Here is a 72,089-nt window from a genome sequence, read left to right on the forward strand (position 1 = left end):
TGGATCAAGTGTTGCCGAAAAAGATGCGTATTCAGCCGTTTCTTTGAAAATAAGATCATTTACTGGGCAAAAATAACTTGCCCTGTAAAATTGTTTACATTCATCGTATGAAATATTGACTCACAGATTATATTTAAATGAACCGTTTCCCTTTCCACGTAATTAAAATAGTTCTCAAGTAGGCATTGACTCCACCCCTCAGCAGAACTTGTTGATGTGGTCATTATAGCCTATAATGACGAGTTAAAGCACAGTCCAAGAGAGATTATATTTTAACTGGTGATTGGGGGTTGACGGCTGTTGTTATGGTAACAGATTAAGGTCAGAGATGTACTAAACCACTGATACTGCTGTCCAGATCAGATGCTGCTGGGACGGAAAATGACATAAACACCCAGTAAAACTTTTACACTTAGACCTTCCCCCCATTTGATGAAGGAATCATTAAATCGCATTGAATGACAGTTAATTTTAGTTATTAAAATCTTTTTTACTTTTTTACTAAAATTTCTTTGGATTCTAATTGCTGGTGGCCCTTACTTTATAACTTCACATGCACTGTAAGTGCTAGACCTCCAGCAGTCACGCGCACTGCAGTTTCGGCGTGGTGTCGGAGTGACTCCGGAAGATGCTGCAGTCCTGATGGAATATTTAAACGGCAACATTCGGCGTTTATTTTCAATCTAATAACAGAAACCAGTTTGTTGACGAGGAATGAGCTACACGAATTCTATGAGGTCTTGCGTCGCAGCGGTGTGAATTGCAGATTTTGTTCAATGATGCAGCGACATTTCCTCCGCTCAGCTGCCTATGGAGAGGGTTAAACATCAGTGCTGGATTTATGTGGCTTTGTGTTTCTTCCAAGTGTTTTTGACTTGTAAATCTCTTTGATCGTGTAATATTAATATGGAGGGTGACATTCCAGACATATTAGAGCAGTTTATGAGCAGCTCTCTTGTCACTTGGGTAAGTTGCAGTTTGTTACGTGCAGATGTATGTGTGTGTGTACCTGTATTGTTATTTTTTGTTCTATAGGCTATATTTGTTTTGTTCTATAATTGTATAGGTGTATATGTTTCTATATGGTCTTTGTTTATCTTTTTGTGGTTTTAACGTTTGTGAATTGCTCACATTTTTAATGTAGCCTATCTAAAAAGGCGATAGTAGGCTAGTCTATTCAATGGAAGGTTCCATTGTGACAACTTACCTCATGTAACTTACTGTAACATTTTCCTCCTCTATGGGGGCATGTTGTCACAAAAAGTTAATAGACTACTAATGGTGGGCATTTTAATGTAGCCCAGACTTTTAGGTTTGTGTCTCTTCCACTGAACTTTTCGTTATAGATCATAAACATGCTCTGAGAAATATTCACTGGAGTGAAGTGTATGAACTAGCCCTGTTTTTTTCCACTGATTATTATATTTTTGTAGTTTGCTTAACTGGCCTGCAGTGTGACTAATGTGTTTAAGAGTACAAATATATCATGTAAATATACCTCAATTTGAGGTCTCAAAATGCCACAAATATGCATGTATGATTAGATAATTGTCATTTATAGAGAATGTCCCTCTTCAGGACACTGCTGTCACTTCATGACATGTCACTTTAACTACCCATTTATGTCTGTCTCAAAGGTTAAGACATTTGGTCAACTAGGTGACAAGGAGGGGAACTTGCTCTCTGAATACACTGAATTAGTGGACGGAATATTCTTGAACAAGATCATGAATCAAATGTAAGTATGTGTATGTCATAAATCTGCACACAGATATATTATCAGAGCACTTAATTCAACTTCAACTCAACTCAACTTCTTATGTAAAAAACGAAATAGGACATGCCGTTCAAAAGTTGGGATCATTAAATTATGTTTTGAAAGAATACTTTCATACTTTTATGAATTTAATTCAAAAGGGACATTAAAGTGATATTTTATTGTTACAAAACATTTCTATTTCAAATAAATGCTGGTTCCAGTTTCCACAAATATTTAGTTTTTCAACAAATGCAGTTTCCACACAAATATGAGGCAGCTCAACTGTTTTCAACATTGTTAATAATAATAAAAAAAAATTTCTTGAGCAGCAAATCAGTATATTAGAATGATATCTGGAGGATCATGTGACACTAAAGACTGGAGTAATGATGCTGAAAATTCTGCTTTGCCATTACAGAAATAAATTAGGCTACATTATAAAAATATTTAAATAGAAAACATTTATTTTTTATCAAATAGAAAACATATTGTAAATGTTAATAATATATGACAATATTAGGGTACAACTGGACTAAAGGCACACCTTAAGAAATGTGCTTTTCACTATTTCACTATACTATAATAACATATTATATATGTTTTTATTGAACATTGATGGAGCAACAGATTTTGTGTGAAAATAAATCACAAAAGTGGTTAATTTTTTAAAAATCTTATAAATGTATGAGGTGGCAAGGTGGGCCTTTCAACCCAAACACACTGGGTAAAAGGCTCGCCAGCTTGGGGCAAAAGGCACATATTATTTATACAAATACTTTAGCTAAAATAATGTGTTTTTAATAATGTCTAAGTTAAAATTTGTTCAAAACAATTTTAGCGAAGTTTGTACTATTTTTGGTTTGTTTTGATAAATAATATATATATTTTTAAATAAATATACTGTCATTAATATGTTCATTTTAAAAATACAGAAACAGAATGAATCAAAAAAGTAAAGATTCTGAAAGCATTGAATGAAATCCCATAATAAATTAATATAGTTTTACAGTAGTAACAAATAAATATGACATTTTATCATTTGATGTGTCATTATAAATTTGGTGATTATCTCTAAGGTGGACACCCAACTTGATATATGATATTTACCATCTGAATATAACCATGTTATGTCAACAAATGGAGAAATCAGTCAGCTGTATATTATCATGTTAATTATGGTGCCTTTTACTTTTAATTCCATACTTTTACATAGTCTTCCATTATTTAAAAAAAATTGCTTCAATTACCTTGAACGAAACTGAAAATCATTAACAAGACCTTTGTTTCAAAATATAGTCAATAATTTTATTGATTCTCCTTTGCTACATAAATCTACAACATTTTTAAAAACATTAAATATGAGATCAAATTAGCGCAGAATCAGCTTTGTTTTGCTGTCCACGATCAGCCAAATTTCCACGTGCATCATTAAAAGCGGTTGTTATGAAAAGGGCTGAGCTGAATTTTTGTGCCGTCTTGTGGTTTAAAATAGATTAATGTCAAATGCACCTTTTACCCCGGTGTGCATTTAGCCCCATTTTACCCTACTGTTTTTTTTTTTTTTCTTTTTTTTTTTTTTGGGATCAAATAAATGCAGCCTTGGTGAGCATTAGAGATTTCTTTCAGAAACATAAAACAATTCTTGTTGACCGAATGATCGTGTATGTGCATCAAAGGAAACTTGGCACACATTCAATTAGCTATTGAGTCTAATTTATTCATCCAAAGCAATTAAACACTTAGTTAAGTGCTATGCTTAAGGGCAGACTGTTGAAAGGGTTCTCTCAGTGACTTTTCAGTTCACAGGTTGTTGTTGCACATGTGAGCAAATTCATGCTCCCATTCCAGACGCGAAGTTACCACCACCCTTTGGTGTTGTTTGCATCTAATATTGGGCATTTATTGCAGACGGCATGTGTTTCAGCTTTTAAATGACTCATTCCATGCAGGAGCCCTAAAACACTGTATGCTTTGTCATGGCAATGAAGGAACACTTTGTAGTCAGTAGTCAGTCGTTCAGACTGTTCAGCTGGACAGAATTTGGATGGGTTCATATGGGTTGTTTTTGCCCCAAATTCTATTTCCATCTCCGAGACAAAAATCCATAGCAAACATCCATGCCATTGCAGGGTAATGTGTGTATATTTAATTGCCATTTAAAGGATAGTTAATGCTGAAATCTTGTATTCTCATGATGCTGAGGGAGTAAACAGTACAGCATGAATCTGAAAACTGTAATCCCACGGATTCAGGGAGGATGATGGATTGGAGGATGATGGATTAGAGCTTGACTAGACGTTTTTTATTTTTTTTATGGTGGCACGGATCACATCCCATACAGAAGTGCATCATGGGACATCAGTGTTTCAGGTCACTATGTCAGTACTCCAACTTTGAGCTGCTGAACTAAGAGAGTTAAAGTCTCAGTCAAGACTTGACCTGAACTGAATTCTGCTGCTCTTTGGCTCTGTCTGTGTCTGCTTTAGTGCTGGCTACTTGATGAGTGAAGTCATGTGGAAAAAAAAACCCAGAATGAATGAACAGATTGTGTGTCGTTGCTATTATTGCTCCTACCCTTAGTCCAGGTTAATATACTAAGCAGGTCTTCAGAAACAAGATGTTTTGGATGCTTCTTGCTTGAGTTGATTTTATGTTACAGGAATACATTTTTCTTTTGTTGTTGTTGCAGAAATCCCAAAGGGACTGTTCAAGTTTTAAACAAAGTGTACAATGATGTCGGCCAGAGAGCTCAAAACTTGTCTGTCCTCATTTACCACATCAAATCATACTACCAGGTAAGTCACAGAGAGAAATGCAGGTACCTTTCAGAGTGACAGAGTGTGTTTTCAGAAACAGAGTGTGTTTTCAAAAGTAAAAATCACATTCATTTTCTCTATGGACAAATTAAATTGTACTGATATTGCATTAACCTCTTAAAACAGATAAATTAAATGTAAAAAATTTAAAATAAAAATGATAAAGTTTATTTAAAAAAAAATTAAATGAAAAAAGAAAATATCTCTATATTTTTGCTGAATTCCCAATGAAGAACTACACTACCCTTAAAGGAACACGCCGACTTTTTGGGACTTCAGCTTATTCACCGTATTCCCCAGAGTTAGATAAGACCATACATACCCTTGTACATACATACCATAATCTCTGTGCGTGCCATAACTTTGTCTGACGCACCCACCGCTAGCCTAGCTTAGCACAAAGACTGGAGGTAAACGGCTCCAGCTAGCATACTGCTCCCAATAAGTGACAAAATAACGCCAACATTTTCCAATTTACATATTGTGATTTGTATAGTCACAGCGTTTACAAATAACAAGGTCACATGAGACACAGCTATCTTCTAATCGTATATATACTGGGAACTATATTCTCAGAAGGCGAAGCACTGCTACTTGGGCGGAGTGATTTGCTCGCAGCACCTAAAAAGCCCCGTGGTGAGGAGCAGAGAGTTCGCTCAGAGATGGAGTAAATCTCTCCGCAGAAGTAGCAGTGCTTCGCCTTCTGAGAATATAGTTCCCAGTATTTATATGGTTAGATGATGGCTGTTTCTCATGTGACCTTGTTATTTGTACACGTTGTGACTATACAAATCACAGCATTGTTATTTTGTCACTTATCGGGAGCAGTATGCTAGCTGGAGCCGTTTACCTCCAGTCTTTGTGCTAAGCTTGGCTAGCGGTGGGTGCGTCAGACAGAGATATGCATGGAGATGAAAAGGGTTTGTATGGACTTATCTAACTCTGGGGGATACGGTGAATAAGCTAAAGTCCTCAAAAGTCGGCGTGTTCCTTTAATCCCTGAACAGAAATCAGGTAAGTTGCCATTATAATGAAAAAAGAGGTAATGTTTGTATCTGTTTGAATATTTTGCAATAAACAACAAACATCGTACAATTATACTTAGAATCAATGACTTACAGCCAATAAAAGTGATAAATGCACAGTTATATAGTACACAGTTGTGTACCTTTTCCCCTGGATTTTAAGGTACTTGTTTTGCTTTGATATCAAATGTTGTAATGTTGTGATTCATTTCTGAGCTGGTTTGATTGGTTCAAGGCTATATTGAATTATTGGATTCCTTGGTGCAGTTGCTCTCTATGGCTCTGTTTACACCTGGTATTAAGATGTGTTGTGGTTGACCGGATCACAAGTAGACGAGGGAGACACATTCCTGTTTACACCTGGTGTTTTAATTCATCTCTTTTGTCCACTTTCCAACCACTTCTGTCCTGATTTCTTTGAGGGGAGGGTCTATGGTCAGATAAATCGATGGGCTTTTCATGCAATTTACATATGAACGCGAAAGGAGACAACAGAAAAAAACATACGTAAAGCAGCAGCTTTAGTTTCTGCTCTGACAGCCGCAAGACCAGCCGAATGCTGTGAATGTCTGTTAGATATCAGGAATGTCAAGAGAACATTGTGTTTGGTACGTTTTTCTTCTTCAGACCAAACTTGGGTCTTCAGCTGACAAAGTTTAAATCCCGTCTGTCTAGAGCGCTTCCCATAATGTTTACGCATTAGATCAGTAGATGGAGAGAAGACTGTCTTTTGTGGCTGTTTGAACACATTCGACCACATGAGCGTCTACACTACGAAAGCAATCCGGTCGAATGTGTTTTTGACTACCTCTGGAAGTAGTCGAAAGTGGACAAGCTCAAAACATTTTAGACCCCATTTACACCTGTATTTAACTTCGTCCACTTGTGATCTGATCCACCAAAACGCACCTTAATACCAGGTGTAAACAGGGCCTATGCCCAATTTCTGCCTTGTCTTCTGTAAAGCAGAGAAAAAGGTTAATATATAACCTGAGTTATTATTTCACATATGTTTTTCCTGCATGCATAAGTTCATTGTGAAGTTCCTCTCTATTATACCGGATTCTGCTTATTCCAAATGGAGGCCCATTGGGTGGAAGGGCAGGAATTAAAATCATACCCTAAATTTTCTGCTACCCCCTTCCGATCACAGAGAGCCCACCCTGAATCCTGCACATCTGTCCGTGTGGAAATAGTCTCGCCACCAAACCTACAAGCTCCTCTCAAATAGACTGGCCTAGATATCAGCATACCAAGCCAACATCTGTGTAATCAGTAGCTAGGAAACAGCAATGGCCTGGAGCAAAGCTGGAAAATGACCCATTTTACATCCCATGAGACCTTTCTCTCATGGTGCCGGCTAAAGCGGTCAAAGTAATGAAAATGACCTTGAATGCAGACAAGGCAAATAACTGAATTATTTCCTGTTGCTTAATTATCACTGGTTTTCAATTAGTCAGTGAAATTAAGGTTTTGCAAAACCATAGTCTTAAGTTGACACAAGGTCAGTGCTCAAGAAATGCAAATCTAATCTATATAAATGCGCATAGTGCATTTAAAATAGTGTGACATAGCAGAGCTGTTCATACTCAGCAGCATTCATAAAAAGCACTCTGGAATCGTTGGGATTGAATTCATTGACTTCCCTTGAGTTTTGTTAACCTGAGGAAATTCAAAGCGTTTAATTATTGATCTCGCTTATTCAGCAAAACTTAAACCGATCTTGCCTTAGAAGAATCTGCATTAACGAATTCCCAAATGGAAAAGGGACCAGCAAAATAAGCCCACCCATACCTTTGTTGATTTGTGTTGTCGATTTAACTTGCACATTGAAAAGCCCTGGACGCTCTGGGGCATCTGCTGGCCACAAAGAGACAGGGGCGTCATGCAAGCCAAAATTCTGGGGGGGCACAATCTGAGACGTTGCCATTGTTTTCTGACGGGTGATATGGATCATGTTAGGAGGGGTCAGGGGGTTTCTCCCTAAATGGGCTAAAAATACCATTTCAATGCAGTTTGGGAGGGACAGAATAGGCTATATATATATATATATATATATATATATATATATATATATATATATATATATATATATATATATATATATATATATATATATATATTACTGGCATAATATTTGAATAATATTGAGGCATTGAATCTATCATCTTACTGCCATACTCTTTTACTAATGATAATAATATATTTTGTTGTATTATGGCAATACTGTTGTATTATGGCAAGTAGTACCTCATTTGTAAGTTGCTACTTGCTAATCATGAGCAAGTAAAGTGACCTGATAATAATAACGGAAGTTATGAGCACATGAGAGAGAGGCTGACTGCTACACTTTCGTGCACTCTAAGCCTACATCACGGTCATAGCGATCTGTATAACAACTATGCTGTAGCTTTCGAACGGGTAGCCTATCTTTTTTCACTGCATTTGAATTAGCTGCCTGATCCGTGAAGAACCGTGAATAACAGTCTATGGGAGAAACATCAAGTCGATGCCTTGATAACGTCAGGTTGGATTTTGCAGTTAGCCTACAACAAATTTAACACCCTCATTTCTATGAAACTGAAAACAATTGAACCAGCTGGAGACTTTGACACAAGACAAAACAGAACAGATGTTTCAAAACCGATCAGATAACGTTACTATGGCTTTGTATGGCAGTAACGTTAGCCAACTAGTTTACGGTTAGACTAGGCTAGCTTTCGATAACGTTACACTGGAACAACTTAAGTTAATGCTCTGAATTCGCAGCTAATATCAAATCCATAACTTTTTGATCAAGTTAAAATTTCCAGGTCAACCACAAATAATCCCACTACCTTTTAATATCATCCGATAACTAATTCAATGCCGATTTGTTGCTTTGCCCACTTACCACTTCAAGACCATCTGTAAAACATTGCCAGCTCAACGTGCGAGACGAGTGAGTTGCTTGAACATACACAGCAAAGATTCTGCTGTGTATGTTCTTTCTGCTGTGTATGTTATAGATTTGATATACACAGACACCATATTAGGAAAAAGGGGCGGGCTGATGCTGACCGATTTATTACACATCCAGAAGAATACATTTGAGTCGTTATAGGCTCTGGTATATTATGGAGCATAATAGGAATAAAGTTGTGACAAAAAAATTATCAGGGAGGAAAAATCTGAGATGGCACGTGCCCCCTCACTTTGAATGGGCATGACGCCACTGCAAAGAGACATTATTAAAGGATAGTTCACCCAAAAATTCTGTCATTAATTACTCACCCTCACATCGTTCCAAGCCTGAAAGACTTTTGTTCATCTTCGGAACACAAATAAACATCTTTTTGATGAAATCTGAGAGATTTCTGTCCTTCTATTGACAGCTACAGCTACTACCACTTTGACGCTTCAAAAAGTTCATAAAGAGATCGTAAAACTAATCCATGTGAGTTGAGCGGTTTATTCCAAATTTTCTGAAGAGACTTGATCATTTTATACAGACTTAGATTTAATTTAGGCTTTTATTCACATTTAAATATTGATCAAACATATAAACAGAAGCAAACAAACCTCATTGGTTCTCGCTGAAGCTCAAACGTGCTGCGTAACATGAGAATGAACCTCATTGGTTCTCGCACGTCAAGCAAACATGCTTGAGCTTCCGTTTACCACAACTGAGTGCGAGTTGATGAATGTTAACATAAAAAGCCTAAATTCAATGTGTTTACACTATAAAGTGATCGTGTCTCTTCAGACAATTTTTAACCAAACCACTCGATTCATAAGGATTAGTTTTACGATCTCTCGTAAAGATCTGAGAGAAGCGCTCAGATTTCATCATTTCATTTGTGTTCTGAAGATGAACAAAAGTCTTACTTTAAACGAAATGAGGGTAATTAATGACATAATTTGTATTTTTTCTTGAACTATACCTTTAAATAAAGGTGTTTAATAACTATTAATACACATTGTCATGCTGATTTAAGCTGAAGTGCTCTGTAATTAATGGTCCCCCCGGTTATGTGGCTTTTTAAGAAGGTCTAATAAGTCTTTTAGTGAGCACTGTGTAATCTAACTTCTTGAATTTTCTCTGCATTGGTCCTTTAATGTGTTTTTTTAGACATGAATAACATTGCAGAGAAGGGTGACCACAACATTGAAGTTCATCTGAAGCACTACATCAAAGTTTAATAATTGTCTTGATTTAAACCATCCCCAATGGGTCTGCACACAAGTTTCCTGAACTCTTTGAGACGTCTCTGAGCAATTACTCCGGTCCCCAGTCCTGCCTGTAATTTACTGCTTAAAACGGTTGAATGCAATGAAACTGATAGCAGCTGGGTCTGTTTTTGCTCTTTAATAAAACTGAAAGCTGCTGCTTTTTGAACAAGATTCTGTGTATCTCACCTCTTCCATCTCCTGTTTCTAATTTTGCATCCTATTTACTGTAGGAGACCCTGCATCAGCTGATTATGATGTCTCCTCCCAATGTGCTGCTTCTGGGCAGGAATCCGCACTGTGGTACGTCAGCTATTGAACAACAGATTCTGAGAAAGTGCTGAATAGTTCCAGAGGCTCGAATCTAATGACGCACACACAAACAACACATCAGGAACTCTTACAGAAATCATAAAGCTATGTGTAATTTTAATTTTACTTTCCCCTCTCAGCACCGCCTTCATGTCCTCCTGTTCACTCTTAGTTTCAGAAGTTGTTAACACCTTGATCCATGATATCTTCGTTCAGAATAAAAGTAGTGGGAGGCATTCGTTTTGATTGATAGCATTTCCCTCATCTAAGTACACTACAATTCAAAAGTTTGGGGTCAGTAAGAAATGTATAGTTTTGTCCTAAAAACTATACATTTCTTACTGGACTTTTGAATTGTAGTGTACTTAGACTGATCAAAAGTGGAAGTAAAAACATTTATAATGCTACTAAAGAGTTCTATTTTAGAGAATTCTTTCAAAAACATTTGGAATGGTAGTGTTCATTTGCATTCCATTGTAAAGCATTTAATTGTTTTGAATGAAACCTTTTTTCCAGAGGAAGGTCTAGAAGAGATCAGGAAGTTGCTGTTGCTGTTGCTTGGCTGTGCTGTGCAGGTAATATGTAACTGTGTGCACTTATTAGATTATATTAAACCAAGCACTTGCCTATTCAGTTAACCTTTCATTGTACAAACTGGCTATCAAATAGACTTGTCATTTTAATCAAAATGAAGCACTAGTGAAGCAGGATGGAGACCTAAAACTGTCTGTTGCTGTTTTGCAGTGCGAACGAAAAGAGGAGTATATCGAGAAGATACAATGCCTTGATTTTGACACAAAAGCAGCAATCGCAGCTCATATCCAAGAGGTACTGGTAGATACAACAAGACACACTATTGCTTGGCAAATATGGCACATATGGATGATTATCTTTATAGTCATGTAGTAATTATATTCGATTGGACTTCTCAGGGATAACTCATTTAAATAATCTCTGCTTGAAAGAAGCCACCTACAAGCACAATGTGTGTCTTAATATCTTAACAAGATGATACATCAGAACACCTTTTGTTTTCATATTGTGAATGACATGCAACTTCTATTATGCACCTTCTTGCCAGGATGTGTTTTGAATTTAGCAGTAGATAAATGCTACAAAATGTTATGAGGCTCTACAAAATGTAGAGCTCTACGTTATGAGGCTCTACATTTTTTTTTTGCACTCCAGGTGACTCACTGTCAGGAGAATGTGTTTGATCTGCATTGGTTGGAGATGGAGGATGTGTGTCCGGAGGAATGGGAAAATCTCTGCAGAAGCATGAACATCAATCTCAAAATGTTAGTGGACCAGCGAGACCGGCAATTTGAGGTATCTTCAAAAGTCATTTAGAAATTAGCAAATTCATTTCCCTCCCCACCTTTCTGGGAGATAATCATTCAATTTAAAGATGTTTATTGTGCTTGGCTGCAGTACGAAGGAAAATAACTTGTAGCCGGTTGCTTAAAACAATAACCAGCCAATGCATGTGACTTTAAATGCCTGTTGGGTGAAGCCAGAGAAGTTCAGTTTGTTAACTAGTTCATTCTCTCGTCTAACCCTTCTCATTTTTTCTGTGTCTGCTGGTAGGTCATCGTGGAGCTGATGCAGGGGAAAGAGACGATGAAGTCTGTAGTGTTTGGTGATGACTCCTCCCTCACAGAGTCCGCTAGCAGCCAGCTCCCTTTATCCCAGCAGCATCTGGCACTAGAGCTGACGGACGCTAAAACCAAGATCAAACGCCTCAGACAGGAGCTGTGAGCATATGCACACACACACAAAATTGACCTACACATGCACAGAGACCGAGAGATGAGTGAAACAAACCAAGAGTAACTTGTATGTTTATGGGGGTGTGTGATCATGGTTCATAGCTGTGACTTCCGGTTTCAATGGGAAATAATTGAACACATAAAAGAACAACTGCACACGTCAAGTCATTAGCTTGGGTCTTAGTGATAGACAATATATTGGCAGCCATATCTGCATTGATCAACATTTTTTATTATTTTATTTTAAATATATTTTAACATTTTCAATTAATATTGAAAGCTTATAATATTCGTTTTCTCTGTCTACAATAATATTACTTGTATTTATATAATTAATATATTTTTATGTAATTATGCATCATTTGCACCCATCCCAAAGTTCCAATATAAGGTAATCTTTTATTGATTCACTTATGTGATAGTAAAGGTCCACTAATTAATTTATAGTAACTGGTTCTGTGGTTATGGTAAGATGTCTGTAGGAAGCTTGCCTCAGATTAAAAATACCCTGGCACAGTGCATGGTCCGTCCTTATTCTGCTGACCCACTTTTATCCTCTTAGTGTAATGCTACAGACAGTCTACCCCCCTCATTTCCGCCCATCCGTCCTTCTATCCATCAATTTTTGCCATCCATCCACAAACTCACTGTACAATACTGCTCATACTGCTGCATTCTTAAGCTTCTATTTTGGAGTATATCCCGGAGCAGCACTTGAGTGTTAATGTACAGCACAGCTTTCTCAGAGTTTTAAAGTGAATATGTGATTGGTTTCATTCACCATATAAAGGAAATGAACTTCATTTTAGCAAAAATGGTCAATTTCATGTGTTGATGCAACATATTTTATAGTGATGCACTGAAATGAAAATTTTGGACAGACTGGGTTATGGAATAATGATCGACTGTTTTAATTATGTAATCATTTTTAGGTGATTATACAAATTTTTTTTGTGTGACATTACAAATATTATATGATGTTTATTTTACAAAGTTCGGGTGGAATATGTTCAGATAATCTACCCATAAGCACTATTCAACTCAACTATTCGTATCCCAGCAGGGAATGGACTGCAGTATTGACTTCTGATACAATTTTGACACACTATGCTAAAAACGGAGCGCAATGATGTTAAAATAGGCCAACTGATTTTTGTTGGCTAATAAAAGCACATCAAACCAAAAAAGTGAGATGTAAGTTTTCTCTCACTGTCTGTAAAATGAAAGGTGCGGAAAAATACACGAGAGAGTGAGAAATGCTATTTATTAATGAACCAGTTTTCACAAGGGCTATATTTTATTGGGAAAATGCATTTATTTTCAATATCACATTGTGCTGTTTTTCATGTCAGTTTCTGTTATTGGATTTCTTAAAGTAGCAGGTTTGTTGCCTCTTTGTTGGCTGGTGTGTACTTGTAGTAGATGTGCATTTGTGTACACACTTGCATGTGGTTATATTTGCATGAGTACTTATGCTTATGTGCACACATATTTGGGTGTGTGGTTGTGGGCATCCTTGTTCTTCTCTGATTAAGTAGTTGCATGTTAATCACTCTTCTTAACCTGTACGAGTGTTGAATCTTTAAATCTCTCAAACATCTGTTTCCTGTGTCCAAACAGAGAGGAGAAAAGTGAACAGCTCTTAGACTCCAGACAGGACCTGGACAGTGTGGAGGCGGAGATTAAAAGACTCCAGCAAGAGGTTCTGAAAATAAAATGATCTCAGACTCCTATTAAGAACTTTCCCTGACACCTTTTTTAAGGGTTCAATTCTCGCTATTAACTAGTTGCTTATTAGCATGCATATTACTAGGATATTGGCTGTTTATTAGTACTTATAAAGCACATATTAATGCCTTATTCTGCATGACCTTATTCTACATCTTTTAATCCTACACATGACCTAAACTTAAAGACGACCTTACTATTAATAAGCAGTAAATTAGGAGTTTATTGAGGCAAAAGTCATAATTAATTGTGAATGTGTTCCCCATACTAAAGTGTTACTAAACTTTCATAGCCATTTTTATTTTGCTACATATTTATTTATTTATTTATTATTTATTCCTTATTACATATGATCATTGTTTTATGTCATAGACATGACAACTTCTGAATAACACCATCTCTTCCTAGTAGTAGATAGAAGTAATAGTAGTAGTATTTGTCATTCCAACACATGGTACATGAAAGGAATGAAATTACGTACTCAGGTCCCAGCAAAAACGCAACATAGCAATAAATAACAGCATTAATAATAAATGATAATAATAATATGTTATCAGCTATATAAAACATAAATAGCACTACTAATCCATCAGACACACAAGTAGTAGAATAAATAAATAATAACCTCCACACTTATACACCATATATTAAAATACGCCTAAAAATTAAGACTAAAATCAATTCATCACTTTAAGAGTGTCCAAATAACATTTATCATTAATACCGTTATCACACAATGGAGTACACATATTTTAAATGCAACACTATGATGTAGTTCATCAGTCTTGCCACTTCTGGAAAGAAGCTATTTCTTAGCCTGGTGGTTCTGGTCCTAATGCTGCCGCGCAACCTCCTTCCTGAAGGGAGAGTGGCAAACAGACCATTCTCTTGGGTGGGAAAGGTCCCATAATGCAAGTTGCCCTCCTTCTGCATCTGGTGATGTAAATGTCACTTACAGTTGGCAAACTGTAATTGATAATTCTCTGGGCAGACTTAACTACCCGCTCTAGTACACCAAACTTTTGTCCAATTTAGTTGTGCTATACTTGTTTAAATATTGCTACGTCTTTATTTTAATGTAATTTTTTCTTCCTTGCTGCCTGTATCCTGTCTACTTTTGTCGGCCCGTGGCAGAACATGCAGCTGTTAACAGATGCACGAGCAGCAAGGATGTACCGTGACGAGCTGGATGCAATGAAAGAGAGAGCCATCAGAGCAGACAAACTGGAGAGTGAAGTGGCTCGCTACAGAGAGAAACTTCACAACATGAACTTTTACAAAACCAAACTGGAGGTGTGTATAGAAGAATGTTTATGTGTGTGTTTTTGAAAGAAGGCTCTTGTGCTCACCAAGGCTGCATTTATTTGATCAAAAATACAGTGAAAACCTTAATATTGTGCAATATTATTACAATTTAAAATAATTTAAAACATTTTTTAATGTCATTTATTCCTGGCAAAGCTGAATTTTCAGCAGCCATTGCTCCGGTCTTCAGTGTCATTGATTCAGAAATCATAATAACATGCTGATTTGGTGTTCTAAACACATACATTGAATGGATTTCCAGGATTCTTTGTTGAATGTTAAGTTTAAAAGAACAGCATTTGTTTAAAATCTTACTGAAAAAAATCTGACTTCAGATTTTTGAACAGTAGTGTTATATGCATGAGAAATCTCACCTTAACTTTCTTTTTGGCATTTACAGGAGCTTAAGGAGGATAATCAGGTGTTGATGGAAAGTAAGGCCATGCTGGAGGAACAGCTACAGAGCATCAAAGCACGATCTGACAAACTGCACCATCTGGAGAAACACAACCTCCTACTAGAGGCAAAACTTCATGACATTGAAGAGGTGAGGAAAGGGATACCCATTAAAAGGATCTGCTGCAATATTACTATGTACCCTTTGCCACTCCAAGTTGTTTTCTTATTCTGCTTGACTTGGCTGTCTTATCTGTTTTAGGAAAGAACTGTGGACAGGAGACGAATAGACGAGCTGCTGGAAAGGAACATCATATTGGAGCTCTCTCAGAAAAGAAGTATGGAGGAATCACAACGCTTGGGCTGGGAGCTAGAACTTGCCAAGGATCCTCAACAGAATTCAGGAACAGGTATATGTATATTATAAGCACTGCAATTTAACATGAGGCATATTAAAAATGCTCGTCGACCATTGTGCCATTGAATAAGTCACCATAAGTTACTCAAAACTTTGCTTTGAAATGAACATCTTGATAGAAACATAGAAGGTAGATTGCAAAAAATGTATTCCACTACCATCTCATTGATCATTTGACAGGTAATAAATGAACTTAAACTTGAATAAACCTAAAATGTGTTTATGATTTTAGAGCTGAAGTCTTTGGGCCAGGAGGTAACTGAAAATACACGTAGCAGATTGCTGAAACTGGAGAAAGAGAACCAGAGGTTGTTGAAGTCCCTGGAAGAACTTCAAGGTACCAGTCACCCATTGAATGAGTTTATTTCTAAATCTAAACATATTGAGGAACATTGGAGGATCAGCAATCAGTCCCTCGACACAGAAAATCTGCATGCATCCATGGAAAATAATAACAGCAATCTACATTGTCTTGAAGTAGAGATCCATGAATTGGAGATGAAGAACCAGAGTCTTCAAGTCAATGTAAATCAAAACCAAGGTCAAGTAGATATAGAAAACAAAGGACTAGTGCATGAGAATGGACATTTGGAGCAAGACAGGAGTTGTCTGGAGAAGGAGAATCGGAGATTGCTGCAGCAAGTGAAGATCCAGGAGGCCTCGTTGGATAGTAGCAGTTTGAAGTTGGCGGTTCTAGAGAAGGAGAACCGTACCCTGATTAAAAAGACTACCTGTCTCAATGAGGCCTGTGTCAAGAACAAAGAACTAGAGATGGAAAACCAGGAGCTGATTCAGCAGGCTGGAGTGGACAAGAGGATGCTGGTGACATTAAGAGAGGTTACCACTGCAATGAATGCTTTGTAGATTATTATGCTTTCTCAATGTTTTCTTATTTTTCTTAATTTGACTATTTTCTGCTCTAAAGGAGCTGCTGGACCAGAGGCTGAAATTGCAACAGAAAGAATCTGATCTTGAGAAATTGACTTATGAGCTGGAGAGGATAAAGTTAAACCAGGAGACACGAATGGGAGATCACAAGGCTGTAGACCAGGGGTATCCAGACATTCGCTTATATATTCAATCAAGCCCAAGGTAATACTTTTAAATGTCAGATTCCTTTTTAGACATGTCTAATGGCCAACTCTGTCTTTTTCTCCCTCACTCTCTCTTCCACGCTCAGTCAGTGTAAGCAGTTGGAGTCAGAGCTGGAGTCTTCTCTAATGAAATCCCTGAAGATTAAAAAAGAGAGAATGGCTGCCCTGGAGGCCCGTCTGCAGGAATCGGCCAAGATAAACCAGCAACTACGACGGGATCTCAAAACTGTGAGTCAATGCCAGGTCCAAAGTTTACCTGCTAGCCATTTTGCTAACATGCTTGAATGGGGAACCCAGCTAATAGGCAACGTTCTGGCAAGGTTCTTTCAAAGTTATGAGCAAACGTTCTTTCAGTAATCTTAATAAAACATTTGTTATTTGTTAACAATGTTTTCTGGTCTTTAATAATGGTCACAAAAATTATATTATATTCGACAGTAACATCCCCATAATGTTTGCAAAATGGAATGTTCCCTTATTGTTCGAAACCAAGATTTTTTATTTTTTTTTACATTTTAGAGAATGTTTAGAGAACATTCCGAAATAATGTTTTCATAACTTAATGGGAACATTAGCAAAGTGTCCTTTGAACATATTTGTTCATTTGTTAACTGGGAAAGTCCAAAACCGTTTACCAAACTTATGTTTCACTTATTTTAAAACCAATAAAAAGACATATTTTAAAACCAGTTAGAATTTGACCGAAACTGTATCTCAAATCAGGCTAAAAACTGTATTTTTTGGTCCAGATAATGTACATGACTAGGACATGTGCATAATAAAAAAGACTAGGACATGTTTGCGCCAATATGGTCATTCATATTAATACAAAACATTATATTAGCATTGCAGCATGCCAGAGCATGATCGCTAACTGCAAAATTTTGCCAATTTCGCTAATGTGACCGCACTTTAACAAGACTTAGAATAAGAACAGTGTGGTTTGTGATTGATGAACTGTTGCAGGTCAAACAGAACTATGAGGCATTGCTTCAGAGGGAGGAAGAGGAAAAGGCAGGACAATGCTCTCCACCAGAGAGGCCATGGCACAGAGAGAGTCAGGAGGCCACGTGGGCATTGCTCAAGGTCAAAGATCGACTCATTGAGGTGGAGAGAAATGTGAGTCTCATGATGGAGGCAGTGTCCAGACCCACAGTCAACAGGGATTTTGTCATGAAATTATGTTTAATGTCTGCTAAGCATTCAAGATATGCACTTTTTTTGCCAGTACATGTGTTCTTTTTGAATCAAACAAGCATCAATCTATACTGGGTGAGCTACAGGAACTTGACATATCTTCCCTTGGTTTGTCTTGTACAGAATGCAACATTACAGGCTGAGAAACAGGCATTGCAAACACAACTGCAGACCTTGCAGGCGCAGTCAGATGGGTTGCAGGCACAAATAATTGCATTGCAACAGCAGACGGCTTCCTTGCAGGAGAACAACACAGCACTGCAGACACACAATGCACAGCTGCAGGTAAGTCACAGTAATGCTGCCTTACATGCAATCTAGGTATTATACAGCTTTCTATTCATCAGTGCTGAAAAAATGGATCACTGTTTCCACAAAAATATTAAGCAGCACAATTGTTTTCAGCATAAATAAGAAATGTAATAAGAATAATGATAAGAAATGTTTCTTAAGCACCAAATCAGCATATCAGAATGATTTCTAAAGGATCATGTGAGACTGAAGACTAGAGTAATAATGCTGAAAATACAGCTTTGCATCACAGGAATAAATTACATTATGAAATATAATAAAATAGAAAACAGTTATTTTAAATTGTAAAAATATTTCAAAGTATTACTGTTTTTATTGTATTTTTGATCAAATAAATGCAGCCTTAGTGAGCAGAAGAGACTTCTTTCAAAAACATTTAAAAATCTTACCAACCCCAACCCCAGAATGCTATAATAAAATATTAAAGGTTTAAGTGGAGACCATTTTAGATCTAATCAGTCATTGACCTATCTTTGTCCTCCTAGGTAGAGAAGTCAACTTCATGTTCCCAGAATTCCTCTCTGATGGCTCATAATGAACGGCTTCAGCGGGAACGGCAGAGTTCTGAGGCTGAGAGGGAAGGTGCGATACGAGAGAGAGAAGATCTGCGCACTGTTAATGAACTACTTCTCCGAGACCATGAGAGATTGAGCGTCCTGCACGAGAGACAGGCAGCAGAGTTGGAGGTGCTGTCCCACAGGTACTCAACAATGGAGAACAGTCACCGAACCCTGGAGATAGAGCACAGATCACTGGAGGACAGGTTAGTACACATACCATAAGATGTCTAGTCCCAGGTTATGATACTCATTCGAAGTTCTGTATAACGATAACTTGAGTGTGCAAGGCTTCTAGTGTGAACTGCTTCCAGGTACTTTAGACATACAAAAACAGTCCATTATTCTGCTTGATATTATCGCAACCATGTCACCCTGTAGCCCAAGACTGGTTGCCCACTGAAGCAATGGTTTTACTGTTTACTGCACTTTGTTATTCTTCTTCTAGTTATTTACTAGGAAACGTTCTCAGAACTTTGGCTAATGTTCTGGCAAGATTCTCTCAAAGTTAAGAACAAACATTATTTCAGTAACGCTAATAGAATGTTAATTTAAAGCTATCTGGTCTTTAATAACATTCTCAAAAAGTTAGCACAAAAATATTATTTATACATCGGTCATAGAATGTTTTTTTCTTTTCTGAAACATTTAGGATGGACTTTCGTCACTTTTTTAAATGACACTATTTGTTTAAGAATGTTTAGAGAACATTTAAAAGTAACGTTCCCATAACGTTAGTAAAATAATGAAATGAAATGTTCCCTTAACGTTTGCAATAACAAAGAAAAATGTAATTTAAAACCTGACATTTTGAATGTTCAAAGAAGATTCAGGAATTACTTTTCCATAACTTAATGGGAACTTTATCAAAACGGTCTATGAACATTTTTGTTAACTGGGTACGTATAGCTGCTAATGAATCGGAAGTCTCTCCTACTTCTGTGTTGCAAAATAAGGTGGATAATGACACACAAAAGCATTAACTACATTTATTATTGCCTCTGTGACGCATTCAACTTTTTTGCACTTTTTGTTTTTTATATATGTGTATGTATCTATGTATGTGGATGTTTAAATGCTGCTTTAGATGAGCAAGTGCCAGTCTATGACACGTTTACATCTACAGGTATAACACGCTACTTCAACAGCGCGCTCAGCTGGAGGGGTTGGAGAGAGCTCTCAGAGAAGAACAGCAGAAGATGCAGAATGAAATATCCACGAACAGGAACACAACAGCAGAGTGCCAAAGACTCAGAGACGAGAAAGACTGGTTAGTGATGTGTGTTTGTTTCCTTGGCGTACACCAAGTTCCTGAACCATTATTTCCCCCAATGTTTAGGGAGACAGGGTCATTACCAGTGCCCAAATTCATGTATGCATAGGTAGCTAGGGAGCCGATTGAGATGCACCCAAGGTAACAAAAGAAACAGGAGCTAAACACAGGAAACAAGAACATACAAACTAAACATCCTAAGAACAGAAAGCATATGAAAACATGGTGAAAACAATGGTGACATGGCTTGAAAGTTTTGGAAAACTCCTCCAGTCCTGGTCGTGTAGAGATAAATAAAGATGTCTTATTTTATTCTTTGCACCAAACATTATGCTTTGCCCTCTGCCCAGGATGAATCAGACCTACCAGAAGCTGTTGGCAGAGAATGAGGGACTTCAGGTCGAGCACAAGAGCATGAAGAGCCAGTTGAACTCCAGCAAACTGGAGCAGACACAGCTGGAGTCAGAGCTGTCCAAACTCAAAGAGCAGAACCAGCAGCTGGAGATCGCCACTATAAAACTGACCAACCAGTGTGAGGTATATATCAGCATTAGGCATCGCCATTCAAACAGAGCATTTTACTTCCTGCAGAACATTATTGTCCAGGCTGGTTTATGCTGGTTAGTGCTGGTAGCAACTAGACAAAGGCATGCCATCATCCTAACTTTGTTGCTTCTTAAACAAAGCTACTGATTAAATAATTGAAGTCCTTGATGAATCACCTCCTTTTGCGCATCTGTTCAGTTGCTGACCCAACTGAAGGGGAACTTGGAGGAAGAGAACCGCCACTTGCTGGACCAGATCCAGAGCCTGATGCTGCAGAACCGGACCCTGCTAGATCAGACTATGGAGAACAAGGACCTGTTCCATGTGGAACAGAGACAATATATGTGAGAAAACATTTATTTGGTAGAAGTGTTCATGAATGCAGCGTAGAAATCAGTTAAAGGCAGTTTGTTAATATTATGGCAAATCTGCAAAGCAGTGATTATCAAATGATCAAGGTTATTTATGCTTAGGATAACCCAATAAAAAAAAACGTTTTAATGGGAAGACAAAATAATTCCCATATCTTTTGTTGTTGACATTAAAGTCTGTGCGTAAGGTCTGTGGCATTCATGTTGATTCGCTTGGTTGAAGCCAATCAAATTACACAGATGCCAATATGGGGAGGTTGTTCGCCATTCCCTCATCCTGGAAAACCATAAACAAAACTATGCAAGGTCAAAAAATACAACCCAGACGACAATAAATATGGGTTGACTTGCAGATAAACATGGTTTGTGCTGACCACTATATGATTTTTGTAGTGAATTAACAAGAGCATGAACCCATCGAAATTCAAGAGACATTTTTTATTCTTCTTCTACAATAAACAACATCATTAAATGTAAAATATGAGAATTTAAGAACAACCCAACCCTCACTTTAGAGCAGTGATTCTCAACCAGGGGACAATATGACTTAAAATAAGACAAAACAAGCATTAAAATAAGCTAAAACAACTAACATTCAAGATGTTTCTTATTTTAATTTATCCCTCAACAGCTGTTTTTTTATATTTACAGAAGGAGGATTCCCACCAGGGTTATCATAGTTAACAAAACTAAAACTGTAAAAATAACGTTCATTTCTTAAAATAAACTTAAATTTAACTGAAATAAAACTATTGCCAGAATATACAGTTAATTTAGTTGATGTACTAAAATGACTAAAACTGAAATAAAAAATGAATGGAAATTCTACATATTCTTTATAAAAAAACTAATAAAAATGACAAAAAACTAATACTAAATATTAAAATACTAATATTAAAACTAATACAAATTATGAAGGAAAAACAATAATAGCATCTATAAAACTATAATAGTAATTCTAAAATAACACATATTCACACATTCTTGGAAAACGTGGATATATGAGGAAGTCTAATTTTAAAAGTGTGATTTCCAGACCTTGGATAGTCATGCAGATTAATACAAATCTTAAAACACCTTGTGCATTTATTTCTAGTTATGTCAAGCTCTGAAACATTTTATTGGGTAGAATAAAATAATGTTAGATTTTATTATGTAGAATAAGTATTTGTAGAAATCCTTATCCAGTAAATCACAAACAACTTAAAAATTTACAGGGCCATTGAATATTGTTGTGAATGTGTACAATTGGGTGTCAAAGGTGAAAAAGAACATTAGAGCACTGTACAGATGTTTATGGCATGTAAACGCTATAATAACTGCACTGTTTTGACAGAGACAAACTGAATGAACTCAGAAGGCAGAAGGAAAAGCTGGAGGAGAAAATCATGGATCAGTACAAGTTCTACGACCCATCTCCTCCTCGCAGGTACCGTCTCATTATTTTGATGTTAAGAGAGGCTTTTTTTGTGTGTGTGTGTGTGTGTGTGTGTATATATAAAAATATCAAGATTATGTTTTTATTTCATCATGTTTTCTGTCTTTCCTCAAACGGTTACCCAATAAAGACGGGGCAACTGGATAACGGTGAAGATGAGGAAGTTGATGAAGACGAGGGCTCGTGATCAGGAGCACGTTTGTTCTCCAACTCCCCGGCTCCGCTCCGAGTCATGCGAGGGTCTGGATGACCTGCGCTGCCATGACAACGGCTCCTTCGTGGGTTCCCAGGGCTCGGAGGAATCCGCTCCCAACTCCCTTAATGGTGACACCCTGTCCCCCAAGAGGAGCAGCAGTGAGTATCACCTCAGTTACACGAAACTGTCAGAATCCAATCATTCCAGCCAGGAACATCCAGAAACAAGCCATTTAATCAACCGCAAACCCTTCGTCCCAACATCCCAAGGTCAGGAGAGTGAGAACAGGGTAGCATGGAGCAGCCAAGCAAAGGGTAGTAACTCACCCCACAAATCACTTCTGCTGTTTAGAAAACTCCTCAACTTCTAAACCCAAAACCCTTGGCGCCACAGAACACTTCGAGAGGAGTTTAAACTAATTAAACTAACTCTAATTAAACATTTATGCAGTTATTTGATGAATGGTTCCTGATTCATTTCACGTCTTTGGTCCTCCATTCTTTTTCCACACTGTTCAACACAAATATGTCGGTAACACTTTACAATAAGGTCTAATTTATTAACATTAGCTAATGCATAAGCTAATATAAACTAACAGTGATCTTTTATATATATATATACTGTATATATATATATATATATATATATATATATATATATATATATATATATATATATATATATATATATATATATACAGTGCTATGCATAAGTTTAGACACCCATGCTAAAGTTGACTAAAAAGAGGAATAAAAAATCATCTTTTGGACATCATCACATAGCCTTCACCATACCTAGAGATTGGCATGGTTTTATTTCAGTTAGCCTAATAGCTGGTTTGATTTCCATTGAGAGATGATCTTATGGAAATACCCCATGCCAATCTCTAGGTATGGTGAAGGCTATGTGATGATGTGGGGCTATTTTAATTCCAAAGGCCAAGGGAACTTTATCAGGATGCATAGTATCCTGGATCCATGAAGTAACTGGCCATTAAAAATATAAATCTGCCTGCCTCTATGGGAATTTAACATAGGGGTGTCCAAACTTATGCACCCTGTATTTTAAGGAAGAACATTTATTTATTTACGATACATTATTCATTCACAAAGAAAATTGGTGTCCTTAAAGATTGGATTTTTCCTCATTTTTTAAATTAAGGCATTAAGTTCAATTTCCAAAAGATGATTTTTTATTCCTCTTTTTAGTCAACTTTAGCATGGGTGTCTAAACTTATGCATAGCACTGTATATATATATATATATATATATATATATATATATATATATATATATATATATATATATATATATATATATATATATATATATACAGGGCGTGCAGAATTATTAGGCATGTTGATTTTCTGATCATATTTTATTCCCAGGAACATTTTGCCAATTCCAAACCATATTAATCTTAATAACTTCTATTAATTTTGTATTTAATCATTTATAAGTGATATATAATTGTTAATGAAGGCTGGAAATGAAAAATGCCTTATTTTCAGGTGTGCAGAATTATTAGGCAAGTTTTCTAATACAGATAAAATAAGCCAAAAAAGATATTTAACAAAGACTGAAAAGTCAAACATTATTAAATCCCCATGAGAAGAATGCAATACTAATGCAATACTAGAGATTGCAGTTAAGGCATGACCATTGGACAGTGAAATGCTCATTGGGTCAGCAGGGTCAGACAAAAACAGGTGGAGAAGAAAAGACACATGTTAACTGCAAAAGAATGAGGAATTATGGTGAAGAATTAAGTGTGAAACCATCAGGAACCCTTAAGTCTCCAGCGCCACCATTTTCCAGAACTGCAACCTACCTGGAGTCTCCAGAAGTGCAAGGTGTCAGGGTCTCAGAGACTTAGGTTAGGTAAAGAATCCTAAAAAATGACCTCTTAATAAGAATCACAAGCTGAAGTGTTGTGAAATACATGAAGATTGATTTTTTAATAGGCTTTATAGATAGACAGACAGGGAGTGTCTCTTGAAGGACCAGCACCACATCCTCTTCTACCACTATTTGAAGAATTCATCTTCTAGAATACGTTTTAATAAGTTTTGGGAGTTTATTTTTAGTCCATCTCTGCAAAACGGACTTCAGGGTAGGACATGGACTAAAAATAAACTCCCAAAACTTATTTGAATAAAAAACTTATGAATGATTAAATACAAAATTAATAGTAGTTAAGATTAATATGGTTTGGAATTGGCAAAATGTTCCTGGGAATAAAATATGATCAGAAAATCAACGTGCCTAATAATTCTGCATGCACTGTATATAGTATATGGGGTCGTAACAATATATCGTGTCACAATATATACAAAAGTATCGTGGATAGTGACAATTTCACCCAAAATGAAAATGTGAAAGAAATTCAAGTTTACAGAGTTTTAGTGTCAGTACTACATTAAACTACTATATGTAATGTTGAATATAATGTATAATAATGCAATGGGGGAATATTTGTGGGTCCTGATAATGCTAAATGTCTGATGTTACCAGTAAAAAGTGGCCTATATTATTTTAAATATATCTAGTCAGTGACAGAGTGCAAACATATTCGTCTGAAATAATTCTGTATTGTCAGCTTCAGAATCATCAATATTTTAATTCTGGTGTCACCGTTGTCCTGTGCATTGGGTTACCAGCACCACATCCAAGCCTATTTTTTTACACCCACAATGTAACATCAAATTTACCATTTTAATCAACAGTATGTTTTTTGTTAACCTTTTATCATATGACTTGGAGTATCTCAAAAAAGTTCAGTATCGTGATATGTATCGAATCATGACATGAGGGTATTGTTACACCCCTAATATATATACACACACACACACACACACACACACACACACACACACACACACACACACACACACATATATATATATATATCAGATTTATATATATCAGATCATGACAAAATGTTTTAACATTCCAAGTAAGTAGTAAAAAACATGTGTGACTGGTTGTTTTGTGATTTTTCATGTTCTTTCTTATACAACAATTTCCTTCTTTCCTATGAAAACAGTCACAAACATTTGTATTGTCATGTTTTTCCTCCCTCATTTTCTGTCTTCATGTTTTCCATTGTGATGACCAAGTCTGCTCCCTGAAAAAGTTTCATGTTAAGCGTAACAAACCAAAGGATAAAGACAAAGTCAAGTCTCTCTTCCGCCGAGCTCTGTGTAAGACCTCACATCCTGTCTTTCCTGTAATGGCTGTGCCTTCCCTGTCTTTGCTTTTTATTTTTACACATGATGCTTTAATGATCTTTGCATCAGCCATAATATCTTACCTATGATTAAAGCCTTTTATTCTTCAGGGAAAGAGAAAAGTATAATGCAAGATAAATGGTTTAGCTCCCTTAAGACAAATGCTGCCTCAATGTCATCTCATGATGCCAACTTCATTTTCATCTCTTCTCATGTTTCATCTCAGCAATGAATGACCTGCTGCAAACAGAGGGATGTTCGGATGGGGACTCCGGGCAGCAGGAAGATCAGCTAGAAGAGCAAATAATGCAGCACACCATTGCCATTTCAAAAAAACACTCCACATCATCATCATCATTTCAACCCTACTCTTCCATAGACAATCATACAACAATCCATAATCAAGGTTGTAATTCAAAAGTACATATCACATTGATATTTGCAGTTCATCCGGCATTAATGGTGTTTGTGACAAGCCTCACTATTACTATTGCTCATACTTATATTAGTGATCTAAACAAACTCAACCCTACCCCTAAAAGTATTTTGGTGCATAACTACTGCCACAAGTGATCAGACTTGCATGTGAGAGCCAAGGGACAAAAAGATCATAAGACATAAGACCACCTAGCAACATGCTAAAAACACCCTGCAAAGCAATACCCTGGCAATCACCAAAACAGCCAAGCAACATTATAAAAACCACTCACCACATTTTTCTAACCAATAACACCTTAGCACCATTTCACTGCTTTGGTGCTTCAATGCTTTGCAAAATAAAAGTCTCAAGTCATTATTCTTTGGATAGGTGTGTCTTTAGAGTAACTGGAATACAGTGCATGATTCTAGAGTATCTGAGGCCCTGTTTACACCTGGTATTAAGATGCGTTTTGGTCAATCGGATCACAAGTAGACGAGGGAGACATTCCTGTTTACACCTGGTGTTTTAATCCGTCTCTTTTGTCCACTTTCAACCACTTTTGTCCTGATTTCTTCGAGGGGAGGGTCTATGGGAGGTAAATGTATGTTTTTTTTTATTTATCTAATGGATGAAATAAGCTAGCGAAATTTACATATGAACCGAAAGGAGACGACAGAAAAACATGCGTAATGCAGCAGCTTTCGTTTCTGCGTGTTAGAAATCATGAATTTTGTGCTTTGTATATTTTTCATCTTCAAACCACTCTTGGGTCTCCAGCCAAAGTTTAAATCCCGTCTGTCTATCGCTCTTCCCATAATGTTTACGCATTAGGTCAGTAGGTGGAGAGTAGACGGTCTTTTGTGGCTGTTCGAACGCATTCATCCACATGAGCGTTTACACTACTAAAGCAATCCGGTCGAATGCGTTTTTGACTACCTCTGGAAGTGGTCGAAAGTGAACTAGCTCAAAACGTTTTAGACCTCGTTTACACCTGTATTTAGTATCGTCCACTTGTAATCCAATCGACCAAAACGCATCTTAATACCCGGTGTAAACAGGGCCTAACTGTGTGTTTACACATTTGTCCCTTCAGGTAAAGATTTCCAAGGAGACACAATTCCACCAAGTATTGCAAATGGCACAGAAAGCCAAGATCATGGTAAGAATTTATTGGTAGACCAAAAATAACTTTCTGAGAGTTTTATGATCCTGTTGAGCTATAACTTCCTCTAATTGGCATGTTCAGCAGGCCTGAATGGCAAATCGAGTCGTGCCCCGAGTGCGAGCAGTGGTGAGTTTAGCGTGAGCCTAGAGAACGAGGCCTGGTCCAGTGATAGCAGCACCCTTCCAGATCCATTCCCGTCCAACCGGCAACGGTTCAGTGACTCGCCTTCACCAGCCCGGCCCAACCACGAGGTGCTCAGGCAGGGTTACTGCTCCTCTGGGAGTGCGGTACGGAGGTCCAGCAGTGGGAGATCCACTGGGGATCGTTCAGCACAAAAGCTGGACAAAGCAAACATTGGACTGTATAAAACTCAGAGCGTGCAAAGTACAGAGTCTGATCCTAAAACTGCTCTCGAGACGCAAGGAAAGTCCTCCTCTGTATCTGGGTGTTTGAACTGCTTTGCCACTCCAATGCGAAGCCCCAAATCAGGCCAGGCTCTGTCCACTTTACCCCGCGCTAGCTGTGTCATCTCCACATCAGAGGGCAACAGTCGCCGTGCCAGTGTCCTTAGCACAGTGTCAGTGGGATCGGTGTCAAGTAAGAACGCTGCTGATCCTCATATGATTCAACCTGACCACAGTGACGAGGTTTTAAAAGGAAGCCTCGTCTTGGAAGAGGAAGACCTAAAACCGGAGCACTTTTTTGATTCAGAATTCACCATAGATTCAGTCTTTACAAACACAATTTTCAGTGAGTCAAGTACCAGCCCAGCTAACAAAAATATGGTCTAAGAACGTTTTGCCTGAACGTTTTTGAAAACGTCATTTTTGAATGTAAAAAAAAAAAAAAGTTTTGTGAACTTTAAGGAAACATTCCATTTTATCAATTTCAAAACATTATGGACAGAGGCAGCCTTTGCAATTCAGAGGCCTGTTTGAAAGAAACAGTCGTGGCCCCCACCCCCAGATTTGCAAAAACATTGTTTGCAATGCGACCTCAATTACTGTATATCTGTTATATTTACAATGTTAACTCATATTTCTCTCTTAATAGTCGGTTTATAAAGGCATTCTGTCTATTTAACCAAAACTATTGTTACAATCATGACTGAAAACAAAAACAGCATTCAATCGTTTTCCCTCAGTCCCTCAGCCAGTAGGTGGCGGCAAACCATTGTCTTAACTAGTTAGTCATTGAATCATTCAAACAATTCGTTCAAAACAGCTGATTCATTCAGTAACAAAAAATGACTCTTGCTTATGTGATATTGCTTATAAATATTAAAAACAAGAACTTATATGGAGACTTTTTTGCACCATATCTTGGTTTATGTACATTTATAACACTATAGTTTGTATTATATTACCTTAACACGAAATCCAGGGGGAGGAGTTGGATCTGGATCCAACCTTACATATCTGGATCCCACCTTACATATACCTAAACCTACCCATCTCCACCCCCTGATCCCTAAACCCACCCCTAAACCTACCAATCTCCACCCCTTAGATCTGGATCCAACTCCGCCCCCTGGATCTCGTGTACTGCAGTGAGGTGCTACTGTACCTTTGCTTCAAATTACTAGAAACTAGTTAATGCTGCTGTGAGGGTGTTTCTAATGCAGCGGCTTTGGGAGTGATGGTAAAAATTACATCATTCTCTCTTCTGATCTCCGTTATCAATCTCCCTCTATTTTTTGTGAAAACACTATAATAGAGTTTTTCTTTTGCCATTTGAGCAAATGGGAACACAAAAAATATGTGTAATGTAGTCTCTCATTCACAGCTATAGAAGTTTACCCAACTATGACCACTTCTGACCGCTTCTGAGAAACCCGGAAATGTGACAATCCAAACAATCCTTTTCTTTGAACAATCCTTAACTACGACTCTTAGTTTGTCTTGGTTTGGTTGACACTTAGGCCTATTTATTTTTTTCCTTCCTTATTTTGTATCTATTTTTTTCTTTCTTTTTTAAATGTATTTTGTATTGTTTGCATTTCATGTGTTAAATTATTCTATGTTCACTTTTTTTCAAATTACAAATTGCATGAAAGTAAAATAAAAAACAAAACAAAAGAGTCCCTCTGTGCATGTAGCATCAAAACTGCTGTGGCTCATTTGTTCTGACTACTGTATATTACAGTCATTTTTCCTATCCTGCAGAATAGTGTGTCTGTGCTTTGTTGTTTATTTTTAGCATAAATGCACCTAGTATTTGTTAAAACCAGTAAATATCTCAAGAGTAGGCTACCTGTGTGTCTTGCTTTTTATCTAATTGTATCACGTTTTCCTTCTAAATTATGAAAACTTCAGTTTTGTTTGCTCATATTGTGGTGCTTTGTGCTTATGTTTCCTGCATTTGTTAGCAGAAGTGATTTGAAACAAATAAAAATTGTATGATTTTTTGATTAAATAAAAAACAACTTTACTGCAAGACAAAATGTGGTTTTAGGGGCGTTTGGTGGTTCAGAAAACCTAATTTAAATGTCAGTATATTGGACACATTTTGATTGTATCTGAAGTACAAATGGAAATCCACCGAGTAGAAACAAACAAACATTAATCTCGCAAGACTGTGATTGGTTCGTCCGGAGCAGCGCTGAGAAAAGTAACAAGTAGCTTGTTCGAGATTCAAGTAGCATTTTTGGCATGGTTGAAGGTTTTGCATTGCCAAAGCATTGGTAACATTAAAATAGATACATATTTACACACATTTTCAAATAATTAAACAAGTTTAATAAAATAAGAAGGGGGAAAAAGTATACAATGGTTTCAGAATCAGAATGAGATTGATAGCTATATGCTAATGCAGAAGATAACTGTCTTGGTGAAGCGTCCAGTACACAGAAAAACCTTTTATAAATAAATGAAAAACGCATATAAATAGGCTACAAGATAAATAAGATGTAGCCTACATGTACACAATAGAGAAGATATGAAGTATAAAAATTATGTTAAAAAATATACTGTGTTGGGTATTACACGTTTTATTACAAATGTTTCTGAGCGTTTAATTCACGATTACAGATAATTTTACGGTTATTCTATTTCTATATGACTGTTTTTGGAGCTCCATGGACTCGGTGGATTTTGTCGCCACCGCGTGTTTTTGTGTGTGTGTGAACTGCAGTCTGCGCAATACATTGTGGGATACACTGTCATGGCGGCGCCCATACAGCAGAAATGACATCTGACTTGAGATATTTGCTTAAACTGATTTTATCTTCTCGTCTCTGCTTTCAAGTCTGTATACTGAATGAATTCAGCGGTGAGTGTGTTTTCTCTTGTTTAGTAAGTTTTTGTAAGTAGTTTCTCACATGCAGGAAAATAATTTGGTAATCTGCCTTGAGCTACTGTAATATAATGTCAGCATTATAGATATATGGAAAGATACAGCAACTACCTTGGTATTATAATGTTTTTATGAAGAAGATGGTGATGATGATGACATTTTTCATGGTAATGCCATTTTATTTGAACATATTTGTCATGTACCATGGTAATACAATATGGTGTTCTTTAATTTGGCTCGTGTACTATGTAAATACAATGACAAATAAATATAGTAATCATTAAGTACCATTGCATTTATCCTACTTTGATGGTATTATAGCATCTATGAACCATGGTATCAAAGTACAAAGTGAGTGATCAACTTTAGTATTAGATTAACTTGTTTAATCATAACATTTGCATGTTATTACAAGTTATTTAACTAATACTGCTATTCATGATACCTCTCATCATTTTAAAAGTGTTTTGAGTGCTTCTAAGATATAGTGCAATTGTTAATTGTAGTCATTGTACTGACATTGTCCTGGATCAATGCTATATTTTCATATTCATTGCTCGAATATGAACTGCAAAGCTTTTTTTATTTTTATTAGAAAATCTGCAATGAAGCGGATAGCAGGCTTGATTGGCAGGACTGCTTTGTCCTGTTGGCATCATGGGAGCCCACATCTTCCCCCTGCCTGGGTCCCTGGACCCCCGTCGTCCACCTGTCTTCAGGTCCGACACCTGGCTGCAAAACAGGTCAGCCTCAAAATGTTGAACCCTTCACTAATGCTTATCAGAAGGGTCACAGCAGTCCCATGCAGATCACAAGATTAATTCAAGATTCCAGATTACAGCACAAAGCAGATTGTTTGGATGCCTTGTGTGCGTGTGGTGAGCAGAACATGTTGCGTTTGTTTTACTGTAGAATAAGGGCCAATTCAAAGGTGAGAAGTTCAAATCGAAACAAGTGAAGCCAGAGAAACAACAGAAGCAGGAGGTGGAGATCAAACAGAGGATGACTGTGGCTGAACTCGCCAAGGCCATGAATAAAGACATTGGTGAGTGTTGATCTAAATCACATAAGCTTATGATCCAGTTTCTGTCTCTTCAAGCTGTATATATATATATACATCATGACAACATGTTTTTAAAAAAGAAGTCTCTTATGCTCACATACAAAAATGCAAAAATACACAAAAAACAGTGATCTTGTGAAATATTATTACAATTTTTAAGAACTGCTTTCTTTTTTAATACACTGGAGGTCAAAGGTTTGGAATAATTACCAAGGCTGCATTTATTTAAATAAAAAAATTACCATTTAAAATAACTGTTTTCTATTTGAATATATTTAAAAATGTTATCTATTCCTATGATGGCTAAGCTGAATTTTCAGCATCATTACTCCAGTCTTCAGTGTCACATGATCCTTCAGAAATCATTCTAAAATGCTGATTTGCTGCTCAATATTTTTTAAAATTATTATTACCAATGTTGAAAACAGTTGTGCTGCTTAATACTTTCAGATGAATAGAACGTAAAATGAAAAAAAAAGAAAAAAAATCTTTTGTAACATTGTAAAAGTCTTTACTGAGACTTTTGATCAATTTAGTGCAATTTCATTTCTTTTTCTGAATGTCCCCAAATGGTGATCACAGAGGTTATATCTGTATTGTTCCTCCTCTTTAGATCACGTCTATGAAGCCCTGCTCAACACTGAAGTCGATCTGGACGAGTTGGAGCCCGACACACTACTGGAGGAGAAATGGATAAAAGAGGCAGTAAAGAGATCGGGAATGAAACACAAATGGGCCAAACTGGTTGAAACCAAAGTCAGAGAAAACAAAGATATCCAGAAAACGTGAGGATGGTTTTAATAATACAGCTGTCTGACTTTTGTATAATTTTCTACAAGTATAATTTACATAAATTCCTAAAAACCTGTTTGAATTGTCAGGCCTCCCCCAGATCCCGCTCAGTTAGTCCCTCGAGCTCCAGTGGTGACCATCATGGGTCATGTAGACCATGGAAAGACCACCCTTCTGGACAGCCTGAGGAAGAGTCAGATCGCTGCTCAGGAGGCGGGAGGAATCACGCAACACATCGGAGCGTTCCGGGGTACTGAACTCAACGACATATCACTGCCATTTAACATTTTCTGATTATTCTCAGAAACCCTGTGTTGCAAAATTGCAATGTTTGTATAAAGCAATTAAATAATACCTTGTTTACACTAAATATGGGTGAAAAATAAGTTGACACTGAATTTTGTCACAACAGTTTTGGTGGGGAAAGAATTGAACATTAACTGCCACAGCTTGCTAAAGTCACACAAACAAATTATCTATTCACAAAGTAAGTATTTGACTAAGTATTTAGTGATGGGAAAAGGCTTAAAGGGATAGTTCACCCAAAAATTCTGTCATTAATTACTCCCCCTCATGTCGTTCAAAACCCATAAGACTTTAGTTCATCTTCAGAACACAAATGAAGATCTTTTTGATGAAATCTGAAAGATTTCTGTCCCTTTATTGACAGCTACACAACTACCACTTTGACGCTTCTAAAAGTTCATAAAGAGAACGTAAAACTACTCCATATGAATTTTGGTTTTGCCCAAATTTTCTGAAGAGACTTGATCGCTTTATATGATAAACAGATTGAATTTAGGCTAAAAAATAAGAATGGTAAATTTTTGATTCATGGTGACTTTAAGGATGTAAAAAAATAATGAATCATGAATGATCATGAATATTAATGCTTGGGTCTCTGAGGGTTAAACTTAAAGATGAAATGCAGATTTCCTTTGAAAACAAGCGATTCTTTCCCAAGATTACAGTATGTACTTTCCTTCAGACAAATGTCATGTTTGGCATCCTCTGTACTACCAAGTAAAGGACTTGTGATAAAATGAGTCTGTGTCCTGTTCAGTTCAGCTGCCCTCGGGTGAAAAGATCACTTTTCTGGACACACCTGGTCATGCAGCGTTTTCTGCCATGCGGGCGCGTGGAGCCATGGTCACTGACATCGTCATCCTGGTGGTGGCAGCCGATGACGGTGTGATGAAACAGACAATTGAGTCCATACAGCATGCAAAAAAAGCCAAAGGTAGCCGCAATTAAAATTATATATTTATATTCATTCATTTATTAATTTTGGACTAGCTGTACATTATTTTATATATATAAAATACATTTTGAGATCCAGCTGGACTTGTTTTGTTTATTGAGTGTATGAAGATTCAATGTGTGTTTTTATCTGCAGTGCCGATCGTTGTCGCTGTGAATAAATGTGATAAACCTCAGGCTGACCCCCACCGTGTGAAAGAGGAGCTTGTAGGACATGATGTAGTCTGTGAGGAGTTTGGTGGGGAAATACAGGCCATCCATGTGTCCGCATTAAAGGTACAGTGGTCCTGCTTTATATTTGATCTTCTCTTATGCCACCCTTAAAGTCCCCATGAATTCAAAATGGAAGTTTTTTGGTTTTTAGTATGAACATGTTAGCCTTACTGTTATCTATAAGCTAGTGGGCTCCAAAACAATGACAAAATACGCATTTATATAGATATAAGCACAGTCTCTCACTTCCGCCAATATGGATCAATGATTTTGATGACATCATTCTGCACTTCAGCTTCTCATCAGATTTTCTGTCCAATCAAATGCTCTCTAGAATCTGAAGCTCCGCCCCCTACATTATAAAAGGATGCTAAAGCTGCGGCGGTCATTTGTTTACACATGTACTACATCTACATAACACACAGTGCAATAAATAGGGAATGTGTAAATATGTTTTCCATTGGGGAGAATGAAGTCTGGTTTCACGTTAGTGTCACGTGAGCCGCCACAGCACGCACACAGTCTGCTCCGGTCCAGAGACATGACAGCACAGAGTGGATCATATGCGCGAGTCGACGCAGACCACGGAGCCATTCTCCACAGAATGCTGTATTTTAAAGCGATATGAAAGAGATTAGAGGAGAAATGGTTAGAGATTAGGAGGAAACTGTGGCTTTACCGAGCTCAGCGGCTCTGAACGAGCTGTGATATAAACTAAACGCTATTGACTGTTTTTAGAAGGGGGAGGAGCTATTTGACATGTCCCGCCCTCTCTTCCTGTTTCAGAAATTACGTCAACACATTGAATAGCGCTGGCGTGTTTCAAGGCACTTCAGTGGGCCTTTAAAAATATTTAATGTCACTGGATAAAATGTCACATAATAGTAAAATATCAAACCTAGCAGCATCTTAAGCAAATGCTGTATGAGCTTTTCTCAGAAATCATTTCACCTTTTTGAGCCATTTTTGCTGTAACGGTTAACACTGTCAAGGTGATTGTTTGTAAATGTATGAAGTTAGTTCTAGTAGAGTTACCACAGGTGTAGTTGTTCTATAGCATGTGACAACCAGAAAGTGTCCAAACATTTGTCTTCATTTTGAACAGTATACATTTTTTTTATCATGTAAAACCCAAGAAACTTATTTTTGTAAAAAACATCTAGTATGAAAATTGGGCTGTATTATAATTTTTTTTTAATAAATGCCACTTTTGATATATTTTAGCGTCTAATGCAATAACATTTATACTTTTTTTGCCGTGGCTTAGGTGTCTAAATATTTTCGGGGTGTTCGGGGGTTTGTCAGGGTTTATTTTGCTCACTCTCCAATCCATATGTAGTTGTGTGACGGTAGTACCTCATCACATGATATTGGAATTATTATATGTGAACATGGCAGCATTTAGTGTAATTTCTCTGCAGGGAGACAATCTGTTAGAGCTGGCCGAAGCCACGGTGGCACTGGCAGAGGTCCTGGAGCTGAAGGGTGACCCCACAGGCCTGGTAGAAGGGACGGTCATCGAGAGCCGCACAGACAGAGGCAAAGGGTGAGTGTAAACAAGACCTGTCCTCACAGCGTCAGAGATTAATAAGAACTACACTCATGTCAGTGCCATCAAGGCATGAGTCACATCAGCTGTTGCGTTTCACAGGCCTGTTACCACGGCCATCATCCAGCGTGGCACTCTGAGGAAGGGCTGTACGCTGGTGGCAGGAAAGTGCTGGGCTAAAGTGCGCTTCATGTTTGATGAACACGATCAGGCTGTGAGTGAGGCCGGGCCCAGCATCGCTGTGGAGATCGTGGGTTGGAAAGATCTTCCCTCTGCTGGTGAGGAGATCCTGGAGGTGGAGTCAGAGGTATCCTTAAGCTTGTGTTTTTAAAGAGCCATATTCTACACTTTTGTAGCATTTTTTTATACACTACTGGTCAAAAGTTTGGAATGATTACGATTTTTTAATCATGTATTGGTAAAAAAGTCTCTTATGCTAACCATATTTACATTTGTTTGATCGAAAATACAGTAAACAGTATTATTGTAAAATATTATTACAATTTAAAAGAACGGTTTTCTATTTGAATGTTTTCATCATTACTCCAGTCACATGATCCTTTAAAAATCATTCTAATATGCTGATTTGCTGCTCAAGAAAAAAATCATATTATTATCAGTTGAAAACAGTTTATTTTGAGGATTATTTGATGAATAGAAAGTTCAAAAGAACAGCATTTATATGAAATAGAAATCTTTTGTATCGTTATAAATGCCTTTACTGTCACTTTTAATCATTTTAATGCATTATTTCTGAATAAAAGTATTTCTTTTTCTTTTTTATTTTACTTACTCTAAACTTCTGAATGGTAGTGTATCATAGTGTATCATCATCATATTAAGCAGCGCGATTGTTTTCAACATTGATAATATTGCTTCTTGAGCAGCTAATCAGCATATTAGAATGATTTTTGAAGGATCATGTGACACTGAAGACTGGAGTAATGATGCTAAATAATTAAGCTTTGCCATCACAGGAATAAATTACATTTTAAAATAGAAAACAGTTGATTAAAATTTCACAATATTACAGTTTTACTGTATTTTTAATCTAATAAATACAGCCTTGGTGACCTTAAGAGTCTCCTTTCAAAAACATTTAAAAGATCTTAATGATTGCACACTTTTGACTGGTATTGTAAATGATAGATGTGATGACTGGCTTACCTCCACACTGGCGTAGTTCACATGGTTTTTCCTCTTAGCAAAGGGCCCGTGAGGTGGTGGAGTGGCGCAGCTACATGGAAGAGCAGGACAAGCTGAAAGAAGAGCAGCAGGTCATCGAAGCCAAGCAGAAGCAGCATGACGACAGCTACAAGAGAGAGCGGGAAAGCATGGCCCATCTCTCCTGGAGACAGAGGAGGGCGGCCATGTACCGGGCCAACAAACACAAACTCATCCACCGGGCCAGTGAGAAAACTGACATGGAGGAACTCACGCTGCCCGTGATCATCAAAGGTGAGATGATGGTCCTTCATTTCAACAGGGCTGTTGACAATAAGCGCAAGTGAAATATATATATATAAATCTTCAATAGTGTGCAGTACATCCGAGTGAAACGGATTATTGAATTCGATCCATTATTCAGTCCATTGTTTGGATAGAGGCAGATCAGAATGTAAACTTGAGGTTGATTGTAATAACGTAGCAGGGTTTAAGCAGATTAAATGATTGGAGAAGACGGTCATATGTTGTTTTACTGAAACATTTTTATAAAAAAATATGCTAACACTTTTTGATTAGACATGATTTTACTAACTATAAGTAACTTCGCAACTACATGTCAACTTATTCTACTAACCCTAACCAAACAGTCTACTAATACTCTAATGAGAGCTTACATGTAGTTGCAAAGTTACTTATAGTTAGTAGAATGTCTAATGTGGACCATTAAAATAAAGTGTTACTTTCTATTTCACTGTGACTTACCAGTAATATTATATCATGATGGACAAAATGAAGTTCCTCCCTGTATTATTTTATTCAGAATGCTAAGAATATATTGTGACCGGCTGCACTCGTCTGATTATTTAGGTGATGTTGACGGCTCAGTGGAGGCTATTTTGAACATTCTGGAAAGTTATGATGCTGGTGACCAGTGTCAGTTGGATGTGGTACATTTTGGTGTGGGCGACATCTCAGAAAAAGACATCACCTTGGCAGAGACGTTCTCAGGTAGGCAAGTTGGCGGTGTGCATTAACTCGTTAATTTTATATATATATATATATGTGTGTGTGTGTGTGTGTGTGTGTGTGTGTGTGTGTGTGTGTGTGTGTGTGTGTGTGTGTGTGTGTGTGTGTGTATATTTATGTGTGTGTGTGTGTGTATATATATATATATATATATATATATATATATATATGATATAAAATTAACGAGTTAATGCACACCGGATATATATATATATATATGTGTGTGTGTGTGTGTGTATGTATGTGTATATATATGTATTAGTTCACATATACAACACTGGTGAGCTTTGAAGTCTAAAAGGTTGAGACTCATTTAGAGCCCTTGAATTGACTGCTACTGTTGTCATTATTTGTTTGCCTTGTTAAAATGTTAGACTTGGTCATTTTCTTGTATTCTCTCTTTTTCTCCATCATTGGTCAGGTATCATATATGGGTTCAATGTTGATGCAAATAAATCGATTCAGCAAATGGCTGCTAAGAAGGACATTCCCTTACGATTACACAGAGTCATCTACAAACTCATAGACGAACTCAAAGACGACTTGAGCAGCAAACTGTCCCCAACCACAGAAGAAAATATCATTGGTGAGTTGAACTTTAATATCACACGTTGATTTTAACATTGAACTTTGATCTATTAACATCATGTGCTGGAAATCATTTACATAATTTGATGTACCGGGTCAGAAATGACCGGCCTTTTAAATTGCTTGTCAATCTCTCATTATGATATTATTATCACCAAATACTGGATTTAATATTTTTGTCAACTTGTTTGCTTTCAGTTGAGACATGTTTTGTACTTCCTTTTTGAAATGATTGAGCATATGCTCTGAGCTTATGCACCTCAGTGTTTGAGTAAAAAAAATCACTCAAGCTTATTCACATCAAAAAATACAAACGAAGGCACATAAGCTCAGAATACAAAACATGTCTTTGTTAAACCATTATAAGCCATGATTCAAGCCAACCAGCCACGAGGTGAATCATAACATTTACAAACTCTTTTGGCGCATTTTGCTCTTTGATTGGTGGAAATTTCTGTACAGCATCATGGTTAATGTAGTTTTTCACCACGAATTATGCTGTTAACCACGATTATTTTGAAAAAAGTTTTTAAATGATGCGGGCTAATGGCTTCAAACAGAAGCAAATTAACAACCTCGAAGCTCACAGCAGGTCTGTCTTTAAAGGATTGTAAGTTATTGTTAAAAATCAGTTTCCTTATGGAGAAATTGTTTTTACTTCTGGCACCCGACTGTTGCATTCTTTTACCCGGTGTCAGTAAGTTTTAGTCCAATGAGATAACATTAACTAGCATTTTCGGTAAAAAGAAAATCTTATCTCGGGTCAAAATGACCGGAACACAACCAGAAGGTTAAGGGTTCATTCTTTAGTTCATGAAATGACTGCCAACATTCAGATATCAGGCTCCGATATAATCTACTAATCTACTAAGATATAATCTTTCTTGCACTGATTTTGACCTGTAAAATGAGAAAATGTGTTAAATGAAGATGCAAGTGCCACAGACACATTGATAACTGAAAGCATGATCAATTAGTCAAAAACATTTCTGTGATGTGAATGTCAAAGTCCTGCTGATAAGTCATTGACTAAAACAAACTAGTGCTTTGTATATTAAAAATAAGAGGTTATTTGTCTTTCTTGTCCTTGAATGTTTCTTTTCCCCTCACGCTTCAGGCGAGGCCTCAGTTCTGGCCACGTTTGACGTGACGGTCGGGAAAAAGAAGATCTCAGTGGCTGGCTGTAGAGTTCAGAAGGGCCTTCTGGACAAAAAGATGAAATTTAGACTTATTCGAGGGAGAGAGATTCTCTGGGAAGGTAAACCAATGCATGAGTACTGATAAACGCCATGATTATGGCATGTTAAATGCGTGCTGTTTGAATTGATTTCTCCATGCATTTGTTTCCTCCTTCAGGATCCCTGACAACAATGAAACATCTGAAGGATGATGTTCAGACAGTGAAGACGGGCATGGATTGTGGCCTTTCTTTAGATAATGAGGAGCTACAATACAAACCTGGGGATGAAATAGTTTGTTACAGCGAATCCGAGTTGAAACAGAAAATATCTTGGGATCCAGGATTTTAAGGGACTGTGATTGGTGCATCAGTATACTGTACTGTATACATGCGCATGCAAAAGCTGTAACTACATTTGCTATAGCAATCCTACACCTTCACCAACAGATAATAAAAAAAAACAGGAAAATTTGATTGACTTCATTTTGACTCTCCATATAAGGACTGAACTAAGTGTACATAATGTGTTTTATAATGTAAATAAAAAATGAGGAAGAGTCATGTTTTCAAAATTTGTTCTTTGAAAGGTATGATTTTCATGATGGCTTTTTTTTTACAAAGTAAATATTTCAACCTTTATCTCACAATAGAGCTTTCATAATATATTAAACAGTACTTTAACCCACTTAAAGGATCAAATCAAGATGGAAATATATATATATATATATATATAATATATACATTCAATACTGGTCAAAAACGGTAATATTGTGAAAAATTACAATTTAAAGGGGTGGAATAATGCCCTTTTCACAAGAGATGTAAATTAAGTCTTCGATGTCCCCAGAGTCATTTTTATATAGCATGTTAAAGTTGTCACTTTTTTGAGGGTGAGCAAAAACGCATCGTTTTTTGTGTCTGTTCCTTTAAATGCAAATGAGCTGCTGCTACCAGCACAGAGGGCAGCGCTTCAAGAGTTTGTGTCCTTTTACCTCACACAGACATGCACTGGAAATGTCAGTTTATGTTCAAACCGGAGTCAGACAATAATGGAGAGACTCAAGAAGAAGTGACATGTAAAAGCAACATGACATTTCTGAATGGTTAGTTGATGAATTTATGTATCTTATGTGTAGTTATCTTCATTGATTAGCATATTCTGTCATGATAATCTATAAATCGCGTTCCCGGGGGTGGGGTTTATGTACATTTTTAGGGTTAGTGATGCCACTAACCCGGGAGGAATGTCGTGTAGTCAGTTTGTTGTAGTCCTTAAAAAGTGATTTCTTTAAAAGCAAATATCTCCCTTTGCTTTGAACTTCATAACTTTGCAGATGTTGTTTATGCTCAAACACTTTTAAACACACTAACTAAAGTTAGAAAAGTGAAATCATAATCAACCACCCCTTTAAAGGATTTTTTTATATATTTACCTTTATTTTATTTCTGTGATGCAAAACTGAATTTTCAGCATCCTTACTCCAGTCTTCCGCATAAGTATATATATATATATATATATATATATATATATATATATATAAAAACCTAATATTCAAAACATCTGACCTGTAGTGTACACAAGTCACATTAAATGTTAAGAATATTAGGTCACACTTCCTATTACGTGAATAGGTGTCTTTAACTACTATGTACTTTCATCAAAAAACAATATTTATTGTGCTCATATTCTATTGCAAAACATCTTTGCTGCTATTAAGGTGGGTGACCGGTATGGTTAAGGACAGGTTTGGTGGCATGGGTAGATTTAAGGGTGTGGTCAAGTGTAATTACAGAAATTAATAACAGTTGTAATTACATATAGGTATTCTTAAAATATGCAAGTACAAAGTAAAATCAAGTACACAATACGTGCATAGTATCAAATTTAATTGTTAGTAAATAATACTCCTAATATAAAGTGGGACTGAATATTACAATGCAAAAAGACAACCTCTAAATTATACTTTAAAGTAGTCTGCATGTCCTGTTACCAAGAATCAAAGTTCTATTTATTCATGTCAGTGTAATAAGTAAAAAAAGGAGACAAGAGATCCATTTTTAAATGTGGCAGGCCACAACTTTATTTACAAAGTACAAACTCCAGAACAGAATCTCCTGTGTAACACAGGGCATATTGTCAGGACCGTACTTCACTTGTCCTCTGGTTTGTTGAAGCAGTAAGTAAGGCAGCACTTCCCGCAGTAATGACGGTCGAAGTGGCTGGCCATGAACACCCCCGCTCCACACTCATCCGCGGGACACTCACGGCGCAGACGGTGGATCTTGCCGTTCTCATCAACCTGAGGATCAAGACAGACAACTTAGAGTTCAAACTGACTACTCCCAAAGCAGAGCACAGAACACATGCCGGACAGGTGACCTACCTTGTAATATTTAAGCACAGCGAGCTTGACCTTCTTTCTCTTGTGCTTGTTCTTCTTGGGAGTGGTGTAGGACTTCTTCTTCCTCTTCTTAGCACCACCACGCAGTCTCAGCACGAGATGCAGAGTGGACTCCTGGATGAACGAGCGCAATGTTCATTTGGATGCTTTAGTGTTACATTATTTGAAAACCTGAGCGGTGCAGTTTGATGAAGATTAAGAACCTTCAAATCTGAATGATCGTTCAGCTTGGATGTTTATTCACTGACCTTCTGAATGTTGTAGTCAGACAGGGTGCGTCCGTCCTCCAGCTGTTTCCCAGCAAAGATCAATCTCTGCTGATCAGGAGGGATTCCTGCATTCAAGACATTTAGCAGTCAGTCTTTTGTCTTCACTTACTTTTAGTTTGTAGTTCACTTCACAGCATTTGCACACACAACTTACCTTCCTTATCTTGAATCTTTGCCTTGACATTTTCAATAGTATCAGAGGGCTCAACCTATAAAACATTGAGGCCAATAGAGATTACATAACAGTAAACTGCACTAATGCCTGCTGCGATTTCGGCTATTCTCTACATTACAAATCACACTGTACAAACAGGGATCTAATAAACTTGGGTACGAAATGTATGTAGACCGTACGATGATGACACCTATTGAATCGTAGGCTACGGCACAAGTTTGTATAAAAGAAAACGTCATAAGCAGGTGCTAGTGGTAAACAAATAGAGCTAGATGAATCGCACTGGCAATTGTGGTTTATGTGTGCGCTGAAAAAAAGGAGGTAATATAAGAGGAGAATATAAACGTGGTCGTGGCTAGGGAAGAGAGGCATGCCAATTTTGCAAATGGAGCTTGAAGTGAATAGTTTTAGTACAGTGTCACATTGATCAATACGCCATTTCATGTTGCATGTTTACAGGCTAGGAGTAGCAAACACACTGAGATGATCATGCTAAATTTTTCTGACACTGTCAGAAAATTGATCGCAAAACTGTTACTACGGCCATCTTTGAACAGCTCTCACATGACCACAGAAATCGCCACGATTGGTCATCTTTCGCCCAAAATGTGCATTAAAGCAATAGTTGTTCAAATCATTTAAAATGTAAAAGGAGACCTTTTTTCAAATCACAAACTGATTTTGTCTGACATTTTTAGTTTTTTCTTTTCTTTCTTCTGCTGAAAGTTAACATCTTAAAATTTAAACTGATACCCATTTTACCTGAAGCAAGCAAGAAAAGAAAAAAAGACCAATGCATAAACTGCATTTGGCACCTATCATACATTGGTAATGCTTTACAATATGGTCTCATTTGTTAACATTAGTTAAATCACTAACAAACATTAACAATGGACAATATAATGTTAGGGCATGAAAATGTTAGTTTAAAATGTTTGTTCGTTCACAATGCATTAATGTTTACAGATACACCTTTTAACCTTAATGCATAAGTAAATGGTCACACAAACATTAAAATAAATGAAATAAAGTCTAAGTATTGGTCAACCTTCCTATAAAGCGTTACCCATACATTAATGTTAGAATTAATAGCTGTAAATCGGGGGGCAATTGTGGTTTAAAAAAGATGCATAACTGAATTGAAATATTGCATATATTAATAATTCCTTAAAACATTAAGTTGTAGACACATTTTCCATTTGTTTCCAGTCTCCTCTAATGTGCCACATGACATAGCATTAGCATTTTTTAGGGCTTCCGTAAAACAATAAAAAAAAATGCATTTGCTTAAGTTTTTACATTACATATCATATACTATTGTATTTAAAGATTACTAAAATGCAAAATAACGTGGCCTCACGTAGTCAAACGCTGAAATTAAATCAAATAATAAAGTGTCGAGCTGTCTCGCGCGGCTCATCTGCGCCTCACCTCGAGGGTGATGGTTTTCCCCGTGAGGGTTTTCACGAAAATCTGCATCTTGATGTGCAAGCCACCTGTGTATAAAGCATATGAATGTTTCTGGATAAAGTTAAAGCATATATATAAACAAATATCATATTTATTTCGTTATTATTCGTTCGTGGCAGTAACTCACCACCAGCTCTGAGATGGCGGAAACCGAAAAGGGTCCTTCAAACGGCACAATGTGCTCTTCAGCGCTGTAAGGCTGCCCGACGAACTGCCTGAAGGGAAAATGAGGTAAAGAATAAGTGAGACAGAGACATTATATTTAACACTTCTGACGATGTTACATTTTAATGTTGTGTAGACGCCGTTAATTTACCTAGTGTAAGATATAAATATGAACAATAACATAATGAGTTTTCATGTTCACATTATAAGAAGTCTTTTTAGTTTTGCCTCATAGATAAGTAAATAAAAAAAGCCCACGATTTTTTAATGAATTGTGTTTATTGTTATATTACTATAAACGAAAACTTTGCTATTAACTGCTTATGTGCTGTTTTAGAATTCATATTTTGTGAACGTGTGAGTGTACATGGGAGAAATGTATGTACACCACCAGGGGCGCTATAACAAGTCTTGGCACTGCATGTTGAAAGAGGATTTGAGTGTTGCTCACCAGAAATGAAAATGGATTCAGTTCAGTTCAGTCAGTCATGTGATAACTTGATGCATTCGGTGGGCTCAGAGGACTTTCACATGCATGAAATGCCCAACAAAGTCCTCCTTATGTCAGGTCTGACAAGCATGCCAATTTTTCTACCTCTTTGTTGTACTACATAATACATCCTTTCCAGCCCTTGTTAGAGCAAATGGTCGTTGGCCAATTTACCCCTTTAACTTGCTCAATGCTCAGCCAGTTCTCATGTGCATATTGTGTAATCTTGGTTTTGTAACCACAGGCAACAGCCTTTGCATAACATGGCTCTTGCTTCATCTCTCATTGCCAAAAATCGAATATTTTTCTCTGCAGAAGCAGAATAAGGAAATGGAGCTCTTTGTTTTAGTGCATCCAAATCTGGACGAGTGTGACGTGTTTTTGAACAGCATGTTCTCATATAGAGGTCAGCACCTTTTAAAAGAAAGGAACCACATAAATATTCCTTTTACACACAAACATGCAATGGTCTTTAGATGCGAGACAACTGACCGAGCAGGCATGAGTGATTACTGTTGACACCTTTAGGTGCTGCATGAATGTTATAGAGTTGCACCATGAAGAAAGCAGCCTGTAAACCATGTGTGCCACAACACAAAGTGTTCCAAAAACAGGTCTGTCTCCATCTGTGATAAATGCTTAGGGGAGGGAGCAAGTAGATACAGAACACAGCTGCAGAGCCAGATCTAAACTGCAGTAGACTTGACATGTGAGAGCAGAGGCCATGCACTCATGAGATCAGGTATCTCTGCTTCTGGGATCACTATAGTCAAAAGATAATGCTAGATAAAAGTTACAATGAGCTGGGATGCATTGCATACTTTCAGTGTTGATAAAATTTACACACATGCACTCAAATGGCATTGCAGCTGATGACTAGATGCATGCTTAAGGGGTGAAAAAATAACTTTGCAAAAGAATTTAATTTAACACTCATTTGAGTATTTAACCACTTCAAAGGAATAATTTTAAACATTTATTCAACCTCATGTTGTTTCGAAACCCATGTGCTTTCATTTTTCACATACAACGCAGAATTTTTGGAAAAACCCTTCAGGGCCGTTTACACGACACCAACTAAAAATAGAAAACCTTTTATGCATTTTGGACGTTTATTTTACCATGGTAACATGTTTTCTTGGCCTGAAAATGCAAACTTTTGAAAACTGGTACACTCTCAGAAAATAATACAATGGCTTGTCACTGCTGTAGCCTCAATATACCTTAACCAATAATAATATATGTGTACCTTTTAATGCCTTTTGACCCTCAAAAAGGTACATATATGTACCTTGAGGTCCAATAATAAGCCCTATGGGGTACGTTAGTGTAGATTGTACCTTGGGGTACAGAAATGGACTCCTACTGTACCCCTATTTCTGACAGTGTAAATGCAAGTTTTTGAAAATGATTCTGTTATTGTCTGTGTAAAAAACATGAATTTGTGAAAACGTTTACGTCATGAGCATGCGTATCACTTGTTCAGTATGTGTGTCGTGTTTCTTTAGAAAGTTTCTTTACAAACGCCATCTACTGGCCTGAATACAAAATACAGCGTTTTTAGTCGTTTTTGTGGATCAGTGTGAACCATAGACTGTAAAAAAAAAGTGTGAACGGGGATTGTTTTGACAGCGTTGACGCCTGTACGTGAAACTTTTCAAAAATGCAAAGGAAACCCTTTTCCGGTTTTAGTACATCATTGCCATGTATACATTCATGTAGCTCTTGAGAAACGTCTGCTAATTATCTTTATTCTTCTCTCTGTATTCTGCAGAATACTGAAAATATAGCACATATAGTTTGCTTTTATGGCACTTCATTATATGCTGTATTGACCATGAATCATTGTTATAGGCTATAAAAAGAGCAGCTTGAACATTCTACATTACATTTATGTTCTCCTGAATAATTAGCATATAGGTTTGGAATGACAATAGGGCAGTGTTATAAAGTACAGACCAATGAAGTGTTTATTAAGGATTTTATTATTATGAATACATTTTAATTTTATTTTTTAGTGGATCGGTGTGAATTGGGCATTGATTTCAGCTTTATTTCAGTTACCAAAATTATTGTAATAGTTTTAGTTAACAAAAACAACACTGCATGAGAGGAATTAATAACAGAATATTTATTTCAGTGAGGAAGTTTAATCTCGTTATGCCTGAACATTTAGTGCTGTCTGCAGAAACATCTCAGCAGTTATAATGAGTCTGGTTTCTGCCAACAAACCAGTTACTGGAGAAACCACCTAAGCCATGACAATTGGCTTGTTCGTACTGTACTCTTAATTAGGTTGAAATAGCTGAGGAAGTTCAGATCAGCAGAGTGATAAGACATTGTTTTCCTTGCCAAGTGAAGCCACACCCCTGAGAGTTTAATGCTGTGAAGATCACAGTTCATTGACCTGCAAAACTCAGTAATAAATACCAGCCAGATTCTTCTTCCAAATTTGGAATGGCAAACCCACAAAACACACTGAACAGGAGACTAATTTTACTCCCAAAAAATCCTGAAATATCTTGACAGAGAGAGAGAGCAAATATTAAACTGATCAGATTTCTATGAGTGGTGTAGGAAACTTAGAATCGAAGACCAGGAGATGTTGGGATCGCGTTCAAACAGAAGTTCTTCTTTATTGAGCGTGGCTGCAGTCCAACAATCTAACTGAGTTCTATACAGTACAGTTTTTCTACATTTACAAGGAGGAGGGACTTTTGGAGGTGGAGACAACTCAAAACAAACCAGAGGGATGATTTGATTCAATCAAGAATCAGCATAACACTATCATTCAGATGATCCAATCAGCCTGACAGTATCACCCATACCCTCACATGATCATATAGCTTAACTTGGGACCACGTTCCGGATACAAAGGTTAATGTCCGACACCTGGGTTGCTTGACTTAATCTTCTTTGAAATATCATCATCTATGCCTCACATGCTAAAATTAGTAACCTAAATTAAACATTTAATAAATTTGTTATTCCACAGTGGGACGTCTCCTCCTCCCTATCTCTGACATAATTTACATTTCAGTAAGCGTGACATTTAATATATTTGCATAATAAAACAATGATTTCTTGAAAATTTGTGTAATTCATATTTTCATTAGTTAATTACCAATGTAGACTGCAAAGCCATGCTTGTAAATTGAAACAGTATAGCATGACCTTGAGTGCCTATAAGTGACCTTGATTGCTTCATAGAACATACACAAATTACAAACCTTAGATGATCGAAGATCATGTTGATGATTCAGAATGTTTAACAAAGGAATGTCTGGGCGACTCCCTTTTCCCCTCGCTATAGTATGACTAAGATGATAGAGCTTGTGTTCTGGGAAATAACAAGTACACTGACTAATCATTATAATGGATTTCAAGATAACTGTTATGAATCAGCAACATGAGTGAGATGATTAAAGCTAATATTTTAACTGTAAAAAGTGTTTAATCCAAGATCTAAAAATATATTCCTGCTTCCTTTCTTTTACAGACGTTAATATGGATTATGGCTTGTCTTTTGGCACAATCCAAAGAACTCACCTATAGATGATGTATATCAAACATCCCTACGAGTAATCGATCAATAGAGGAGAAGGGCCAGTTGCAGCAGCCCAGCATGACTCAGTGCAGCACAAAGACCCCTCAGAACTGGTTTGGCACTTTGCTTCCCCAATGACAATGGAGACTGCAGTATCTGGAGAGGACAAACTATCCCTCAAATCTGCCTTTGTCTCCTTTTCACACCGGGGACAGACAATGACATCTGCCCAGCAGACATGCACTGACTCACCAGAATCTGCAGGAAGACTTAAAAGATCAACTTATTGTGCTAAAACAGCTGATGATCAATTTATAGCTCATAAATTGTGCTACTTTTGGCCATAAGTGGTGCTTGCTAAGGCTTGCATCACTATTCCTCTTGCTTTTGCTTAGGGTTAGAGGTTTTAAGTGCACACAGTTTTTCAAGTAATCAGACGTACAGTTTCCCCGAGATGGGATATCATAGAGGCACAAAGGTATACATTTTGCAAGTAATTTTACAAGCTGTCTCAGGTCACGGTATCTGGATCCGCCTGGATTCCTTTGTTGATCGATCTTTTGACTGTGACAAAGATAACATTTACATATGTAGTCATCATGTTAGTCAAGCACACAATGTTCAGACTTTATTGAACCTTTAGAGAGAGAGAGAGACAGAATATTTATAGCCTATATTGGTCAAATGTTTGGAAACTACTGTTTTTTAAAAGAAGTCTTTTGTGCTCATCAAGCCTGCATTTATTTGATCAAAACAGTAATATTTGTGAAATATATTTACAATTTAAAATAATGGTTCTCTATTTGAATATACTCTAAAATGTAATTTATTTCTGTGATGCAATGCTGAATTTTCATCAGCCGTTACTCCAGTCTTCAGTGTCACATGATCCTTCAGAAATCATTCAAAAATGCTGATTTATTATCAATATTACCACAGTTGTGCTGCTTAATATTTTTTAGAACCTGTGATACTTTTTTCAGGATTCTTTAATATACACTACCGTTCAAAAGTTTGGGGAACAGTAAGTTTTTTCTTTCTATTTTGAAAGTAATTAATAATTTTATTCAGCAAGGCTGTGTTAAATTGTAAAAAAAAAAAAAAAAAAAGTGATAGTGAAGATTTAAATTGAAAAGATTTCTATATTGAATCATTTATATTCTTTTTACCTTTATATTAGTCAATGAATCCTGAAAAAAAGTATCACAGGTTCCAAAAAAATAAATTAAGCAGCACAACTGTTTCCAACATTGATAATAACGGTATCAAATCAGCATAGAATGATTTCTGAAGGATCATGTGACACTGAAGACTGAAGTAGCCTGATGGCTGATGAAAATTCAGCTTTGCGCACATACCATAAAGTATTTTAGAATATTAAACCATTGTTTTAAATTGTAATTTTATTTCAAAATATTGCTTTTTTTTCTGTGGGTCTACTTGATAAGCATGACAGACTTTTTTCAAAAACATTAAAAATAGTAATGTTTCAAAACTTTTGACCGGTACTGTATCAACCTATCGTTTACATTAAAACAAATACAGTGCATTTGTGAATTGTAAGCTTTTTGAAATGCATCACTCGGCCATTTTCCACATACTTGTCTGTTCAGGAAGAGAACGTATGGGCGCGACTATATCCCGCCCACTTTCACTGCTCACCCAATCAAATACCAGGAAACGTGCATACACTTCCCCTATTTAGCGTAGTGTGGCACGTATGGAGGTGTTTGGGCGTCACCGAACCGCCTCTTTTCACTGTTCAGCCAATAAAAGAGTTAGCCAAATTTACATACACTTCCCCTAACTAAGCGTCTCTCTAGTCAAACAGTTGCGCCGTTCCTGCGGTTTAGGCCCGCGTTGAACCTGACATACTCTCGCTGGTGTGCGGAAGAAAGTTTTGAAAAGACATTTTCTTAAATCAAAAGGACTCGTTTTGAAAAAGTTACTTTTATTTAGCGGTGTAAAATTATTGTTAACAATGGATGATCAAATAAGCTCCACGACACCTTCATATGGCTTGCAGCACGAAGAAGAAGAAGAACACCGAGCAGACAAACACGTGAAAACTCTGCTGGATGAAGTGCATGATTTCTCGCTTAGAGAGGCAGAGGCAGATGTTCACGAGGTGGATGATGATATTTTAGATCTGGCCGGAGGAGCGAAAGATGCGCTGGAGAGGCACAGGTCCACACTGCCACGTACCGAAGAGCCTCTGCTGGACTTTTCAGACCCAGAACCAGAACCACCATCCTCCTCTAAACCAGAACCAGAAGCTGCCAAGCCAGCACTGATCGGTGCATTTGGAGATGCAACAACAAAACCGACAAAATCTGAAGAAAAAGAAGAGAAAACAACAGTCACACCATCTAAATCTTCGTGTTCATGTAAGTACATTATGCATTTGAAACTTATCATTCAGATTTAATTTTCAATCAGGGATCTAAGTGTCATCACCACCTCCACCGAATAAAAAATGTTATCAATATAAACTTTTAAGCCAAGTTATCCACCCAACATGTAACACCAGTATTGACATGACGTCAGTTCCGTTTAAATAATTCACGTACGTTACATGTATTAATCAAGACTAAGTGACTTTTTATCTATTTTGTCTAATGCACTAACACAGTTTGTTGTTTTGATCAAATTTAATTACTATTTATATTGCTTGGCATAGTTTTATAACGGATGCACGAACGGATTACAATCTGTTATTAAAAAAACCCATAGAATAAGGCCTTCTCTAATGTGATTCTTATTAAAAATAAGCGTTTTACCCACTTTACTGCGTGCGTGTACCACCTGCATTATGCTACGATGATCATTGAGAAATTGTCCAAATGTTTCAACGTTATCTTGATTGCGTCCCTATACTGCCATCGTGTGGAATATTTGTGCAAGCAATTTCTTGTCAGTCGATCTGTTTAGATTTAAAATAAAATGTTCAAATTAATTTATATGTAAAAATGCGAATAAAATGTTGTTTTTAGCTTAGGATCAAATACTTAATGTTCACATTGCCTATACCTATTGTAAACAACAGACTGAGCACCAGTCATTTAGTTCGGTGACCGAGTTTACTCAGAAAACGCAATGACCCATGATAGCCACAACGGGCTTCATAAATCATCCATTATACATCGATGCTTCAATGAAAGCCTGCCATAAACGTTACAGTCTAAAGGGCAGACTGTGTCCGAATAACAATCTGTTACCCAAAGCAGAAAAAGTGCCAATTTTGATACAAATTAATGTCATGACTCATGACCAAACCAAGACTCTCTTGATTTTCATTTGGGCCCAAACCAGATTATTGCACACACCAGCTTCATAATTCTATTGCATGTAGGTCATTATTTATGAAAAGCTGCCCTTTCCAGTTTCAAGTTTTTTTTTTCTTCCTTTTATTTAACTTTGAACTATTTAACCAGATAAATATTGTGTTCAAGTGGTAATAAATATCTTTGTGCCATCTCAAATTTTAAACGTTGGGACAAATTATGTCTTCCAGGTCATGAAACTAAAAGGTTTATTCATATTTGGAATGGGCTTTTATTTTTGTATTTTCTATCTTTGTCTTAATTTGTGTAATATTTAGTCATTTTGTTATTAGCCTTTTGTCACCTTTATTTTTTTTTACTACTATTTAGTTTTAGTTTTTATTTAACCCTACAGAGCATTTTGCTAAATATATGCACTATATTAAATATTCATTATATGTTGACTTAATCTGTTCTTCAATACTTGATGTAAGTTTTAATAAATCCATCATGAAAACAAGTGTTCATGACAACCGCCATAAAACTGTGGAGTAGTAAAACATAATTTTAAAACTTTAAAACTTTATTATTGTAATAAAAGCTAATATGTGCGATTTAAATGTTTTTATAGAAATCAGTTGTCAATTTCTCAAAGAAAAAAAAATTGCTAAAATTAACATGTGTACTGTACCTGATATGTCCAAATGGATCTATCGCATCATGAAATATGTGTCAAGGCCCAGCCTACTCCTACATCTAAATGTTTCTACTAAAGACACTTTGATTTCATCATAATAACCGAGGTACTGCGGACAGGTCAAAAATAACATCTGAAACGCTAACTGCATCATCATAAAAAACGTGGATGTCATTTTTGTGGTGTAGTCATATGTGAACCCAAATGACGGCCATTTAGTATGATCCAGCTGATGCTGTGCTGAAACCTCATGTTACTAGTACACCGCGTTCAACACCTTTGAATGTGGTCAGCTGACCTCGGCAGTGCTGGCCTTTGCAGAACGTGATCTGCTAGGAGAGCCGTAGCGTCTCTCTCTACCCTTCAGTCCTGTCCTGCCCCAGCCAGAGACTCGTACCTCCTTCCTCACTCCCGACCACCTCTTCTGCAGACTCTTGACTGGAATGTATGACTGATGCACGCCAATTCAGATAACACGACTTCTATGACAACCTCTGGGATGGAGATAAAGCACTGGAAAGAACAGGGTATATGCTTGTTTCGCCCTAATCGGCCTGAAAATGAACTAAAATGATCATTTTTTACTTACCTTGTCCATAAATGTTATTAGGTAAAGCTGTGAGTGAGTTTTGCTTGGTTTTGTGGTCTTGCAAAGGTTCTTGTGGGAGAGAATGTTCTAGTTGCCCTGAGTAAATGGTCTGGGATGTCTTGATTACAAAGCATATTGCAACGGCAAGCATTTATCCCTCTGCCAGAGAATGCTATTGGCAAACTGCCTGTTTGCTGCACAAAATGTTGAACTGACTGTATATACTGAATTCAGTGCATTTCAAAAGAAGTTGAAAAATATACTATGCAGCATTTCCCACATGAGTATGTAACTGCTGCTTTAAGCAACTATTAATTTAGTTTTATTTATAATTTTTTTTGTGTTTGGCATCGTTTGTCATTGCGGTCTAGCTGTTCTCAGATGTTCGGGAGGGGCCTGCAATGCTATTTAAATTGTTTATGCAAGTTGGCACTGATTGTGACAATGAAATCAAGCTGGGAACATGTAATGAAGACTGATGCAAACTTCTGTGAACTCTTGTGAATGTTGGCTTACGTTTTGTTTCCTGGATGGATACATTGTGTCTGACTTCAGGACCTGTGAAATATCGTGACTGGATAAGATTTGGCCATTTTGAGTCCAGATTTGTCATTCTGTCTTGTGTCATTGTACATTCGGTTTCAGAAACCCTTTATAGTTAGTTTTTGAGTAACAATGAGAAACAAATAACTGGTTATACTTATCACTGGTTCTCGACCATTTAGTCTTAGATATTTCATGTAATGTAAGATTAAAAAAAAGAAAAAAAGATTTCTATTTCAAATAAATCCTGTTCTAAACTGCCTATTCATAAAAGAAAAAAGTAACACGATTTCTTCAAAATTATTTCACAACACAACTGTTTTCAACATTGATAATGTTTCTTGAGCAGCAAATCAGCATATTAGAATGATTTCTGGAGAATCGTGACACTGAAGATCAGAGTAATGATGCTGAAAATTCACCACAGGAATTAATTACATTTTAAAATATATTCAAATAGAAAAGAGTTAATTTAAATTGTAGTAATATTTCACAATATTACATTTTTACTGTATTTTTGATTAAATAAATGCAGCCAACATTTATGTTTAAAAAATGTTTTTTTTACCCACCCCAGACTTTTAAAATGTAGTGTATATGTAATCTATCCATCCACACGTTCTCTCTAGCAATCCATATTAGTGTTGGACAACTAAAATTTTTTTTTTTTTTTATAATGAATTTTTATGAAGTCAACTATATATATATAATATTATTTTAAATAAATATTTATTTATTATTATTATTAGTTTTTTTTTTATTAGGTTTTTTTTTTTTTACATTTATTTGAGCCAACTCGTATGACTCGGACTTAAGCGGACTTTTATGTACTGGATTACTGAGGGACTTTTGTTTTAAAAATCATCCCATTCAACCGGAACTACCATTTGTCATTGAAGTCGCGTGCTTCTCGTGTGTTCTTGGCCCAGGCTGTCTGATCGCAGATGAGCGAGATGGATTCCAAACAAGGTTAGTTAGTGAGTTAGACCTTCAAACGGCCTGTAATTGCGTCCCTCCTCCACGTGCCACTGTTGATTTATGTGCATTTATATTGCAAAGTGTGTTTAGAAGCACTGTCGTTATTCAGAATGAAATCATGATGATAAAATGCAGGTTTTATTCCGAGGTATTTGATAAGGCCGCTCGACTTGTCGTATTTTGACGGGTGCATTATAATATACACATTAATATTTATGAGCTGATATGCATGCATTGTGTTAAATTTCGAAAATGTGGCACATAAGTACTTTTTGTGAACTGTTCAGTCTCGATAAGCTTATGCAACGGTCTGTTGGCAAGAGTACAAGAGGAAGGGCAGCATGTTCTGCTGTACAAACCAAAGTGTTTCCCAGTTATTGATTAAATACACTGGCTTTTTGTGTGGATGGTGTGTGTCTTTTAGAAAAGCAGTGAGCGAAGAGTGCATGCATGCTACCTTTTCATGAACTCTGATCAGATATGTTGGCACATAGTAGATTAGGTTTAATTATTGAAGGGTCATTGACTGACTGTGAGGTTTCTGTCCTATTTTTATCCTCCCTCTAGCCAGAACAGACTAGGTTTGCTGTAAAGTCAGAATTGAACATGATCACACCATGAAACATGCCATGGTGTCCTTGATGAATGTGTGCCTTATTTTTGATGCTCAGTGTGGTCACAGGTCATTTGTATATTAAAATGATATGTTCCACAAGCTCAGTTGTGAAACCATAACCATCCATAGAAGTTTTCCCATTTTATTATCCTCTTTCCTTCTCTTAAACTTCTTAAACACTGGCCATATTCTGATTAAGATTTGTTTTCTGGTTTATTCTGGTTATTCCAAAATAAAGGTATAATGTTAATTGATAAATAGTTGGTAATTCTGATATTATCAACATTGTTGACTAAATGTCTGATTTGACAACTAACTGAAGTAATTTGCCCTAACATCACTTCTGAAGATCTACAGCTTGTCAATAGGTATTGGATATTTCTGCTATAAACACGTCAGAGTATTTAAATGAATATTTTTTGCATACCGTTGCTATCGAGAAATGTTAATTATGAATAACTGTATCAAATGTTAATTTGTTGGTAACTTTACAAAGTTTCAAAGTTTTAATTTCAATGTTTACCCTTTTATTTAAATCAAAAGTTGTATCTGTTAAAATTGATAACACTTTACGATAAGGTTTCATTGGATAACTGCATTAGTTAACATAAGACTAATAATGAACAATACTTCTACAGCATTTATTAATTAATCTTAATGTATTAGTAAATGTTGAAAATTACATTATTTATTTATTTATTTATTTATTAACATTAATTAGGGATGCACCGATGTGAAAATTGTGGCCGATACCGATAACCGATATTAATATTGCTGTTATGGCCGATACCGATATTTACCGATGTCGATATCTCTGTATAGAAAACAAATTTTAATGATTATCAAATAAAGAGCTATTTTCCAAAACACTTTTTTTTTTTTTTTTTACTTTAGAAATGACTGATATTGGGCACCTTTACCTGTATGCAAAATATGTCACACATACGACACACATGCATTATATTGCATTGCATATAATGTGTGCTGGTCAACTTGTCTAAAATTAAGAAACCCTTAGAAAACAGGAAAAAAAAAAAACAGGAACATTGTGTACAATTAAGATAGGCTACTTAATTTATTATTCCAATATCCAAATATGATACTAAATACCACAGGGAAAAGGGCTTCTATTTGTGACGTGCTGTCTTTGCCTTTGAACATTGCACATTTTAAACAGGACACGCATTAGCTGAATAAATGTTAGCCAATTCAAACATATTTATAGAAAACAGTTGACAATGAATAGACAGGAGTCCAATAATAGCATAACGAATCACTTATTCTAAAATTAATAACAAGTAGGCTATAAGACGAATCCGACATATGGGCTGTGTTAACAACGTCCGTCATTTAACGAATTTTAAAAACACGGATGGATAATACAAAATGCTTTCTGACATTTTGAAAGAAAAAAAAAAACAAGCAAGAACAAAATTTAAACTTAGCCCGTCAATTTTTCATTTTACAATTAGGCTATCTTCTCTCTCTCTCTCTCTGTGTGCGCGCGTCCGTGTTTGTGAGGGAGAGCTCGCGCAGCATTGATACATCGGTAGCCTACTTTTTAATCAAAGTAACGAACGCGCTAGTTTTCATACAAAATAAATATGTAACATATTAGGTAGGCTACTTTAGTTATTATTAACACAATAACGTAACACATGAAGGCTACGTTTCTCAACACTGAGAATGAATAATAAACGCCTGTTTCTCCACTCGCGCTTCTCAGTAATCCACAAATCACACGTGCGGTCACTTTTGAGAAAAATCAAATTCGAACGGGTATCAAATATCAAGCAATATTCAAATATCTACGAGTCAAAAAACGATCAATCAAAAATGTGTCATGAAGAGGGAAAAATCATAAGTCGCACTGGACTGCGTTAACAATGTTACTGACGGGACAGTTCTCTGTAACGCACGTCCAAAGACTGCTTTAAAACTTTCACAGAGACCTCAAACAGAAAGCACAAAGCCTGTCTTTAAATTTAATTTCGTTTTGTATTAATTGTATCTTAATTTTGATCAATGTTTCATCAAAAATAAACAAAGTAAATATTAGAAAATATTTAATCAGGACATGGAGGCGAAAGCGCGTGAACTGAAGCGCGTCTCAAATGAACCGAAACCTACCTGCCTCACAGACCTGAGACAGCCTATATAGAAAGCTTGAAACATCTATTTTTAAACAGAACAATTCAAAATGAAAGAAAACAGACTGTTCTCTGCTTATGTCATCTGTATGAAATGTGTATTTCTCTCAGGCGCGTTCACTGCACGAGTCAGCATCAGTAACTTAATCTTCAACTTCACACGTCAAATATCGGCCTGTTCACATCGGCCCTATTTTGACATCGGACCGATACCGATGTGTAAAAAAAATGACCATATCGGCCGATATTATATCGGCGGCCGATATATCGTGCACCCCTAACATTAATCCACTGTTAACTAACACGAACAAACATGAATAGTTGTATTTTTATTAGCAAATGTTATTAACAAAGATGAATAAATACTATAATGCATATATTGCTCATGGTCAGTTAATGTTAGTTACCATGGTCTGGGTGAATACTCGATTCTGATTGGCTGCAGGGTGTCCGTTAAAAAGTGATAATGGACACCTAGGAAAGGCGTCCCGTCAATTTGCCTGATGACAGTTCTAAATGACCTTATTGTAAAGTGTAACCATATTGTTTAATAAACCTGAGCTGACATGAACTAACAATGAACAGTTGTATTTTTATTTTCTAACATTATAGGTCAGTAAATATTATAATGTATGGCTCATTGTTTTTTAATGCTTTCACTGATGTATACTAAATAGACCTTAATGTAAATCCATTTGTTTTTTGTTCTATATAGCAATTTAGCTCATTAATTCCTTCTTATGAAAATTGGGTTAACATGCTTATATGGATGTGCTTTTAAAAGTGTTAATTCCTTTTTGTATTAAAGAGATGGTTCAACCAAAGCTGAAAATTCTGTCACCTACTCGCCCTCATGTTGTTCCAAGCACGTAAGACTTTCTTCCATCTTCAGAACAGGAATGAAGATCTTTTTGAAGAAATCTGAGAGATTTCTGTCCCTCCATTGACAGCTACGCAACTACCACTCTGACACTCCGAAAAGTTCATTAAGGGATTGTAAAACTAATCCATATGAATCGAGTGCTTTAGTCCACATTTTTTGAAGAGACATGATCGCTTTATACGATGAACAGGTTGAATTTAGGCTTTTGTTCACATGAAGTGTCAAAGTGGTAGTTGCGTAGCTGTCAGTGGAGGGGCAGAAAGCTCTCCGATTTCATATAAAATGTCTTCATTTGTGTTCTGAAGATGAACGAAAGTCTTACAGGTTTGAAACAACATGAGGGCTAGTAATTTAATGACATAATTGAAATTTTTGGGTGATCTATCCCTTTAATCCCAAAAGTGTCTGTTGAGGGTTGACGTAACTCTTCTTTCTGCCGGCAGTGGTGGACCTGCTGTACTGGCGAGATCTGCAGAGGACGGGGGTGGTGTTTGGAGCCAGTCTGTTCCTGCTGCTGTCCCTCAGCATCTGCAGTATTATCAGTGTTCTCTCCTACGTGGCCCTTGCCCTGCTGTCTGTCACCATCTCCTTCAGGATATACAAAGGCATTTTACAGGCTGTTCAGAAGTCAGAGGATGGACACCCCTTCAAGTGAGGAACGCACGCAGTTGTTGCATGCATATTGTGACGGGATCAGGCTCACATTTTTCCACTCCATGTTTTGTTCGCTTTGCGTCGCCTGAGTGTAAAACGTTTAGGGTAATCCTGCTTTGATCAGTTTGTGTTCCAGTTTATGTAAGGAGGTAGATCTGTGGAGCTTAGCTTCTGGGCTTACAGGAGGTGTTACACGTTGTTGGCTTTGACTCCCTGGCAAAATTAAGCCCTCTGCTGTGAAATAGACGTGGAGCGACTAAAATCTGAGCACTTCAAGATTCTTGAAGTTGTTTTGGAAGTGAAGTGGTTGCAATATTGGTGTTTTCATACACTTAATTTTGATCAAACTGCTAGGCTCGGCTCCAAAACCTAGTGAGCTGCTTTGAAAGTAGCTGACTATTTAGTAAACAAACGGCAAAGGCAACATTGTAATTAATGGAACCTCATAAGTGGTAGTTTGAAACGCTCTATTGGCAGCAACTCCTTGCACCACACAAATGGTTACATTACACATTAGCTTAACCCTGTCTGTTTTACGCGTTATTTTTTTTTTTCTTTTTTTAGTTAATGATAAGACTGGGGCTTTATTAGTGCCGTTCATTGATTTTGAGTAAATGTTTTAATTCTACAATATATGGTGTAAAAGCGTCTGAGTGCTGCCCTCTTCAGGCCCTTCCACGCCCTTCGCTAGCATCGTCGGCATCAGGAGTTAAGACCGCGGTTTGAGCCAGCGGCTCGAATTTATAGAGCTGGTAAGTCCCGCCCCTTCCGCTAATCCCCCTGGACCTCTAGGTTGAAAAATCGTCAATGCAAGTGAATGGGAGAAAATAATTATTTTCTGGTCCCGTTTGAATTTTGCCATGAATGTGAACATATGTTGTCTGTGAATTTTTTTATATAACTTTTCGTGTAAAGAATGATACAATTTAGCGTGTAGAAGTTTGATACGGGTAGACTTTGTGTGTGAGCACTTTGTGGACTACAACTCCTCGCTGCTTTCGACGTGTTTGAAACGTCACCACCACTAGCACACGGACACTAGCTCACGGATCCCGCTAAACATGGCTGTGTCTTTGGTGCACTTCACCGCCTTCTTTCAGGGAGAGGACAAAATCGTTGATGTTGGCGAAAACCACGGGTAAGTCAACTTTATGGGGTGACGTCACATAGGCGACATGTAGTCTTTCTCGTTATGTCTTTTCCACAACTGCTAGCCGAAGAATCATACCATATACTGTCAAACTCGTAACATGAAAAGTTATATAAAAAATTCACAGACAACATATGTTCAATTCATGGCACAATTCAAACGGGATCAGAAAATAATTATTTTCTCCCATTCACTTGCATTGACGGTTTTTCAACTTTGAGGTCCAGCGGGGTTTTACGGAAGGGGCGGGACTTACCAGCTCTATAAGAGATGCTAATACAATGCTAAATCATATTTACAAATAATTAGTACATTCGTACATCTGTGTGAAAAATGTGCGCGAGCCACAAGTGAAAACTGTACGTACCACTGATCGCAACGGCAACGGGCACTTTGATTACTTGATTTCAAAAACAACACATTTTAGCGCTAGATAGCAAACGAACAAAATGAATGCTCTGCTAGAGTTAACTGGAGATGTTTTATTTATCCGTGTTGGTACATTCGTGCCATGAGCTGTTTCAAAAGTGGTGGGGACACAATCGACCCTGGCAAAAAGTGGTGGGGACATGTCCCACCCGCAAATTACGCATATGTGTCTATATGCGGGCCTCAGGTGCACGCCCGCCCTCGGTTCGTCCCCTCTGTCTCCGCTGGGCTCTGCCCACTTTTCCAGCATTTTTCAAATATTGCTAGTGGGTGGAGTCAGGCTCTGACCAGGGGTTGAGTTACACTTTAAACATTCTTTTACAGAGAACCATTACCACACACACACACACACACACACACACACACACACACACACACACACACACACACACACACACACACACACACAGTAGTCAACATTTGAAGTGGATAAAAAAAGACAAGAACGGGTATTCAAAATTCATGTATAACCTTGATGAAAGGTTTTGATCCACTTGAAATGTTGACTATTGTGTATATAATCTCCCATGATTCTGAATAGACAACTAAACAAAGTTTATTATTATTATTATATTTTTTATCTGTTTTAATGAGTGATTCAATGACTGACTCTTAAAGACTTCACTTGTTTCATTACACCTTCTGGATAAATCAGCGTTTTTGAACGATTCTTGAATAAATGATTCAATAAATACATTTGTCAGTCGCCACCTACTGGTGTAATGATGTAACTGATGTAATCTTTACTTGAAGTGTCAAAAGGTGATTACTCTATTTTGATTGCTGTAGAAATCACACATTGTTTAACCAAACTATAAACTTGTATCCCAGTACTTTTATGATTTAATATGAATTATTGTAAGACAGAAATAATGATATGGGATGGTTGAAAAGACTATTTGTGGAGCGGTTTCATACCAATGCATGACAACTGCTCTCTCTGGGTCAGCGGCAGCGTGAACGCAGATTTGAATGTTCCTCCGCGATCAATCATACTTTTCAAAGGCTTAATAGACAGCTGAATTGTTGACATTAAAAAATAAGATTGCGTGGGTGTTTGGATCAAGATCGCAAATCTTTTAACGATTAATCGTGCAGCTCTTCCTGTAAGAAAAGGAAGGATTGTAAAACTAGTTAAATGTCATGGTCTTCCTAACTTGATGGCGAACTAAAAAGGGCATTAATCATAAATGTCATGATAATTTGTGTTTTATCATGAAATTTCAATGTCTTGCTTGCTTACTAGGTTCATAAAACGGAGCTTTAGTCTCACGGTAAACCTTCTGTCTTCTGTACAGGATGTATCTGGATAAGGATATCGCGATCCCTACGGAGACGGTCCATAAGTACAGTGACACAGTTCTGGTGCACATCAACACTGTTGTTAAAGAGCTGCGACGACTCTTCCTAGTGGAGGATCTGGTGGACTCGCTCAAGGTTTGTTCTAGAAGAATCCTGATCGTTCTCTCTCAGCTTATGCTCTTTTATTTGATTTGGCGCTCCATAACTGCTCTCAGGGTGAAGACTGGGAAATAAATCTTGTTGTCTTGATGTTTTATGTTGTTGAGGTGGGTGAACAATAATGCCCTTGTAAACTGTACAGTTAATGCTTAATTTGATATCAAGATTTTTTTCCCCCATGAAGAATTAAGCTAGAAATTGGCCTTTAGTGTCAAAAAAGGAAAAGGTGAAACGGTTCTGCTTTTGTATTTTTTTTTATTGAATCCTCACGTTCAAGTCCATTTATACTTCTCTTCCGCTTCTGTTTTCATGAGTGAATAGTTTGTACGCTACCGTTCAAGTCTATTTATACTTCTATTCCACTTCTATTTTCATGAGTGAGTAGTTTGTACGCTACCGTTCAAGTCTATTTATACTTCTATTCCGCAAGGACATAAGTGACAGTAAAGACATTTGTTTATGTTTAAGATTTCTATGTCTAATAAATGCTGTTCTTTTGAACTTTCTATGTATTAAAGAATCGTAAAAAAAAACATATTTCCACAAACAGTAAGCAGCACAACGGTTTTCAACATTGATAATAATAATAAGAAATGTTTCTTGAGCATCAAATCAATCATATTAGAATGATTTCTGAAGGATCATGTGACACTGAAGACTGGAGTAATGAAGCTGAAAGTTGACATTTTAAAATGTATTCAAAGTTTTAAATGCTAATATTTCACAATATTACTGTTTGGTAGAGAGGGTTGGTGGTCAGGTCTGGGGTGTTTGCTCTTGTTTTGCAGGAGAGTGTCATGAACGGCTCCACAAAGCAGCCTTTGTTGATCAGGCTGAGGGGATTTGGACTGAGCTCTGATGGGATAGAAATGGTGCCAAAAAGATCGCGCTCGCTTTTTTTGTGGGGGGTGGGGCGGTGGGGTTAAAGAATCAGCTGTGATGGAGCATTGAGGAATGCCACTCTTTAGTCATGTGATGCTCTTTTAGAAGGCTGTCACATGACAAGGTTAGTTGCAGGGCTGAATGATCTTGAATGAATAGCTGAACTACACTTTCCAGCTCACTATGCGTTGTTGCTCTAATGCCCGCGTTGCCATGTTGAGGGCATTCTAGTTCTAATGAGTGGGCCATTCAAAAGAACTGTATGCGCTACTAATGCATTTTGTGTATTTAGTTCAGCTATTGTGGCATATGAAGTCCAAATATGCACCAAAATGTCTTAAACCACAAATTGATTATGATACTATGATATAATTGTAATATATCACACATTTAAACATTTTAAAAAAACTATTTGTTTTTTAAATGTATAAAAAAATAAGTGATTGTAAATTATTAAAATAAATAATTAGTGACGCACCGCACTGGGCCGTAACCGAAATTGAGGATGCACTTGGCCGAAAACCTAAAGATTTAAACCTAAAGACCGAAAACCACTTATTTTAATATTAGGTTTTTACATTAATTTCATGAATGAACTAAACACTGGCATTTTAATTTTCAGAAAATTAAACTAAAGTTTATTTAATAATCAACACACAAATAATTTGTTGCACACAAGGCAGTTTTTATATGAACTTTTTAATAATAGAATTATGTTTACTCAATTCATAGCCATTTAAATGTTTATATTTCACCAAGAAATTGAAGACAGATTTATTCAAATGTTTAAAAAAATGAAGACATTACTAACAGGTTAAGTAAAAATATAATTTGTAATAGTGCATTTAGCAAAATACTGCTTTCTAGCTAACTAGAAAAATATGGACACTGAATGGCTTTCTTGAGGTAAATGGACATTGTTTACAAGCTGTTTATTGACGTTTTTCTGTGGTTGAAACACTGATTTTTGAGAGATTAGTTGTAATTACATTGCGTTTTTTATGTACATGAGTAATATTGGTTTTGCTATGTTTCACAGAACCAAGATTTGCAGGCCTACATCTTCACTTTATTTTTCGTGAAGCATTATTTTGCTTCGCCTCAGTTAATCGAGACATCCACTCTTGCATTCCGTGTTTGTGCATTTTGGGGGTGGAGGAGTGAAGGGAGGGGTGTGTTTGTTTAGGTTGATTTCAAATATCAACAGTGTTTCTAAGAAATCACTTACTTCACCTTTAAACGTCCCGGTTTTTAAGGGCCAGAATCGTTGACCGAAACAATTTTGGCGTGAAACTGAAAATTGCTGTTTCGGTAAATAAGGGAATTCGGTAAATCCCTAAACAAATCATTGAAAATATTAATGTTACTTCTACTGTCATCAACCATTTATAGCTTATAGACAGTGAATTTTCAGAACTAAAGGTCATAAGAGCTCAACTTAGACTCTGGTATACTAAATCCTGGGTTAAGCGCTTCTTAATCTTGCGTCAAAATGTCTGACATTAAGGAGTCGCCCTGTTCTAAGCAAAGTTTATGGCGTAATGGAAAAGCACCACTAACACTTATGTTAAATCAGCACCTCATGGCTTTTCTTGGCGCTGCATTGGCACACGTCTCAAACGCAGGGGTGCCCAGTGGATGGAAGCATCCGTGTATGGAGATTTACTGCCCTGTGAGGAGGGGGGGGGGGGGGGTTATGAGCTACGGGTCGAGTTACAGCCAGACCCCGCTGCCCTTTCAGAGCTCTGGAGGTCTTCTACAGCATTCAGTCTCTCTGTGGTCAGGCGGCTATATTGAGTGACGTGTCCTGTTACGAGCAACCGTTTATGTGCCGGTGGGTTTTGAACAGGTTCTGCCATTTGTTGGGTCAGCTTGCAAAAAAAGTGTCGGCATGCCTTTCTTTTTTTCTATTTTAGTTCAAGTGAAATGCATTTGTTTGTGATGTTAGTTATTAAGATCATTTTTACCCTCTTTTTGACTCTTAAAGTGAAAAGTTGTTCACCCAAACATTGAAAATGGTAATTACAAGTCAGCTCACCAATACTGTTTGTCATAAAAAAATACAGTAAAATTGGTAATATAGTGAAATATTGAAATTTAAAAACTTTTGTATTAAAATTCTATTTCCTGTAATGCAAAGCCGAATTTTCAGCATCATTACTCCAGTCTTCAGTGTCACATGATTCATTAAATGATTTGCTGCTTAAACATTTCTTTTCAAAGTTGTTTTTTTGTGGAAACCATGTTTTTTTTGTAAATAGAAAGCATCAAAGAATAGTTTATTATTTTTTTTATTATTTTTTCACATTTTTGAAACAGTGGAAAAGTGCAACTTTTCATCCATTCACCCGTTTTGAATAAGTATTACTAATGTTTAAAAGTTGAGTCAGCAAGTGTTTTTTTTTTTCTGTGAAAGAAATGAATTCTATGTAAATGCTCTCCTTAACATGTAAAATGAGTAATCTCATTGTGTTAGTGTCTTTGGCATCAGGCATCACACCATGTTGAACTAGTCGTTTTTATATATTTGGCTCTGGGAAGAGGTTTGAGTTGATTAAAGTTTCAGAATGTCTACAAAGTACATTTAAACTTATTTCAAAAGATGAAGCTTACTTTTTTCTAATGAACATAAGTGTCAAATGCGATTGTCACATGTGACTAAAGCGTTTCCTCTGGCTTGTTGTACTCTGCTTGTATGTTGACATGCGTATGGTTTTCTCTTCTCAGTTTGCAGTTCTCATGTGGATCCTTACCTATGTTGGTGCCTTGTTCAATGGTCTCACCCTTCTTATTTTGGGTATGTCTATTTTGGGAATGTAGTCCCATTTTTAAATTGATGCATTGTAATTTTTTGCTGTCAATTGTAACCTGTCAGAATATGGCGGCATGTTCAAAATGTGTTCTTTCTTTAGGTCTCGTAGGGGCTTTCAGTTGGCCAGTGGTCTATGAAAAGCATCAGGTACGTCTTTTTGACTTGTGAATGCAATGATAACCCCCGGCTGAGGCAGCTGTCGTGGTATATTAAGTGTTTATTGGAGTCTTCATTGTCAATAAACGCATAATACATCTATAATGTTCACCTCAATGCGGTAATTATTCGTCCTTATTCCTAATACAGGCACAAATTGACCATTACTACGGACTGGTGAACAAGCAATTCAAAGATGTTGTGGGAAAGTAAGTCTGTTTGCATGGTGAAATATGCAACTGGTGATTTCCGCAGTGAACCAGACAAAATAGTGTTTTATGATGATGTAGTTTTGATGAATACAATTGTAGACTAAATAGTTATTGTAGTATCAAGTATTTTATATGACAAAAAAATACTTAATGATACTACAATAACTATTTAGTAAAAAAAAAGTATTTTTTTAAAAATGATAATAAGTTTTTATTAATTATTTTATATATCTTTTGTTTTTTGTTTTAGTTATAGCTACACTAAAGTAACCCTGACCATATAAATCTGTAAATGTTCAAAAGGGAGCAAATGCTACCGCATTGCTGTCATTTAATTTTTATTTCATTCAAAAAACTGATACCTGTGGCTTTTTATTTTTATGGAATCTTTATATTGGTGTACTACTAAAAGTAAACCCCTCAAAAAATTCAGCAGATTCACGCATTGTAATTTTGTTTGTCCATTTAAGGCCATTCAAAAGTAGTGGCTTGTCAGATATTTTTTATCATATTGTAGTAGAGACTATCTATATGTCGATATATCATCTAACAAAATTTGTTTGCATGCATGCATTACATGCATTACATGCATGTCTGTGTATATATTAATAGTTTTTTTTTTTTTTTTTACAGTGTGACATTTTATGACTTGTTTTATTATTTTAGTTTAAACGTGTGCTTTTCATGTTCCTCATGGGCTGTAGTCATATTCTTTTGTTTCTGTGCCATTAACAGGGTCCAGGCCAAGATTCCCGGAGCAAAGCCAAAGACAGAGTGAAGAAAGTTAGATTGTGTGTTAATTCTGTGCACGAGAAGTGATGTTGGAACGAGAAGACGGACAGAATCGTGTTTGGTTTGGGAAAAAGGCCTTAGACGATGCAATGTAAACTTTATCCCCCCTCCCCCAGTGTTTGAAATGTTAGCGTAACTGAGAATGAATCCTTTTTAAACCTACGAGTTTCTCTCACAAGCAGAGTCGTCACTGTCTTTCAGAGTAGAGCTAGTTGTCCATGTTTAAACGCAGCTACGTAACACCATTACAGAATGTAGTCCGAGGAACTCCATGTCAGCGAAGGCAGGAATCGATGAGTTTTTTTCACTTATTATTCAGTCAGTGAACCGTTCACCTTGTTTGAAGGGCCATTTTGATTCATTTCAGTATGAATTGTTTTGGTTATGAAGTTCCTTCAAGTCTTTTGATTTTAGCTATTTTCTTTTTTCCCTATTTTGTTTGTACTTGGCGTGATAGAACACAGTGGTGTAACTGTGTTAAAGCTGATGCAATTAAATCATGTTAGAGGTGAAGAGGCTTCTATTCTTCTGTAGCAGAGTTTAAGAGCAGTTTTATTTCACACTTGTTCTACAAAGGGATCTGTTATGGCATATTGCACCCAACTATTCATTGTTTTTAGCCATTAAGTGAAAAAAAAAAAAGAAAAAAAAAAAGGTGAACCAGAAGGTATGCTGTCGGCCTATCACCTTCCTGTCATGTCAAAAATCAACATGTTTGCAGAATTTGCCGTCTCCATCGTGGATCGAATACCTGAAACGGCTCACGCTCTTAAAAACTTGCAAACATCAAGCGCTGTTTCTTCATGCAGGTCATTTGTAAAAGATTTCAGTTTTGATGAAAATATGCTGAAGACTGTCTGTGGAATGCATTGTGAAAAATAAACCAATAAAGTACCAATAAAGCTTGTAGACAAACTATTTGCTTTTGTGCTCGATTTGAAGGTGTTTTTTTTTTTTTTTTTTTTTTTTTTGGATATGTTCGGAAGGTTTGTCATTTACAAAGCAGTTTGTCACGTGGGCTTTGACGCCATCCAGTGGTTTTGGAAGGAAGTGTGGACTTTTCTCTGATTTCTCTCATTTTTATGACATTAACAAGAATGTGGATTGAAAATAAATTATCAATAATAATAAAACGAAAATGAATAACTTCCGTTTCCTCTAAACAGCATCAACACTAGGCTAATTTATTCCTGTGATGACGTCTTCAGTGTCACATGATCCTTCAGAAACCATTCTAATATGTTGACTTGCTGCTCAAATATTTCTGATTATTAATGTTAAAAAGGTTGTGCTGCTTCATATTTGTGTGGAAAACTAACTTTTTATTACGAGTATCTGGTAGGGGAGAGGGGTGAGTTGTGCCAGTTTTTACTTAAAGTGAGGCCATGGCAGTAATGCCTTCAACTTAAGGATGTACATATATTTCAGGATGGGGTGCATCCCTGAGAACAATAACTTTGGATCTGAAATAAATTGTTTCAGAAATATAGCTCTTGGGAAAAAAGTGGTCTCATGGCACAACTTGCCCCTGGTGCGGGAGAAGTTGTGCCTTTGGGGGAATACATTGGGGGTAAATTGTGCCAGTGATTTCTGAAGTAAAACAACATTTTAATGTTATGAACCGTAATGCTATATGAAAGCAAGATAAATTCAATACAAAATTACTCATTTAAGGTTTATTTAGATAATGTCACCCTGGAATACCATAGCATGCGTTTTTCCTACTATGGTCAATTGCATAGGGATTTTGTATTGAACATAACTCTGGATCACAGTGTCATAGAGACAAGGGGGCGGGCTCATTTTACTCAGACGACCAATCAGTCTCTCAGGATCATTGTGAAGCTATCAAGCTACGCCCTAGCAACCATTTAGAGCACCGTAGCAACACAATATATGACATTTGTGAATCATTTCTGGCAAAAAGGCTTTGGCAAAAGATGCCTGTTGACATAGCGCTGTCAATTATGTAACATATAAGAATAAAGTGACTAGGCTAATTTCTAAACATCCTATTGTGACATAGGCCACTTAAAAACGGAATAAAACTTCTCTTTAATAACATAGTGCAAACTCAAAACTGAAATCAGTGTTAGCTAAATTAAACAAATAGCAGGCAGGCCTAAGTCAAACAATGATGAGGCATGCCCATCTCCTCACTTCTCAAGATTATCCCCTGTGAGTACATGTATGTAGGTCTAGGTGGTCTGGATCTGGCACAACTTAACCCAGGCCCACAAGTTTGAAAAACTAGCATGATCCAGCAGTTAAGAGCTAACATCATGCTAACTGTATAGACTCATTGTGTAGACTACTAAAGCACTAAAACATGTGTGAAATGTTTTCAAACTTGTCTATAATTGTTCAGACACTACAATCAAAAAACCTTAATCATAGAAATTTTACTTTGAAAGGGAAAAAAAGAGTTTTTTGCACTAAAATGTGCTTAACTCTCATGCCATGTGTCTCTCTTCTTTGGAGGACGAGTAAAAGTGATTGCTTTTCAAAATTATGTGGTCACATGACCAATTTCTTCTATGGTTTTCCAGAAACAAGGGTGGAACTACTTCCCCCCCGGCACAAATCACCCCACTCTCCCATGTTGTGGTTCTCACTACAAAAATAAAATTAACCCGGGATTTAGTTTAATACCTGACAAAACTTCAACCTGTTTGTGGACACTGCAAGAAATAACCAGTTTGAGCACTGATAAACCGCAAAGGCTTGTTTTTTGGGTTTAAATAATCCCCATTTTCTAACTCTAAAAACAAGTCATTCATGCTCACTTAAACTGCTACTAACTCACTCTGATCAGTTTTCCTCTGGCCCTCACGCCTCCATCACCGTGAGTGTGTTGGAGAGAAATAGAGTGATAAAATATTGTCGGTGTTGTGCAGCGATTCATTTGAATGAAGATTAGGTCATTCTGTTGTGCTGGAAAGATCATTAGGGACAGGTGCGCGTGCAGCCAAACAGATTACCAGACTGCCATTCCGAAATGAACTTTCTATTGATTGCTGGGGTTTTTTTCAGGCAGTAGGAGAGGTAAGCCGTGTTTTTCTCTCGTCTCAGCTGAGCACAGATGCTTCCGTGCTGGGAAGATAATTTGCTGCATGGAGGGCCGCTTTCCTCTCATTGGCACACACCTCGCGCCTGCTCTTCATTCCATTCGCATTACGATTGCTATTTACTCAGGGATAAATTAGAAAGTTACATCACATGAAAAATACCAGGGGGGCTAAAGGAGAACATTCATATGGCACTAATAAAAATGGGACATAATCTTGTATTCTGGCTTTTCTGGTGTTTTTCTATGACCTGAGGCAAGAATTAATGGAAATAAAGCAAAAGAAAAACAGGACGCAAAGCAATGTGCTGTCAAAGTTGATTTTGACAAGAGAACTGTCAAAATGATGGTGAATAATTCTTCCATAGTGCTTTTCTAAATACGTGACCTTACCGACCCCTTGTATGTGGCCCTGTCAGAGCCGGTTAGTGTCTCTCCAAATATGATCAAACGAATACAGACAGCAGCCAACTCACCCCGCATTCCCCCCAAAAAACATGCAAACACACTCTCTCTGTGCGCGATTGCAAAACCATGCCATTTTTACAGAGTCCCTGAATATTTCACAGAGTCACGCCACTTAACCGATAATTCTTCTAATAACAGTGTCTGCATAAATGTGTCCAAAACTAGTAATGTGCAGCTGTAAATTAAATGAATTTGTGTCTCAGGCTTCAGAAACCAGGACCCCAGATTTTACCACTTCTTTTGGTCTTGGCTCACACTTGTAAAAAGGTAATAAGCCCAGAACAGAAACATCACATTACTGCTCTCTGGGTGTGTGGGCTTCAGACAAGCGCGGAGAGAGGAGTAGATTAAGGCTGTGCATTTGGAGCGGAAATTGGGTTCTTTTAATTTCCCTGCGACAATGCTGACAGATAATTGAAAATGACGCTAAGGTAATAGACTCACACACTTTATGCCATGTTGAACCTCAGCTCTCAGGAAAAAGGTATGTCACACATGAAAGTTTTTTTTTATTTTTTTTATATATATATATATATTTTTTTTAAGAAATAGCATAGCTTAACTATTATAGCCCTATAGAGTATGTACACTGTGCAAGTATGACGTTTTGAATATCGAGGTGACTTAGGCTACTCAAGAAATCAAGGTCTGGCTGGTTAGCATGGTCCAGTTAGCTTCTACTGTGGGTAGAAAGAAAGTATGTTTCTCCATCGATGGCTATTCAAAAGCTGATCACATGGCATTCACAGCCCAAGAACAATTTCACCAGTTTTCGCCAGCAGAGAGACAACTGTCATCAAGATAAATGCTAATAAGGCTAGCTCTCTCCAGATATATTAGGCTATAGATCCCCTTGAACCAACTTCATATGTGCAGTAAGCAGTTCATACTTCACAGAATATTGTATATATTAAGCGACTGATCGCTAGTGGGCGGGGCCTATATGGTGCGATAATGTATTACTGTTCATATATGTCTTGCTCTGGAGGTAGGCATATGCAAATATATTTGCCAGTGTGACGTCACAAATCTCAATATCCAAACGAGCCTTTTTTGGAGCTTGATTAAATAAATGCTTTGTTTATAATGAGGAGGGCACTTTAAGCTATGAAACTTGCAGGATGTTTTAATGGTACAAATATCTCCTTTAAGGCAAATGTCATGACCCCTTTAATACCATTTGCTTTAATAATTAAGTATTTTTCAAATGTTCTCAAGTTATCTTTACAACGATTGGATACTTTATACAACACTGGTTATTGCTCTCTGAACATATGCTGTTTACCTGTATGTGTGCATGCAGTATATACTGTATCTGTCTTTATATCCAGGGCTGTAATCTCATTCCTGCTAACCTTTCACAGATGCTGCCTGGATGTGTGCAGATTCTCATATCCAGCTGTGAATATTACCCCCTTCACCTCTGCCCCGGGGGTATTAACTATTCTGCAATTCCAAACACCTGCACTGACAGACATCAAACCTTACCAAGCCTATTCTGTTCACCAAAACATGAGTGAAGTATGCACTGGAATCAATAAAAGTTAAATTATTTGACCACGTGATCGGTTTTCTTAACGCTTCAACAGACTTTCAGTAGCCTAACATTTATTTATTTATTTATTTATTTAAATAAATATAAAAATTGTCCTAACTCAACCCATAACTCATCCGTAAAATCAGAAGGAAAATGCAGTATGCAACTGTCCAGCAGGTGGCACCGCTGTCCGTCTGAAAGGCTGTTGGATGGCTCCCTCAGGATTGGACCTCAGGTGAAAACACCTCACCACACCGGGCTAAAGAGAGCCTGTCTGCTTCATCGCTCTGGTCCACCCTGTCATTTCAGATCTGTGCAGTGGTGAGAGGACAGACAAAGGAAAAAGAGAAATACAGTCTGGTACGCTGACGGATGAGAGTTTCATTTGTAGTTGTTTTACTCTTATTTGAACAGCTAATGGAAATAGGAAGGAGTTGAGCTCTGAATCACATACAGCTGTCTCTTACAAAAAAAGTAAACATTGTTGCAACCGTGACATTTCTTATTCAAAATCAACTAAGTATCAAAATCCAGAATTTAAAACTGGATACCATGGTACCTGTG

At 36.9% G+C, this 72,089-nt stretch overlaps 4 protein-coding genes across 5 annotated transcripts; 3 read left to right on the forward strand and 1 right to left on the reverse strand.

Moving 5' to 3' along the window:
* Positions 1–906: 906 nt before the first annotated feature.
* Positions 907–28,327, forward strand: ccdc88aa (coiled-coil domain containing 88Aa; the record flags this gene model as incomplete). Its single annotated transcript, XM_081380533.1, is given in 28 exon segments — positions 907–966; positions 1,638–1,738; positions 4,449–4,554; positions 10,043–10,112; positions 10,638–10,696; positions 10,866–10,949; positions 11,310–11,450; positions 11,709–11,875; positions 13,511–13,592; positions 14,753–14,911; positions 15,324–15,470; positions 15,582–15,729; positions 15,970–16,574; positions 16,663–16,790; positions 16,918–17,059; positions 17,798–17,950; positions 18,152–18,313; positions 18,826–19,103; positions 20,024–20,167; positions 20,521–20,707; positions 20,915–21,060; positions 22,424–22,516; positions 22,656–22,879; positions 25,840–25,923; positions 26,177–26,358; positions 27,482–27,541; position 27,544; positions 27,618–28,327. Coding segments are annotated over 28 exon segments (4,623 nt in total).
* A 2,287-nt stretch (positions 28,328–30,614) lies between these two features.
* Positions 30,615–40,236, forward strand: mtif2 (mitochondrial translational initiation factor 2). The gene is made up of 14 exons (XM_081380443.1): positions 30,615–30,806; positions 31,426–31,573; positions 31,743–31,875; positions 32,507–32,678; positions 32,775–32,935; positions 33,749–33,925; positions 34,082–34,221; positions 35,580–35,704; positions 35,810–36,014; positions 36,913–37,165; positions 37,742–37,882; positions 38,322–38,486; positions 39,606–39,746; positions 39,845–40,236. The coding sequence occupies exons 2-14, from the start codon at positions 31,436–31,438 to the stop codon at positions 40,015–40,017; spliced, it is 2,124 nt and encodes a 707-aa protein (XP_081236569.1). The 5' UTR covers positions 30,615–30,806; positions 31,426–31,435; the 3' UTR covers positions 40,018–40,236.
* A 1,483-nt stretch (positions 40,237–41,719) lies between these two features.
* rps27a (ribosomal protein S27a) lies at positions 41,720–44,217 on the reverse strand. Its single transcript, XM_081381022.1, has 6 exons — positions 44,112–44,217; positions 43,946–44,010; positions 42,494–42,548; positions 42,319–42,404; positions 42,053–42,184; positions 41,720–41,968 (listed from the first exon to the last, which is right to left on the reverse strand). Exons 2-6 carry the CDS (start codon positions 43,991–43,993, stop codon positions 41,819–41,821), a joined length of 471 nt encoding a protein of 156 aa, XP_081237148.1. The 5' UTR covers positions 43,994–44,010; positions 44,112–44,217; the 3' UTR covers positions 41,720–41,818.
* A 5,738-nt stretch (positions 44,218–49,955) lies between these two features.
* Positions 49,956–67,369, forward strand: rtn4a (reticulon 4a). 2 transcript variants are annotated; one of them, XM_081380115.1, is made up of 7 exons: positions 49,956–50,573; positions 58,349–58,556; positions 61,437–61,575; positions 65,209–65,278; positions 65,394–65,440; positions 65,600–65,658; positions 66,397–67,369. In XM_081380115.1, the coding sequence occupies exons 1-7, from the start codon at positions 50,168–50,170 to the stop codon at positions 66,437–66,439; spliced, it is 972 nt and encodes a 323-aa protein (XP_081236241.1). In that variant the 5' UTR covers positions 49,956–50,167; the 3' UTR covers positions 66,440–67,369. The 2 variants fall into 2 exon arrangements, with proteins under 2 accessions (XP_081236241.1, XP_081236242.1); XM_081380116.1 differs by lacking the exon at positions 49,956–50,573 and adding an exon at positions 52,493–52,673.
* Positions 67,370–72,089: the final 4,720 nt, after the last annotated feature.

Source organism: Scardinius erythrophthalmus (assembly GCF_964197995.2).
Source record: "Scardinius erythrophthalmus genome assembly, chromosome: 12".
Lineage (NCBI taxonomy): Eukaryota > Metazoa > Chordata > Actinopteri > Cypriniformes > Leuciscidae > Scardinius > Scardinius erythrophthalmus.

Coding starts and splice junctions, on each gene's coding strand:
- rtn4a (XM_081380115.1), top strand. CDS start 50,168: ATGGATGATCAAATAAGCTCCACGACACCTTCATATGGCTTGCAGCAC. Junction 65,441..65,599: donor TGGTCTATGAAAAGCATCAG/GTACGTCTTTTT, acceptor TTCCTAATACAG/GCACAAATTGACCATTACTA. Junction 65,659..66,396: donor TTCAAAGATGTTGTGGGAAA/GTAAGTCTGTTT, acceptor TGCCATTAACAG/GGTCCAGGCCAAGATTCCCG.
- rps27a (XM_081381022.1), bottom strand. CDS start 43,993: ATGCAGATTTTCGTGAAAACCCTCACGGGGAAAACCATCACCCTCGAG. Junction 42,405..42,493: donor AAAGATTCAAGATAAGGAAG/GTAAGTTGTGTG, acceptor TCTTGAATGCAG/GAATCCCTCCTGATCAGCAG. Junction 41,969..42,052: donor CTGTGCTTAAATATTACAAG/GTAGGTCACCTG, acceptor CTTGATCCTCAG/GTTGATGAGAACGGCAAGAT.
- mtif2 (XM_081380443.1), top strand. CDS start 31,436: ATGAAGCGGATAGCAGGCTTGATTGGCAGGACTGCTTTGTCCTGTTGG. Junction 31,876..32,506: donor GGCCATGAATAAAGACATTG/GTGAGTGTTGAT, acceptor CCTCCTCTTTAG/ATCACGTCTATGAAGCCCTG. Junction 39,747..39,844: donor GAGAGAGATTCTCTGGGAAG/GTAAACCAATGC, acceptor TTCCTCCTTCAG/GATCCCTGACAACAATGAAA.